This window comes from Arvicola amphibius, chromosome 2, assembly GCF_903992535.2.
Source record: "Arvicola amphibius chromosome 2, mArvAmp1.2, whole genome shotgun sequence".
Classification (NCBI taxonomy): domain Eukaryota; kingdom Metazoa; phylum Chordata; class Mammalia; order Rodentia; family Cricetidae; genus Arvicola; species Arvicola amphibius.
In genome coordinates, this window is record NC_052048.2 from 189,439,926 (window position 1) to 189,500,873 (window position 60,948).

A 60,948-nucleotide genomic window follows, 5' to 3' on the forward strand; every position below is an offset into this window, starting at 1 on the left:
TATTTCTGTTGAACTGTCAGATGAAATCAACTGTGCCCTAAGTTGCTTTGCTGACGCTGTTTTATCATAGAACAAAGACGTAACTAATGTAAGGATTCCATAAGAATTCTAACAGATACATTTCTGCAATTCGTGAGCAGGAAAATCTGTGTAAACAAACACATGCAGAATTGAAATAGTCGCAGTGGAGATTAAAAATAATAACAAAAGCTATTTAAAAGTATTTGTGGATACAGTAAATACATCTGAAAATAAAAAGCTGGTTTGCCCAAAAAAAATGAAATAGAGGAGTTGAATTCAGTAATGACCACAAACGGCATTTGCATCTAAAAGGCCATCTTTTGTCCTCACTACTTCCAATGTAAAGAAGTTTTACAGGTAGATTTTATCAGCATTTCAAGGAACACATAAGCAATAAATAATGCAAATGCTATTCTAGAAAAAAAAGGAAAAATGTTCAACTTGTTAAATGCATTTTACATAAATTAGACTTGAGTCATACGTTCAAGTTTATTATGCAAAAACGTTTACTGCTTTTAATAACAAAAAATTTAAAAGCATTAGTTAAGCAATTCCAGTGTTTTTAAAGTTTAATTACAATGCATATTTGTTTTAGCGTGTGGTTATTTTGCCTGTGTGCATGCCCATGCACAGCATGTGTACCAAGTGTCTGTGTAAGCCAGAAGGGGGCATTGAGTCCCTTGGAACTGGAGTGGGAGGTGGTTGTTATCTGACATGTGGGTGTGTTGAGAGCACAAAGGTCCTCGTATTCACAGTTAATACTAGAGAAACTGGGAATGTTAAACAGGCAGGATTGTCTTTTCAAAGAAAAAGATGTATTCTGCAGCAGAGGGGAAGGAAGAGTTGCTGGAGGCAAGGAGACTAAGGACACCAGGAGAACAGTCCGCAGAATCAGCTAAGCAAGGTTTATAGGGCTCACAGAGACTGAAGTGGCAACCAACAAGTCTGCATGGGTCTGCACTAGGTCGTCTGCATATATACTATGATTATTAGCTTAGTGTTTTCATGGGACTCCTAACAATGGCAATGGGGGTATCTTTTACTCTTTCATCTACTTTTGGGACCCTTTTTCTCCTACTTGTTTCACCCAGCCTTGATATGAGGGTTTGTGCCTAGTCTTATTGTGTCTTGTTATGCCATGTACAGTGGCTATCCATGGGAGGACTGTTCTTTCTGAAGGGAAACAGGAGTGGGGATCTGGGGGGCAAGGGCGATGGGAGGATTGGGAAGAGTAACAGGAAGGGAAATTGTAACTGGTCTGGATGTATTGAAAACAAGCATCTTCTCCTCCACCCCCCCCCCCAAAAAAAACAATATCAAGAACAAAAGAAAAGAAAGAACGGAAAAAATGTATAACCTAATTTTTCCACCTAGAAGGCTGGGATGAAGGTGGTTAATAATCTGTTGATCTGTACTATCTGTAGGACTGGCCCACACCAAGTTCTAACAACCAAGACTAGACGTAGCTAATAGTTTAGGTGACCCTTGGGTTATCTATTTGGCCAGGGGCTTCCCCAAGCTCCCATAACCAGAACCAGAGGTGTCTAATAGCCCAAATGACCTCTATGGTACCTGTGTGACTGAGACCACACCAGATCTTCCCCTAGGCCCTTAAAATAACACATGCAGTCTGTCTCTAGAATCTATCTTCATGGAAGAAGTGACATGTACTCTTAGTAGAGTTTTGATATAATTATGTCTCTTTAAGCACAGGAGAATGGGTACACCAGGAAACTTTTTTCCAAATTGTGCTATAGTAAAATATATCTAAAATAAACTGTTCAGAGTCTCCGCTAGCAGTTTGATCCAACACTGGCTGACTAAGTCATGCTGAACTGAATTTCCTTCTTGCCTTGCAAGGATTGTTACTTTGCCATCCATGGCATTTGCAGAGACCCCAACATGTGTCTTGGGAATTGAACCTGGGTCCTCTGGAAGAGTAGCCAGTGCTTATAACTGCAGATCCGTCTCTCTATCCTCCAGTGTTTGTTAAATAACACCCCACCACACACACACATATACACACACACCACTTATCTCTTTCCCCAGAAATACAGGAATGGCTCAGCTTCAGAAAAATCCATTAATTCATAAATACATTTCTAGACTAAAGGGAATCAGAGTCATTTGACATACATGAAAGAAATAAAGAGAATACTTAGAAAGATAGAAACAGAAACTTTTCATCCTCATAAAACATAGGTCTAAACTCAAACAAATATCACATGGGTAAATCTGTGCCACCCCTGTTAAGATCAGGGATGAACATGTGAGTAGATTGTGTAAATAATATTTATTGATGCAGTATTTAAAGCCCTAGTCATCATAATAATTTAAGAAAATAATAATTGACATAGAAAATGCATTGTAATTACTTGGTGATGACACAATTTATATTTTGAATGCCTTAGGATGAATGACAGATTAGTCTCACCAGGTGTAAAACCACATTTAAAGGCAGGCCGTATGTTCAAGAATAAGGTCAACACAAAATGAACTCAATTTTATTTTTGTAGAGCTTTTGTTTACAAAAGGTTTTTTTTCTTCTATGTTTGGGCATTCTTTTGTCTTACTGGCCTTTTGCTTGTATACTATGTTTTAAATTTTATGTTTTTATGATTTTGTTTTTTCCTGTTCATTTCTTGAGTTTTTCTTGTAATTTTTATTTATTTTTTTGTTTTCTAAAGACAGGAAAAAAAGAAAGCTCATGTAGTTGGAGGGTAGGGAGGGTCTGGAGGGAGTTGTGGGAGGGAAAACTGATCATAATATAGTTTGTAAAGAAACTCTTTAAATATTAATAAAAATGAAACCTTTAAACTGACTTCCACAGTGGCTGTGTTAGTTTAAATTCCTCCCAACAGTATATAAGATCCTCTCTGTTTGTATCATTGCTAGCGTTTGCCAGTTCTTCTTTTCTTATGACCACCTTCCTGACCGAGATTAGATGGAATCACAGTTCAGTTTTGATTTATATTTCTCCAATGGTGTATGAGGCAAACATTATTCTTTTCATGTTTATCCTCACTTACTTAATTTTTTGAGTATTATGTGTTCACTTCATTGGTCAATTTGTTGATTGGATTGCTTGCTTTCTTATCCCTCAGTAGCTTGAGTTCTCCATTCTATATTTTAATCCCATGTCAGATATATATCTTTAGTTGCAAAGCTTTGAAGTAAAGTCATCTTATTTCACCCCACTCCTCATATTATTTCAATCACAAATAATTTGGTGCACCTGCTTGTTTGATATCAAGGAACTATGTTGTCTTCATTAGCGCATCGTTGCTCTAGTGACACTGAGACAACTCTGATAAAGAAAAACATTGAATCGGGTGTTTGCTTACAGTTTCAGAGGTCTAGTCTGTCATCGTGATGGCAGAGAGCATGGCATAACTGGATGTCAACGTGTAGAAGAATGAAAGTAGTTCCATATCTATCACCATGCACAAAACTCAAGTCCAAATGGATTAAAGACCTCAATATTAATCTGAACACACTGAGCTTGATAGAGGAGAAAGTGGGAAGTACTCTACAACATTTGGGCACAGGAGACCGCTTCCTACGTAGACAGGTGCTGGAGGTGCTGGAGAAGTAGTTGAGAATTCTGTATTCTGATCCTCAGGCAACAGGAGAGGTAGGGAATGTCTCAATCCTTTAGGTAGAACATTAATTTCAAACAAATGTTTCCAAACTGTCTTTGGAAAAGGTATTCTATGACCCAATCGTTTAAAATGGTAACTGAAGCATTTTTTTAAAATATTGATCACACATTCTATTTGAGTGTTAGTGTATATAAATGGACATATGTGATTTGTAGGGATTTGTACATAGTGTGTCCCACCAAAAGGCTCATGGTGTGGGGATTTAGCTTCCAGCTAGTGGTTATATTTGGGAGTTTGGACTTAGATGGAGAAAGTAGGTCACTGAGGGTGAGCTCGTGAGCATATCTTGTCTCTGACGCCTTACTGCTCATGTATCTTTCCTGTCTTTCTTGAGATAGGAGATCGAACCTCTTTCACCCCAGACTCCCTTCACTATGATGTTCTCCCCAAGTACATGGACTCCAATGACCCTCTGAAATCATGAATTAAAGTAACTCCTCACTTGAAGCTGTTCTTGAGTATTTTGGTCACAACAACTAGAAAACAATGATTTTAGAACATATATTTATATATTATATGCATATAATATATTATAATGTACATTTTATCTCTTCTACTTGTTTGTTTCTAAATGCAGTAAATATCTATTAATATCCAAGATATCTAGCATTTTCTAACACAGAGGAATCATGATAAGGGATTTAGGGTTTATATTGAGAATATGAAGAACTACAGAAATGTTTTCAGCCAGGAAAGAAGTGACAGGCTATCAAGATTCACTGGGTATAGTTTTAAGATGAATGAAATCAAGGAGAAAATTGATGGTTCAAAGTGATATAGTGTGGGCCTTAATGGAATGCAAATGACACATATGGGTAGGAGAATGAAGAAAGAAAATCTTCTGTTTCGGTAGATAACAGAATGTTATGGCACAGGGTGTGGAAGCAGTCAAACATGAGAAATTTGAGGCCAGTAGCAGTGGAATTATACATAGCAAGGCCAGAGTGAACTAGAAAGGATGCTCATCTCACAATGCTCCCAGTTCTCCTTGGGGTGTTCAGGTGATTCTGTGCAAAAGCTGGTGAGCAAAAAGGTTTGGCTGGGAACTTCGTCTTGGGAAATAAAGCTAAGTTCCAAGCAGACGGAGTCTGGGCAGACCTGATAGACTGTTGTCAAGCGAGTATGGAAACAGAACCCGGTTTCTACTTCTTTGCTGCTATTCTTTTGGAACTTACTTCCAAATTAATATTGGCTGTATATCAGAGATTCAGGGGCAGTAAAATGCTTATCACAAATGATGCTATGGAGGTTGAATTAGCTAATATTTGTTGTAAGGTTGTTGGTAGCAATTGCTGATCTTGCAGAGAGCCTGGGGTTGGTTCCCAGCACCCACATTATGGCTCATAACCATCCATGTCTTCAGTTCTAGAAGATCTGATAACCTCATAGGGCTTCTGCAGGCTTCAGTATGCATGAGGTAGCCATGCATACATACAGGCAAAACACTCACACACAAAATAAAAATAAATAAATCTTTTAAAAAATGTTAAAGGACTGGCCCAGCCTTAGATCCACTGTGAATTGTGATTTGATGGAGATGAAAGAATCAAAAGTAAACTCCAGGTTCAGAGGTCGGCTCCAGAGCAAAATGGCAGGGAGTAAGAGTCACTGTGGTTCACGTCTACATACATGTCAGGATAGCCAGAATTATTGATGGCTACTGTAAGAGAAGCAATAATTTATAACAACGGGTCCTGGGTGAAATAATTCGGGACCAGTTTATTAGAAATTTGAAGCCTGAATGAACAGACCACAGGACATGAGGTAAGATACCCAGTAGTAGGTTCAGGGTAGAAGATAAGGACATTTATTCCTGAAGCTAGTCATATCCAGAGCAGAGGCAAAGGCAGTCTCGGTGATATTAGGCAGGTAACCTAATGAGAAAACTTGGTTTCAGAGTTGGGATATCCTTAAATAATAAAAATACAATAATTGCAGTCAATATTAATATTCTGTGCCAAGAAAAGTTCATTATTCTTTAATTATACTGAGGAAATAATTTAGTGTTCTAATGATTCCATTAGTATTATCATTGTTGTTATTGGTGTTATTATTTATCTCCCTCTTCTGGTTTTTTTGAGACAAAGTCTAATTCTTGTAGTCCAGTCTGGCCTCAATCCCCAGTAATTCTGCTCCAGTTGTCCATTTGCTGGAATTACAGATATTATTGGGTTTTCATTAGCATTTTACATGTGGTGAAAGTAAAGCCCAATTAGAAAGTTCAGCTAGTAAGCAATAGAGACAGGCTCCATAGGCCTTGGGAATGACTTCAGAATCAAGCCTCTTTAAGCCTGTTGCTACTGTTATGGATGTTACAACCCAGATCCCTTTTTTTTTAATATTTTTTTTTATTAAAGATTTCCATCTCTTTCCCTCCTCCTCCCCCTTCCCTCCCCTCCCCTCCACCCATACCCCTACTCCACCCCTCTCCAAGACAAAGAGCCATCAGGGTTCCCTTCACTATGTTAAGTCCAAGGTCCTCCCAGTTCCCCCTAAGTCCAGGAAGGTGAGCAACCAAACTGACAAGGCTCACAGTGAGCCCGTCCATGCTGTAGAGTTCACGTTCATTGCCGTGGTCCTTGGTTTCTCAGTTCTCCTCCACTGTCAGCCACATTCAGAGAGTCCGGTTTGGTCCCCTGTTCCATCAGTCCCATTCCAACTGGACTTGGTGATCTCCCGTTAGATCTGTCCCACCGTCTCAGTGAGTACACGCACTCCTCACGGTCCTGACTTCCTTGCTCATGATCTCCCTCCTTTTGCTCCTCATCGGGACCTTGGGAGCTCAGTCCAGTGCTCCTATGTGGGGCTCTGTCATTTTCTCCATCCAATGCCAGGTGAAGGTTCTATGTATACCACGAATCAGCCACTTGGAATCCCTGGGTGGTAATCCCAAAACAAAACAAAACAAAAAAAAACCATCTTGCTTTTTAATATACTGGTCTCACTGACTTGTATAAGCTAGTGAAATAAGACAAGATTTTGATGGAGAAGAATGGACCTGAGATTTGGCTCGCCTCACAGGTGAGTGTGTAGCATTAAGTTTGCTACTTAAATTCTTTACACCTCAGTTTTGTCTTTTGCTATTAGTGTTGTGTGCAATGTCTCCATGAGTAGGTTTTGGAATCAGACCCTTTGAGTCCTGGGTTGTCTGTTTTATGATCAGTGAGAGTCCTGGGAAATTGTAGGCTATTCTATTTTGAGTTTCCCTTCCTATAAGACAGAAATGATAGCAAGTGTGCCCCCAGCAGAGAGTTTTCAGGAAGATGTAATGGAGTATTGGCATGGTGCCTCAGACCTGGTGAGCTCTCAGACTGGTGTCCTCTGTATTTACAGAGCTCTGAAGTTTAACCTGGTTTATGAAGCTGTGTATAGTGTTATAGTGAGGAGGGCACAAAGTGACAACTCGGTGCAGCACAAATACTGTGCAAGGCACTGAGGAGGCCCTCAAATGTCATTACTGTCTTCTGATTCACTGTAATGAACTTACACAGAGCAGTTACCAACCATGGCCATCGTCTTCCCCTAGAGAAGCCTAGCACGCTGCGTGTTTGTTAGGTATCTCTCTTAAATTTGGAAAGCCACCAGAGGCCATACGCCTAGAATTCAATCTTTTAAAAATTAATTAATTAATTTTTATGTGTGTGGGTTTCTGCCTGCATGTTTACCCATGAACCTCATATATGCCTGGTGACTGTGGAGGCCAGGAGGAGATGACACTGGATCTGAGTTACAGGTGTCTGTGAACCAGCATGTAGGTGCTAGGGATTGAACCCATGTCCTCTGGAAGAGTATCCAGTGCCCTTAATTGCTGGGCCATCTCTTTAGATCTGTAATTCAGTCTTGTTACTGATTCTAGGATAATGTAAGCAAGCAGCAGTTTTCTCCTGGCTCCTACTTAGAGCTGTAGCTGGGAGTTCTCCTGGCTCCTTGGTAGGTGGCTTTGTTGCCGCAAGTTCTCAGGTACACTCTCTGCATATGCTCCCACAGCTGTCCTATGACTTCTTACTAAGGTTCCTAGTAAGAAAGTAAAATTATTTCAGTTGCCTTCTTATCTTTATTAAAATGAAAATGTTATCACGTGAGACTGATAAAACCGCAGCCCCACATCCTCTCCTTAGTTGTGGTCCTTTAGTTTCAACTCTGTTAGGTGTGTTTTCTGACACCTAGAAACAAGTTTTCTCGTTTTATTAATTTTTTTGCAGTATTCCTCACAATGTATCTGGAACATATCCACCCCCTCCCAGTTTCCAGATAGGGCTCAGTAGGGTAGGGGATGTGAATGGTGGGTAGGGGAAGGATTATAAAGAGGGATAACTATTATTAAAAATAGTTTGAGAACTTCATTTGATGTTTTTAAAGCCTTAATGATGGAGGAGTGTCTATGTGTTACTTTCATATTAATAAAAAAACTGCTTGGCCCTTTAAGAGACAGAAAATTAGGTAGGCGGAGTAGACAGAATAGAATTGTGGGAAGAAGGAGTGGGCAGACACTTCAGGCAGTCGCCATAAGGGGTCGCCATGATTCTCCTCTCTGAGATGGACGCAGGTTAAGATCTCTCCTGGTAAGCCACCCCTCGTGGTGCTATATAAATTACTAAATATGGGTTAAAGCAAGATATGAGAATCAACCAATAAGAAGCTACAGATAACGGGCCAGGGGCCAGGCAGTATTTAAAAGAATACAGTTTCCGTGTAATTATTTTGGGTAAAGCTAGCCGGGTGGCGGGACGCGAACCCCGCTGCTCCTTTCTACACCTTAATTTAATTTTATTTACATATATATATGTAAACACACAAATGAAATATATATGTATATATATATATATACATGTGTGTGTGTGTGCTTATTCACTTGTGTACAGGTGGTGAGTGCAAATGTGTGTACCTTCATAAATCAGAGGGCAACTTCAATCATTCCTCAAGTGCCATTCATCTTCATCTTTTATTTGTAATGTTTATATTACCACAATATTATTTGTTTTATATATTATTATTTTATTTATATGTTGTTATTATATTCTTTTATTAATATAGCATTAATATAGTGTTACTCATTGTCTTGGAGCTTTTCAAATAGGTTGCACTGTCTAACTAGTGAACCCAGGATCTGCCTGTTTTTGCTTCCCTAAGACTGGGATTATAAGTAAATGTGTTTTACTAGCACACATACCCTGCCAGCCAGTTTTTTAAAATGTGGGTTGTTGCAGGATATCAAATTTATGTTCTGTGCTGGAAAGATGGCTCAGAGGTTAAGAGCACTGGCTGCTCTTCCAAAGGTCCTGAGTTCTATTCCCAGCAACCACATGGTGGCTCACAACCATCTCTAATGAGGTCTAGTGCCCTCTTCTGGCATGCAGGTGTACATGCAGGCAGAACACATAATAAATAAATCTTTTAAAAAAATTTAGGTTCTTATTCTGCAAGGCAAACATTTACCAATTGAGTCATCAGTTGGCCTTTCTGCCGTTGTATTTTTAAATCTTTATTTGTGTGTGACTATTATTTCCAATTTTATTTACTATTTCTCAATATAGCACTGTGGAAAGGAGATCTTGGCCTATACCCCTCTCCAACATAAACATAGACCAGACAAACATACTTTGTTTTCTGGCATAACAATGACATCATGAGTTGGGTATTGAATAATACTATGTGAACAATTATGTTCACCTTAATTATGACTGTTATAGATAATTTTATCACCACTAATTATTATGACTTCTTTCTTATAAAATTATTACTTCCCCTGGCGTTAATAATTACCTCATTGACTCTTTGGTTAGCACTATATGTGGTTATCAGTACTTTCCCCTGAACACTAAGCTAATAGTATAAGTCTTTGAGTTCATTCAACCATAACAAGTTATATGTTTATTTATCTCCAGTAATGGAGACATTTTTCCCAAACCCTTCCTCTCTTGCCATCCTGTTGACCGCTTATTATTATGCTGCTATTTCTTGGCTCTGTGTTTTTTTTTGAAATGAGTCAATATGAAGCATAGACTATTGTTGGTAGGCTTTGGCAATTAGGTGGTACTGTAGCGATTTAGCTGGAAGATCTTTAAAGGACAGACTCTAGCGCTCTTCCATGGACATACCAGCATACTTAGAAAAGGATCTATTACAATCTAACCTGTCAGGCATAAGCCTACCTTCCCACACCCTGAAAATCTCTAGGGAAAGAGACAAGAAGGTAGAATGTGGAGGGAATCTTCCTCAGTGCCCCTACTCTTAGCACAGGACTCCTGTTTTGGACTGTGTATGGTGTCTCTGAATATAGACGTCACTCACTCGACTTTCTTGCTTTCTGTTGGGAACAACATGGCAGCCATTGTCTGCAGCTTTTGTGAAGACCTTTAAACTAGTCTTTGTTTCATTACTCCCTCTCCTTTCATTCTTGCTGGGTTCTGGAGACTTTTTAGTAATCTTCCCATCCCTGTTCCACTTTCCAGCTTAGAGCTCTGCTTTCCTTTATCCGCTGGGTTGGTTTTTTAAGCCACTTATTTCTACCAAGGTGTAAATTTCATGGCTATTGCCTCTGCTCACACTTGATTTTTGAAGACTTTTTAAAAGAATTCTTGCATATGGTTCTTGTGATACTTGCTAAAAATGGGTGTAAAAGACTCTGGCGCAAATGCACTGCTTTAAGAGGGTCATTACCATGTTGCTGCTTGGCAGTGTGGACCCTGGGTGTTTTCTTCCTTACGTATGTGTTCCCTTCTGCCAGCAGCTTGATTATTCCTCCTTGTACATCTCTCTGTGTGTCTCCTTCCTTCTATTCCCTCCCTTTCTTTTCTCTTCTCTCTTCACTCTTTCGAAACTAAACAGATGTATTGCTCATTTCAGTCATCTGTAAATACAAAATAAAACAAGAGGATAGTATGTCCATGACAAGCAATGGGCACTTAGTTTTTACATCTGTGTTAAAGGCTTGACTGAGGTACCTTCTTTGCAGTGTGGGTTTGTAGGTAAGTAATTACTGTCCTCCATGTTTCTTGCTCTGGAGACCATGCTGTAGACTACCGTGGATATATTCTTGATAATGGTGAAAATGCTAGCACAAAAGCCAACCATTCACACTCATTTCAAGCCTTGCTCATGCCACAATTAACATACCACCTCAACATGCCACTGGTGCATTTAATATATTATTCCAACACACCATGGGTGCACTTAACATACCACCCCAACATGGCACTTGCACATTTAACATGCCATCCCAACATGCCACTGGGCAACGTAAGTCACTTTGGCTAAGATCAGAAGTTCTATTTCCACAAATCCACTGCAAGAGTGTGAATGTTTGGTACTGTTATAGGAAAGTGAGTGCTTGCCTTACTATTTCATTCTATCAGAGTCTATCCCCATGGAATAGCTACCCATCTTCCCCAAATTTCTTCCAGCTTCATCATCAAATCCTAAAATCTTTTGATTTCTAAGTGTGACATACATTGTCTGATGGTTTCTTTGTTATAAGAGACTAGTGAGTGATAAGGAGAATATGACTACTTGCCACCCTCTTGACATATAAAATCATAGAGTAAGAATTCAGTAACAGAAATAAACACTTCCACCCGAAATGAAAAAGTGCTAGATAGGATTTCTGAAGTCCTGCTGGAACAAATATTTCTGGCTCCCTAGCTTAGACTCTGGTTATTTTCTTTAGGAATCACATCCTGTTGTTTAAATCTCTTTTGTACCCTGGGGGACCTTTCCCTGTCAGTCATTACCCAGTTTCTCCAGAGAGCTGAAGACATAGTGTTTATTTTGTGTCTCATACAGTCTCAGCTTCTTTCAGCTCAAGCTGCTAACAATTTTGACCATATCATTCTCTCAAAATCATTGTGATTCTTCTACGGGGTTTTATCCCATATAACTATATGCTAAAACACAAGTTGTTCTTTATGAGACATGCTTTATTTCTAGAGTTTCTTAGAGGTTCAGTAATTGAGAAGCACCAGGCTCCTCTCAGGCATCCCCTAAAACATTTGGCTCAGCTGTAAAGAGCAGATAAGATGAAACCTCAGTCTCCTACATGGTCATATTGAATGTTACCACAACTTTACCTTTGATTTGGTCTTTAATCTGAGGCTGTTTAATAATCACCATGTTTTTTCTTGGAGTCCAACATTCAACTCTCCAACATCTTGCACTAAATCCCGCCCCCCTTTCTGAATTTTCGCAAACTAACCATTTATTTCCTTGGTTCTACCCTTTCCTCTATAACATCATTATAGTGCAGCTACTAGAAATTAACTAATCTTTCAAAATTCTTCTTAAATTTTTTTGCGTAATGCCACAGTTTATTAAATATGTTTTTTTCTGTGAACTATCCCAGGAAATTATCATACTGAGTTTTGGAAATATATGATATCTATTACCATTTTTCAGCTTTTAGTATGTTTTCTTGAAGCTTACAGCCAACGTCCTATCTACACAGTTTTAACAGTGTGTGATCTGTGCTATCAATTTGTGCTCTAGTCAGGTGTTAGTATAACAAACAGCTTCCGCTACAATGGTTCTGGCATGTGCTTATTTTTATCACATATACATCTGTGGTTTGACTGGAGCCATTTTGTTTTTTAGCTGACTCTGCTGGGCTCCAAACTGGGAGGAAGTGATTATCTGGAGTGGGTCCTTTTCGTGCTGCTTACAGCAGAGTACAGAAACAAATCCATCCACGCAAGTAACAGTTTAAGTACTTGCTTAGAGCACGGCTCTATTTCAGACCTTGCTGATCTGATACCAAGTCAGCTGCTGCAGTCTCAGTCCTGGGGAAGACCAGAGTGGATTCCATTCTCATGACAGCATGAGAGCGGATATGCTATAATACTGTTATGTGGGGGGCACGAACTGATACATCATTAAATTCTCCCTGAGACCAGCGAGAAATATGGGAAAATTAGGTGGATCTGAGAAAGGAAAAGATTCTCTCAACTATCCTCCACCCCTGAGGTCTGCTTTACATTCCTTGGGGTGCCGGGTACTGAGCCAAGAATTTCTACAAAAACAGACAAAGCAAAACCACTGCAAAGACTTCCCGTGTAGAGAAGACGCCACATTCTCTGAGAAATATCCTAGTTGAGGTGATTAAAACAGCTGACTGACGTTAGCCAAGGCCAGATCACACATTTAACATTTTTGTGGCCTTTGACTTGAACCTGCCATCTATAAACCTGAACAGTGCAAACATAACCCCCTTTGTGATTGTATCTAGTAAAAAAAATTAAGATGCCATAAATAGTAAGCTAGCGCACATTTTAAATCAGTTTTAAAAAACTTTTCTTAGTCTTTGAAACTGTGAATTACATTCCTTGAACAATGAGGAGGCATAACACATCTAACTATTGACAGGCAAGGCTGTTCCTTTACTAACATAATGTTCACATTCAGGCCCTATCTCTAGTGCGTACTTCATTTTATTTGGCTGTTTAATAAACTCAACTCTGTTTTAAACCAACTGTGCTGAAATTCTCTGCAGGTTAAGTTAAAAACTCACAAAATGAAAGCCTGAATTTGCTTAGCAGGCTAGGTCAGTCTGCCTTTCTCACTACCGTGGACATTATGAACTCTCAGAAGTAGATCCAAGAGCCTTTTTTTTTTTTTGAGGAAATATTTCTGTCTCTTCTCTGAAGAAATAGCTCCGTTTTTAAAAATGACTATATTTCTTCATTTGTTGAATACATCTTTTGTAAAGGGAACAGATAATTTCTTTCATGCCCCATTTCTCTACAGAAGTAAAAACTCAAAGTAAACAATAAATCACACATGCTAAAAGAACTGTAGTGATTCTTCAATTTATGTTGGCAAAAAAAGATCTTGGAAATGTTTCTTAGAATGTGTTGAACACACATGGCAATACTTGATGGAAAAGAGCAGCCATAATTTTAGATTTTACTGGGTTTGTTGAATTTGAATTCACTCTGCCAGTTTTAATGTGCCTGAGGGTCTAACATTTTGCTGGGTTGGTGAATGAAAGCATAGATCATTATCCACCGACTTCTCGGGACAGGAGAATACCCAAGATTACTGGAAAACAGGAGAATAAAGCAGGTAAGTAGTTGGGTGTTAGAACTCATGACACAGACATATTTATTCCATGCCAGGTTTTACATTTTCTAAGATCTAAGGGCTTAGAACAGGGTTTTTAAAACCTTTTCATCTCTTGCATTTACTGCTTCCATGCTGAAAACTGGTGACTGGAAAAAAAAGATTAAACATTTATAATTATGTAAGAGCAGAAATGTTTGCATGTACAGTAAAAGTACTGTGATTCGTATGTAACCATAGTCTTGGATCTGGGCTGAGAAGTTTCTCAGCAGCTCTTATTGGCAATGGATAACATGACAATGTGTACAGTGCACAGTGCACATGTTGTGTGCTCAGATCTGAAGCTGCAGTGAAATCATGTGATGCAGCATGGCCGAGCATCACCCCAAACACCGTGGATTCACAAAGCACTTGAGTTTCTATCAGTTTTGCTCATTTCCCATCAAGAAATATTTTCCTGTTGCCAAAGATTTTAGAATTTGCATAGATTTTTTTTTTTCTGAACATTAGGCTGCAGCTCCAGTTTTAGAAGCTGTGGCTTAGGGTCTCACCAAACACTATGGTGTGGGACATAGCAGTATGTCTTTTCTTAAATATACTCAATGCTTTTCAAAAACTGATAGGTGGGGAAAACCAGTGCATTCTTGATGAACCTCTGATTGATGCAAGTAGAGTCCCTGTTCCCTTTGCAAAGCACTTGAGTATAATCATTGAGACTTAAGTTGCTCAAATTTGTATTGAAGACCACACTAGAAAGCTCGTTAGAGAATGGGATAGCATTCCAGTCTCTCAACCTCTTAGAGACTCCTGAGGTTGAGTAGTTAAAGCAATCCATTTTTAGTGAGTGAGGACTCCACTGGGTGGTTAGATAAAAATGTTGTTGTTGTTGTTGTTGTTATCTTCTGTCATTAAGTATAGGGAGGGGCCACATCAGCCCTCAAAGGACCACAGTTTAACATCAATCAGTTCCTGACTGTGCCACTTCTGAGATCTACGCCTTCCTCTTGGGTCCTTCCCTTCCTCCTGTAGTTGCTGTGGCATGGTGTGTACTGGAGTTCATGCAGCTGCTCTACCTCCTTCCTAGGAACAGCAGCTGCCATTGTTTTTCTGTTAGTCAGGGAAAGATCCACGAGATCCAAGAGTTACATTTAATCGTGTCAAGTTTGCCCCAAAATAGATCAAACAGTTCTCTAAAACCATATGGCGGTGGTTTTCTCGGTTTTCAAATGTATGTATGACAAAGAAACTCTTAACAACTGATAGAATTTCATTTTTTGATATTCCATGAGGGGGAAAACCAGCTCACAGTATTTTAAATGCCAGCCTCAAAAGTTAAAAACATACTCAATTTTTTCTTTTCCTGATGATTTGCCGTCTTGATCCCCTTCTATGTATGCCTGACACACCATTCTCTTTGAGCAGGTGGTCAGAAAAATATGGTTTACTCCAGTGGTAATAAACATGAAATGGGCATGGGTTCTCAGCGCATGAGAAAGATGCATTATCGATACAACAGTGGAAACTGAGTTTAAAAATAGATCACATTGTCCATTATCGATTAAAAGTTCAAGAATATTAAGAATGGAATATTGTTCCATTTATAAACAAGGCATTTTCCCCATTCATTCTTTTGAAACTTATTTTTTTAACCAGTATATTTTTCTATGTAAAAAGTTGATCCATGCTTACCAGACAGACTTGAAATTCAAAGAAACTAAAAGGCAGAAAATTATTATCTATAAAAGCACGATGTGTTGTTTTATTACCAATGATTGTTTAACAGTATAAATATGTTTATAAAACGTACATTCTAAAATAAAAATCACTTTTTTTAATAATTAGAAAGCAATATGTAGTCTTGTTAGTAACGGAGAATATTTAGATCTTGGGAAGTATGAAGAAGATCAAACACGATCCTAATGTCTTTGCTTGTGTTTATTTACTACCCATGCCTCTAATACAGTAAAATACCTAAAGAAATAACTTTCCTACTTAAAAATAAGATTATTAGTCTTCCTACTATTGGATTTTGTATTCTAGAGAATTTCCAGTGTGTGTGTGTGTGTGTGTGTGTGTGTGTGTGTATAGTGATCTAGTTCACCCCAGCTCCCCTCTCCAATTCCTCTTCTTTTCCTTTCATTGTTCTTTCATAATTACATGGGTTCTTTTAATAGCAAAAAACAAACAAAATGGGAATACAAAAAACCCAACGAGTCCACTTAGTGCTGCCAGTATGAGTGCAGGGCCAACTATTGTACCATGGGCAGCCTCTTGTGAACCAAAACTCTGAAGAAAACTGACTTTACCTTTTCCCTGTAGCCACCAACTGCCAATAAGTAAGTCCGCAGTTAGGGGTGGGGATTTCCTACAGATGCAGATTTATTATCATAAATATGTTTTGAGAATATTATTTTACAGTGTGTAGCTTACTTTCCTACACTCTCAACGTAACTTTCAAAGAAGCAGGTTTTAGTTTTTTTTCATTTTTTAAAATTTTATTTTAAGGGCTGGAGACATGGCTCAGTGGTTAAGAGCATTGCCTGCTCTTCCAAAGGTCCTGAGTTCAATTCCCGGCAACCACATGGTGGCTCACAACCATCTGTAAATGAGATCTGCTGCTCTCTTCTGGCCTGCAGACATACACACAGAAAGAATATTCTATGTATAATAAATAAATAAATAAATATTTTTTTAAAAAAAATTTATTTTAAAAGTACGATTTTTTCTCATTTTACATACCAATCCCAGTTCCTACTCCCTCCCCTCCTCCGGTTCCCCCCATCTCCCTACCACACTGCACCCCTAGCCACCCCTCAGAGATGTTAAGGCTTCCCATGGGGAGTCAACAAAGTCGAGCACATTGATTTGAGGCCCTCTCACATTGATCCAAGGCCCTCCCTACTATATCCAAGCTGAACAAGGTATCCCCTCCAAAGAGGATGGGTTCCAAAAAGCTAGTTCATGCAGTAGGAATTAATTCTGGTCTCACTGCCAGTGGCCCCACAGTCTGCCCCAGCCACAAAACTGTTTCCCACATTCAGATGGTCTATTTTTCTCCCATGCTGGTTTCTTCCCTGTCAGGCAGGAGCTGGTGGGCTTCCATTAGTTCAGGTAAGCTACCTCAGCAAAATCCCCATCATAGTCTTGACTTTCTTCCTCTAGTCTCACTCCTCCCACTCTTCCACTGGACGTTGCGGACTCAGCCCAGTGTTCCACTGTGGATCTCTCCCTCTGCTCCTTCAGTTGTTAGAGGAAGGCTGTATGGTGACGTTTAAGATAGTCATCAAACAGGGCAAAGTCAGTTCAGGCACCCTCTCCACTACGGCTTAGGGTCTTAGCAGGGGTCATTCTTGGGGTTTCCTGGGAACCTCTCCAGCGCAAGGTTTCTTGCCAGCACCACGATGGCTCCTTCAATGAAGACACCTCCCTCCTTGCTCTCCATCTTTGTTTTTCCTCCATCTTGATTATCCCATTCCCTCAAGTCCTCATCCGCCCTTCCTTTCTCCCCACCTTCTCACCTTCTGCCCTCCCTTTTCCTCCCACCCCCATGCTCTCAATTTTCTCAGGAGATCTTGTCTATTTCCCCTTCCCAGGGGGATTATGTGTGTGTGTGTGTGTGTGTGTGTGTGTGTGTGTGTGTATGTTTCTGTTAAGTTCTTGTTACTTAGCTTCTCTAGGGACGTGGACTCTAGGCTGGTTATCCTTTGTTTTATTCACTAATGTGTAAGTACATTCCATGCTCGTGTTCATCTTTCTGGGCCTGGGTTACCTCACTCAGGACTTTTTTTTTTTCTAGGTCCATCCATTTGCATGCAAATTTCAAGATGTCATTTTTTTTTAACCACTGAGTAACACTCTGTTGTGTAAATACACCACATTTTCATTATTCATTCTTCAGTTGAGGGGCATCTCGGTTGTTTCAAATATTATTACACATTGTTTTAAATATTATTACAAATAATCCTGCTATGAACATAGATGAACAAAAGGATGATTGAGCATCCTTTGGGTATATGCCAATGGAGGAGTGTTCTCCTTATTCCACATCCTTTCCAGCATAAGCTATCATTGGTGTTTTTGGTCTTAGCCATTCTGACAGATGTAAGATGATATCTCAGAGCTGTTTCGATTTTCATTTCACTAATGGCTAAGGATGTTGAACATTTCCTTAATTGTCTTTCAGCCATTTGAGATTCTTCTGTTGAGGATTCTCTGTTTAGTTTTATACCCCATCTTTTAATTGTATTATTTGGAATTTTGGAAATTTGTCTATTTTCTTGAATATTTTATATATTTTGGAGATCAGTCCTCTTTCTCATGTGGGGTTGGTGAATATCTTTTCCCATTTAGTAGACTGCCTTTTTGTCTTATTGACTGTGTCCTTTGCTTTACAGAAGTTTCCCAGTTTCAGGAGGTCCTTTTTATTTATTGTTTCTCTCAGTATCTGTGCTACTAGGGTTATATTTAGGAAGTAGTCTCCTGTGCCCATGCATTGAAAGCTACTTCCCACTTTCTTTTCTATCAGTTTCAGTGTGGTTAAATTTATATTGAGGTCTTTAATCCATTTGGAGTTGAGTTTTGTGCATAGGGATAGATAAGGATCTATTTGCATTCTTCCACATGTTGACATTCAGTTATTCCAGCACCATTTCTTGAAGATGCTTTCTTTTTTCCATTGTATAATTTTAGCCTCTTTGTTAAAAATCAGGTGTTCATAGGTATGTGGGTTAATATCCAGGTCTTTGATTTGACTCCATTGGTCAAACTGTCTGTTTTTATGCCAATATCAAGCTGTTTTCATTACTGTCGCTCTGTAATAGAGCTTAATGGCAGGGATGGTGATGCCTCCAGAAGTTCCTTTATTGTACAGGATTGTTTTGGTTATCCTGGGGTTTTTGTTTTTCCATATGAAGTTGAGTATTGTTTTTTTTCAAGGACTGTGAAGAATCGTTTTGGGATTTTAATGGGGATTGCATTGAATCTATAGATTGCTTTTGGTAGATTGCCATTTTTATTATGTTGATCCTATCTAATCAAAATCATGGGAGATCTTTCCATTTTCTGGTTTCTTTTTAAATTCCTTTCTTCAGAGACTTAAAGTTCTTGTTGAACAGGTCTGTCACTTCTTTGGTTAGTGTCACCCCAAGATACTTTATGTGATTTGTGGCTGTTAAGTTGGGAGCGTAGGCCCCAGCCCCTCACATCTATCCCAGTCCCTAGGCTTGAGAGTTATATTGGTCTGGACTCCATATCCCAGCAGGCCAGGTCCTGACCTCCAGGGTCAGGACCACTCCCACAGAATATTTAAGTGAACTCCCAAAAGAGGAACACGTGGTCTCTTTTCTTTCCTCTTGGTGGTCTTGTTAGTGGCCTCCCGGTTCCCCCTCAGGGCCACCCGAGAGCACAGAACTCCCATTGAACCTGGATTTTTCTTAATTTGGCTTGTTTTTATTTGGCTTGATTGGCATTTTACTTCAGCAGAGAGATCACATTAGGAAAAATATTCTTAACAAATATTCGTAACAGTGGCTATTGTGCATGTGGTGTTTCTCTGATTTCTTTCTCAGCTTTTTTATTAATTGTATATAGGAGGGCTAGTGATTTTTTTTTTTTTTTTTGAGTTGATCTTGTATCCTGCCACAATACTGAAGGTATTTATCAGCAGTAGGAGTTCCCTGGTAGAGTTTTTGGAGTCATTCATGTATACTCTCCTATCATCTGCAAATAGCGAAAGTTTGACTTCTTCCTTTTCAATATTTATCCCCTTGATCTTCTTTTGTTGTCTTTTTGCTCTGGCCAGTACATCCAGAACTGTGATGAAGAGATATGGAGAGAGTAGACAATCTTGCCTTGTTCCTGATTTTAGTGGAAGCATTTTGAGTTTCTCTCCATTTAATTTGATATTGACTCTTAGCTTGCTGTATATTGCTTTTATTATGCTTAGGTATGTTCCTTGTGTTTCTGATCTCTCCAAGATGTTTATCACGAAGGGGTGTTGTATTTTGTTGATTGCATTTTCAGCATCTAATGAGATGATCATATGGTTTTTTTCTTTCAGTTTATTTATATGGTGGATTACATTGATAGATTTTTATATTTTGGATCCATCCCTGTATCTCTGGGATGAAGCCAATTTGATCATAATGGATGATTCTTTTGATGTGTTCTTGGATTCAGTTTGCCACTATTTTATTGAGTATTTTTGCATAAATGTTTATGAAGGATATTTGTCTGTAATTCTCTTTCTTGGTTGCGTTTTTGTGTGATTTCAGTATCAGGGTAACTGTAGCCTTATAAAGAGTTTGGCAATGTTCCTTCTGTTTCTATTATGTGGAACAATTTGAGGAGTATAGGTATTAGCTCTTCTTTGATGTTCTTGTAGAATTCTGCACTGAAACCATTGGGCCCTGGAATTTTTTGGGTTGGGAGACTTTTGATGACAGCTTTTATTTCCTTGCAGGTCATAAGTTTATTTAAATTGTTCAACTGGTCTTCATTTAATTTTGGTATGTGGTACCTATTCAGAAAATTATCCATTTCTTTTACATTTTCCAATTTTGTAGAATACAGGCTTTTGTAGTATGACCTAATGATTCTTTGGATTTCTTAGTGTCTTTTATTATGTCCCCCTTTTCATTCCTGATTTTGTTAATTTGGATATACTCTCTCTGCCTTTTGATTAGTCTGGATAAGGGTTTTTCTATCTTGTTGATTTTTTCAAAGAACCAGCTCTTTGTTTCATTGACTCTTTGTATTGTTTTCTTTGTTTCTATGTTATTGATTTCAGCCCTCAATTTGATTATTTCCTGTCATCTGTTACTCCTGGGTGAGTCTGGTTCATTTGGTCTTCAAGATTTCAGGTGTGCTGTTTTGTTGCTTGCTTGAGAATTCTCCACTTACTTCAGTTAGGCACTTAGTGCTTTGAACTTTCCTCTTAGCACTGCTTTCATGGTGTCCCATAGGTTTGGGTACATTGTATTCTCAATTTCATTGAATTCTAGGAATTCTTTAATTTCTTTCTTTCTTTATTCCTTGTTCCAGGGGTGATTCAATTGAGCACTGTTCAATTTCCATGAGTTTGTAGACTTTCTGCAATTAGTATTGTTGTTGAATTCTAACTTTGAACCATGGTGATCCAATAAGATACAGGAGGTTATTCTAGTTTTTTGTATTTGTTCAGGTTTGCTTTGTTACTGAGCATGTGATCAGTTTTAGAGAAGGTTCCATGAGGTGCTGAGAAGAAGGTATATTCCTTTGTGTTTGGGTAAAATGTTCTATATGTGTCTATTAAGTTCATTTGAGTCATGACATCTGATAGTTCTCTTATTTCTCTGTTAGGTTTCTGTCTTTTTGACCTGTCTATTGGTGAGAGTAGGGTGTTGAAGTCTCCTACTATTAGTGTGTGGGGTTCGATGTTTGATTTAAGCTCAGTTATGTTTCTTTTACATATACGGGTACTCTTGGATTTGGGGCATAGATGTTCAGGATTGAAACTCTATCTTGATAGATTGTTCCTGTGATGATGAAGTTTCCTTCTCCATCTCTTCTGATTAATTTTAGTTTAAAGTCTCTTTTGTTAGATAATAGGATAGCTATCGCTTGTTTCTTAGGTCCATTTGATTGGAAAATCTTTTCCCAATCTTTTACTCTAAAGTAATATCTGTCTTTGAGGTTATGGTTTGTTAGATCCTGTTTTCATATCCTTTCTCTTAGCCTGTGTCTTTTATAGTTGAACTGAGTCCATTGATATTAAGAAATATTAATGGCAAGTGATGGTTAATTCCTGTTATTTTTTGGTGGTAATGTTTGTGTGTTTCCCTTCTTTGGGGCTTTGCTTGTATGAGGTTTTCTGTTGCCTGTGTTTTTGTGGGTGCAATTAGCTTCCTTGGGTTGGAGTTTTCCTTCTAGTACTTTCTGTAGGGCTGGATTCAAGAATAAGTATTATTTAAATTTGCCTTTGTCATGGACTATCGTGTTTTCTCCATTGATGGTGATTGAAAGCTTTGCTGGTATAGTAGTCTGCGCTTGCATCCATGGTCTCCTAGTGTCTGCAGCCAGGACCTTCTGGCTTTCATGATTTTCATTGAGAAGTCAGGTGTAATTCTGATAGGTGTAACTTTATATGCTACTTGGACTTTTTCGTTTGAAGCTCTTAATATTCTTTCTTTATTCTGTATGTTATGCATTTTGATTATTATATAGTGAGGGGACTTTTTTTTCAGTCTAGTCTATTTGGAGTTCTGTAAGCTTCTTGTACCTTCATAGGGATATCCTTCTTTAAGTTGGGAAAGTTTCCATCTATGATTTTGTTGAATATATTTTCTGTGCCTTTGAGCTGGAGTTCTTCTCCTTCTTCTATCCCTGTTATTGTTAGGTTTGGTTTCTTCATGATGTCCCAGATTTCCTGGATGGTTTGTGTTAATAATTTGTTGGATTTAACATTTTCTTTGGCAAATGAATCTATTTCCTGTATAGTATCTCCAACACCTGAGATTCTCTCTTCCATCTTTTATATTCTGTTATGCTTGTATTTGGCTATGCTTGCATCTGTGTTTCTGTTCATTTACCTAGATTTTCTATTTCCATAATTCCCTTGGTTTGTGTTTTCTTTATTGCCTCTATTTCAGTTTTCAAGTCTTGAACTGATTGAACTGTTTGCTTCACTTCTTTGATTTTTTTCTTGGGTTTCTTTAAGAGATTTATTGATTTCTTTCAATTTTTTGTTTGTCTTTTCCTCCATTTCTTTAAGGGTTTTTTTATTTCCTCTTTAAACGTCTCCATTATCCTCACAAGGTTACATTTAAAATCATTTTTTTCTGTTTCTTCTAGGTTAGGATGTTTAAGTCATCTTGTTGTATGACCACTGGGTTCTGGTATTACCTTGTTGCTTTTTAGATGGTTGAATGAATTCTCACACTGGCACCTATCCATCTCTTCCTCCAGTTGGTGCAAGCAGTATCTTTGCCTCTTGGTCCAAATCTTGCAGTTGCTGTCTGTGTCTTCAGGAGTTGTTCTTAATTTGCTCTGTACTGTCACTGTCTGTGTCTTAGGGAGCCACTGTGGTTTTTCTTGGCCTGTTCTCTTGGTCCACTCTCTTGGTCTGCTTTCCTGGTCTTCTCTGTGTAGCAGCAACCTGTGCTTCAAAGTTCCTCTGAGGTTGCCCAGAATAGGAGGATTTGTGGGGCAGAGTGGGACTTGTAGCTTACAGGGTCTAATCATGGGGTTGGGAACGCTGGAGCAGCATCCCTGCAGGAAGTTTGCCTATTGGCTGGCTAGAGAAGCTGAGGCAGATAGGGGAGGGGCCTAGAGAGTTGGGCATCCATCTGAGTGGGTAATCACTCATCTCTTGGCCTGCTCTGTGCATTTTTAGCCTATGCTTCAGAGTTCCTCTGAGGTCACAGGGATAGGTGGGTTTGGAGGTTGAGTGGGTCTTGTAGCTTACAGGGTCTGATTGATGGGGTGGGAGTGTTGGAGCAGTCTACTTCTTGGTCTGCTCTGTGCAGTGCCTGGTTTTATTTTTTAATAATTTATTTTTATTATTTTAATGGTGTATGTATGTATGTATGTATGCATGGATACGTGTGTGTATCTGAGTGTGAGTACTCACATTTGAGTGTTAGTTCTTATAGAGGCCAAAGGCATTAGGTACTACCAGAACTGAAGTCCCAGATAGTTTTGAGTCACTCCAATGTGTGCTAGTAACCAAACTCACGTCCTTGTAAATGCAGTACATACGTTTAACCACTGAACCATTTTTCCAGCTCTCCAAAGTAAAGATTCTAAATTTTGATGAAATGTGACTTCTCAGTTATTTTCTTCATAGATTGAGATCTGGTGCATGTCTAATACATTTGACTCAGCTTAGGATATCAAATATTTTGTCCTATTTTCCCTGGAATTAAATTTTTGACATTTTGCATATTAAGTCTATCAAGATTTCAACTTAGTTTTTGTACATGGTGTGAAGTATCAAAAATTATTTTTTGATAAGGGTTTTGAAATCCTTAAGAACCATTTGCTTTAAGATTACATTTTGCCGAATTTCATTTGTATTTTTATAAAAAATATATTAATTATATATATTTGAGTCTAACTGTGGACTGGATTTTGTTACAATGATTTACTTGCCTGCCATCCACACTGCTTTGTATATTAATCTTCATTTTTACATTTACATTTTCAATGATCAAAGTCTGAAAATGATGTTTCTTCATTCTCTTATTTTGTCATTTTCTCAATTGTCTCTAATCTTTTAGTTTCTTTAATTTTTTCCATATAAAGTCTAGTATTAGCTTGTCAGTTCTTAAAAAAGAACCTTTTTAGGATTTTTTTTTCCGAGACAGGGTTTCCCTGTAGTTTCTAGAGCCTGTCCTGGATCTAGCTCTTGTAGACCAGGCTGGCCTCGAACTCAGAGATCCGCCTGCCTCTGCCTCCTGAGTGCTGGGATTAAAGGCGTGCGCCACCACCGCCCGGCCTTTTTAGGAATTTTTATTAAGACTGTGTTAAGTCTATGGTGAAATTGATATAACATTTTAAAATACAGTCTTAACATTCAGATATGGAGGATAGGGAATCATGCATTTGAGCCAGCCCACACTAGATAGTGAATTATTGGGCAGTCTGGGATACATGATCTTACCTATAAATAAAAAAATATCATAACTTTCAAGTTATAGGTAATACTGCCTATTTGAATACTCTTTCTTTGTTGCATTGGAATTTTTAGTGTACAAGTCATAAACGTATTTTTTGTCAACTTCATTCCAAAGTTTCTCAGATTTGGACTCCATGCCCCAAATTCACTCTCCTGTTTGATTGGCTCTATTGGTGATGATGCTTTCCATTGTTTGCTACTTGTTTGGTTGGTTTTAGTTTGATGTTTTTGGTTGCTAATTTTCTGTTTTGTGAGACAGAATCCCACACTGTAGCTCTGAGTATTCTGGAACTTACTATACAACCCAGGCTGTTCTAATACTTGCAACAATCCCCTTGCCTGTGCCTTCATGCTTGAGTACAGGAATGAGCTCTCAGTCTAGATCCAGCATGCTTTTTGACACATTGTTCTTTATTTCCAAAGTTCTCTTTTTTTGAAATCTAATTTTTTGATGATTTTCTTCTATCCTTTTCCTGATGTTTTTCACCCATACTTCTGATTTCTCCTGTATGTCACTGGCTTACATCTATAGGTTGTGGGTTGAGTTTCTTATTTATTGTTCTTCCTGTTAAGAAGCAAAATTATGATTGTACTGAAATCAAGTTGAGGACATTTAATTTACATTCATGATTACATATTTACAGCATAATAAAACAGAAAGAAATTCACTTTAAGAAATAGTATGTCCCCATTAGGACTCTCTCTGTACATCACATTGTTGTCCTATGTTGTGGAGATCCTGCAGTTTTCGGTCTGTGGGTCAGGTTCCTTCACATGTTCCAGCAGATCATAGATGGGATGGATGTTAGGGTAGGCCAAGTCATAATCCCAGGTCTGGGCCTGGGCAGCTGTAGGGTTGCTCTGCCATATGGAAAATGGGGACAGTTTTCCCATGGTCACAGTTTCAGGGCTGACTTAACTGCACTTGTGCTAACAGGGTTGACTTTATTGTGTTGTCCTGGCAAGGTGCAGGGCCTGCTCTCCCAAGTGTTGAAGCTGGACAGAGAGGGGATGTGAAGTGATGGGAAATGAATGGGATCAAGATACACAATGTGAGAAACACTTAGAATAAACAAACAAATAAATAAATAAAACATTCCACACAATAGAAAGAGAAAAAATAGTGTATCAACTAACCAGAGACCTCCAGCAAGAATTATATTCATCAGTAAAATATCATAAGTACTTACAGTAAGTTCAAGAAAAATAAAATATTCACTCTTACTGCCACCTTCAACAAATCCTTAGACATGCTTAGCAATGCATTAAGACAGGAAAGGAAAACTGGAAAAGAAAACACAAGGCACTAATGATTTTTAAAGGTGTGATTCTCTCTGTGAGATGGCAATAATAGTCCTAGAGGATGAGTGGAATGGAATGCATTAGGGGGAAGGATGAAGAGATGAAGGATGAACTCTGGCCTTTGGCTTCAAGTGTCACTGGTGTACCCACACCTTCAGATGAGGTAATGGTAAATGTTGATATAAAAATTAAAAAAAATGTCAAAGCTTTAATATATGAGTCTAGACTTTACTTGAGGCAAAAGACAAGAGGAGATGTTCGATGTCTTGGGTAGGCAGTGTAATAGATGAAATTTAAATCTCAGTGCAGAGGTCAGCATTAAAAATACAAAATCAGAAGTATTCAGAATATATATTACACTCAATGTAAAGGATAAAGGACCAAGGGAAGAGCTTGTTTGCTGAGGCCATAAGACATTTATCTAATTGTGAACAACTCAGTATGTAGGAGCTGGACAAATGGCTCAGTACCTGGACCATATTCTACTTTGATAGAGGATTCAGCATTCATGTAAGACCGTTTACAGTTGCCTGTAACTCCAGCTCCAGGGGATCTGACACACACACACACACACACACACACACACACACACACACACACCTACACACAAGTGAACACACACACACACACACCTACACACAAGTGAACACACACACAAACACACACAAACAGATAAAAATATTTTAAAAGAATAACAATAATCTTGTATATTAAAAGAAATTTTGGCCTCTGGGTCAAAAGGAGAAAAATTTCAGTTAAATTTATTTTCTATAAAATTATAAAGAAGTTTATCAAGAAAAGGAACAAGACAGACTTCTAATAAGCCACAGCGATATAATTAGCTCAGAGGTCATTTTCATAATACGGACTATCTTCTTTCTTTCAGTTCACTCTAATTTTAACCAGACATGAGGAGACTATATTCTCCTTCCTCTCCTGTCCTGTCCTTTCCTCTCCTCTCTTCTCCTTTCTTCCTATTTCTCCCCCCTTTCATCATTTATACCTGATTTTGTTTAAGGTGCCCTAAATGAGTGAAAAGAACAGGTCTTTATTCACAGTACAATAGCTAAAAATCCCCAATGCATATCTTTCCCATCTCTTCCCCTGCAACTCTTGTGGTTAAAGCTCAGCCAGGGCCACGAGGATGCTGAATCTGCAACAGATGGCACACAGATAGCTTGAAATCATGATTCTGTTTGTTGCCTCAGTGGCCAGTGCCTCCATCAGTAGCATTATAACCAGACTCTCTCCTCATGGCACTTTCCCCTGAGGTTTTGAATACTGGTTCCTAACAGGTTTGAGTTCGACTCCCCACGTGTTCTATCAACAATGGGTGCCCGTCACATCTGCATCGACGACCGAAAAACCTGACAAGAACAAAGTTTCAACAAATATTTACTTTTGGTTCATTATTTCAGATGGCTTCAATTCATTTGGTGAGGAAGGCATGTGGACAAGGATTTATGGTAGTGGGGATATAGTCACATTCTGATATGCCAGGAAGTGAAGCCTGGCTGAAACTGGGGGAGAGCTTCAACAGTTACCCCAAGTGACCTGCTCCCCTCAGCTAGGCAGGCAATCCCTCCTAAGGGTTTGTGATCTCCAAACATAGTTACCCTCTGGGAACCAGCATTCAAAACAAGAGCCTGGGGGTGGGGATAGTTTAGTACAGTGTCCTCCACATGCTTTCTAACAAATCCCTTCCCCGTGAAGTGACTTGAAGGTTTCTTTTCTTGCTTACTAGCCAAAACCCTGAGCAGAGCGATATACTACATCCATTCCTGTCATAATATCCTGAGCAAAACATCACAACAACACCCTAACATCTTCTTCCTATAAGAATTCACTCCATTTATTAGAATTTGTGTAAACCCAAAAAGTGGCTACATCTTTTTTGCATTAGGTACTGTTTGATTCATGAAAGCTTAGGTCTTGGCTAGCTACTATTTTTAGAACCAGACACAGAAGCAGGAGCAGAAATACATGCAAAAATACTCAAATCCAGAATATACATCTTAAAAAGATAGAGGTCATTCTTATTTTGCCTGGTGTGCAGCTTTTTCCAATGGCCAACCTATGCACTGAATAGAGAGAATTGAGTGAGTATTCGTTAAATAAATGAACTCACTAGTGGTTCATGTAGAGTTGAAATAGGGGGCATTATATAAAAAGCATTTTTTTTGTCACCTACAGGCATTCCCTGTGTGCTACTATTAATACAAATGAAGACATAAAATAGGTTTTATTAACTTTTAGCTCAGGAGTTCCTAGATTAGGGAACACATATACTTATGATGGAATACTGGAATTCTGGATTCTGCTGAACAAGGTAAAAAATAATAATTCTGTCTTAGGAGAGAAGAAGGTGGGATTAAAGCTCTTTTGCTTCCCCTGCACACAGTGGAATAAATGTAGGCTTTGTTAATTGGCCAAGCTGTCAATTCCAATGAGCTCGTGCTGGCACACTCAGGTAGGAGTCCCCACAGGAAGGTGCCGGCACCTGCTGTGATCCGTACTGCAGTGTCCATTGTAAAGGCCACCCCTGCTGGAGGAGCAAGTCCACAGCAGGCAGCCCTTCCTCAGGCTACTCTTTTCCTTTACAGGGTGAAACTCACTGATGCAAATTGCTCAGCTGGGTCTTAATTAAAAGTCTACTCCCTGGGGTTCTGTGCCACATATACTTCTCTCCCTTCTCTCTCCCTTAGTCTCAGCTCTTTCCCCATAACACCCGCCACATAGGTCCGTGGTGGAGTCAACTAACAATAATGAGGCCCAGGAACAGTTCAAAGTCTGCTGTAAAACTTTTAAAATTAAGCCCTTGAGAGTTAAAGAATTGTAATTAGAATTCATGGTTAGAAGTGACCTAAGATAACCCTACCGTCTAGCTGAAAATTTCCCATGCCCACAGGTTGACTAGACTGGGGGTGCCAGTCAGTGGTCTTCTGGACCCAGTGAGCAGAGTCTTCCTTGAACTTTATGAGCTGTGCCCCCAAATTTCCTTCAGTAGAACGAACAATTCAGGTGCATTTTATTCTTCACCATTAAAGTAGGACAGTTTAATGAACACCCACAGTGACAAATGTTTGCACTTGTTCAGTTTTCCTCAAAATAAACTTCCAAAAGTGGAATTATAGCTTGGAAAAGCTGGAGTATTTTAAAGAGTTGTTAAAAATATCAACTCCCTTTCCTTTTACTCAGTTATGCAAACATTTGTTTAGCATTTAATGTACATTAACAAAGTATTCATTACGTTCTGGAATTCAACAGTAAACAACACAAAGTTTCTGGCTGCCTAGTGCTCAAGGAACATAACAAAAAATTAAGCAAAAATTGCAGCCCTGAATTGGACATCTTTATCACAGACCCAAGATTCAGGGAACACTGAGGAAGAGGGAGCAAAAAGAATTCAAGAGCCAGAAGACAGGGAGGAATGCGGAGAAGCACTGCCTTCTGGATAGGGCAGCTGTCACAGGCATGCACTTACAGTGCCTGTCTTTGCCTGCACAAGACCTGGATAAGACCCAGCATCCTCACATTCATGTCTTGAGGTGGGAGCCTCAGGAGGTCCCACCCCTCCCAGTGGAGCTACAGGTAGGTAAATGTTCCTGGGGATTGAGAAATATTTTCTTCAGTTGTAAATTGCTCATGCTCCAGTTAATAACCCCACATCCTTGCTACAGAAACTCTAACAAAACTAACCTGACGGTGAAGGCTACACCTTTAATCCCAGCACTCGGGAGGCAGAGGCAGGTGGATCTCTGTGACTTCAAGGCCTGCCTGGTCTGAGTAAATTCCAGGACCAGCTCCAAAGCTACAGAGAAACCCTATCTCAAAAAACAAACAAACAAAAACAAAAAGACAAGCAAAGAAAAAAAACGGTAATACAGACACGAAAGTAAGAGGAGAACATTTTGAAGGAAGGGTCCAGAAAGAATTGGAGGGATAAGAGAGGTTAATGGAGGAGTGAATAAGATCAAATGCATTATTGACATGTTTGAAATTTTCAAAAAATAAATTAAAAAGCAATTTCATCCTATGAAAAGTATCTCACTGGCCTTTGAAGTTGTAATACAAAGAATGCTTTGTTTATACTTATATCCCTGTAGTCTTCCTAGCATGGAGTGGAAAAAATAGTTAATCTGAAATTGTATAAAAATTTAAAAATGGACTCAACAGTTATTAAATTATGCATAATTCTTATAAAAATAAACAGTAAATATATAATAAAATATAAGTAGTCACAAATGCTGTATGAATACTTAAAATTTGGATAATAGGAAGTAAGGGATAACTTACTTCCTTATCTCATGTTCTGTAGATTTAATTTTTAAAGCGAACTATTTCTTCTGCACACTCTTCTTGCTGTCTCCTTAATGCAGACCATCACCAGGTCTGGTCTGGACTTTGAAGTAACTTCCTTATTGACCTCACTTCCTCCCTCTACCTTCCCTAAAGGAGGAACTGTTTACTCTTCCAGCAGCAAATGAAGTGAGTCTCTTGATGTTGAAGTCAGAGTGTACATACAATTCACCTGTCAATCCACGGATATTTCCTTTTTGTTTCTCAGAATAAAACCCAGTGACTGCCATGGCGTTCAAGGCCAGAATGTTTTACTCTAAAGATCAGACACATGGTGATGATGCTCCTCCTCCCATCTCTGTTGGGTAACTCTGGAATTCTACTGAAAACAGTAAGAAAAGAAAGAGAAGAATGTAACAGGCACACACAAGAAAATGAAAGAAGTTTCTTTTTAACCTTTGAACTTGAAATGATTATATATTTAGGAAACATAAAAGAACCTACAAGAATGGGATAATAGCTAAAAATTAATACTAGTGAGGTGAACAAACAGCAGGTTAATGTAAGTCCGCTATGCAGAACCATTGATATTCTGCCTGTGTTCTGTTTACTAACATCGGAAATGGCCGTTTTAAACACTGCAACATCCTACCAGTCTTTTAAAGAAGAGTTAGCATTAGTATCCTCAAACTGTTCCATAAAACAGCGAGCAAAGAAGCACTCCGAAACTGATTCTACAAAGCTGGAATCACCCTACTGTCAAAAATCACATAAGGGAGGGGAAAAAAAAGCAAGAAGTCGACACACAGAGATGATTCTCAATAAAATACTTGCAAACTGAATTCAAGAACACCATCACCTAGCTGGTTTCATTCCAAGGAAGGCAAGAGGGCTCAACAACAAAAAAATTAGTAAGTATAATCCAGAGCATAAATAGATTTAAGGACAGAAATTATTTGTTCATCTCAATAGATGCAAAAGAGGTCTTTGATGAAGTCCAACTTTCCTTAAGAATAAAAACCTTGAGAATCCAGAAAAGAAAGAACATGCATTAACACAATAAAGTTATACAGGAAAATGTATAGCAAGCAATATCACAAATGGAGAGAACCTGGAAAGAGCTCCTCTAAAGTTAGAAGGGTGCTCATCCTCTCTGCTGTTGCTCATTATGCTGTTCAATGTCTTATCTTCAGCAATAATATTAGAGAAAGAAATAAGAGGTATGGAAGTAGGAAAAGATGACGCTGAAAGCGCCTATTTGAAGGTGAGATGATTCTACAATCAGATGAGCCTTCTTAAGAACTCCACCAGAAACTCTTAGAATTGATAAACACAGTGAAGTGGCCGTGCACCAACGGATGTATAAATCCTGGTAGCTTTTCTATAAGTCAATAATGATCCTACTGAGAAGAAATCAGATAAGCATCTTACTCCCTATAGGGTTTCAAAAAATTAAATATCTAAAAATCATCCTAATCGAGGAAATAAAACAACTTTATAAGAAAAAAAACCTTTAAAACAGTAAAGAAAGAAATTGAAGAAGGCAATAGAAGATGGAAAAAACACCCATGCTCATGAGCTAACAGAATTAATATTGTGAGCAATTACTATGTTCCAGAAATGACCCACCGCTTCAAAGTAGTCCCTATTGAAATTCCAATTAAATTCTTCCCAGAAACTGAATTGATATGGAAGGAAAAAAGGACATAGAATAGGCAGAGCACTGCTGGAGGCACCACAACACCTAACTTTAAATTCGATGACAGAGCCCAGTGACAAAGACGACGTGGCACGGACAGAAAACCTGACACGTAGATCAATGGAATAGAATAAAGTATCCTGAAGTAACCCTCCACAGCTACAGCCTTGACAGTGCTGTCAAAGGACTCACTGGAAGAAAGCCTCTCCAACAAATGGTGCTGAGAACACTGGGCTTATACACACACAGGAAAGAATGAAACCAGGCGCAAAGCTTTCTTCTGCAGGAAAAAAAAAAAAAAAAAAAAAAAAAAAAAAAAAAAAAAAAAAAAAAAAAAAAAAAAAAAAAAGAATCAATTCAAAGTGTAACAAAGACTTTAACATAAAACCCGAAATTCAGAAACTGTTAATGAAAACCCTGGGTAAAAGCCATTAAAAATACAGACATAAGAAAGGCTATTTTTGAAGCACTGTAAATCGTACAGAAAATAGTTCCGAGATAAAAATGGGATTGCACGAAATTGAGATACTTTTGCAAGGCAAAGGAAACGTCAGCATAATGAAGAGACAGCCTTCAGAATGGGAGAACTTTGCAACTATATATATATATATATATATATATATATATACACACACACACACACACACACATATATACATACACACACACACACACACACACACACACACACACACACATATATATATATATATATGACTGGGGATTAATACCTAGAATTTATAAGGAGCATCAAACATTAAATAGTGCCCCAAATTAGCCAATCAATAAATGGGAATTCAGTGGACAGCTCTCAAAGAAAAAAAAAAAGACAAGCGCAAATAACTGAACAAGTGTTCAGCATCCTGAGACATCAGTGAAACACAGATTGAAGCTGCTCTGAGGCCCATCTCACGTCAGTTAGGCTATCACTAAAAAAGAAAAAAAAGAAAGAAAAAAAAGATCAATGACAGCAAATGCAGATGAGGAGATGAGGAGATGGGGGAGAGGAACCCATATATGCCACTGGGGAGAATTTAATTTGCTTCCTTCCTCATAGAAATCATTATGGAAGTTTCTCAAAAAAAAAACTAAAAATAGAATTAAGCTATGACCAGCTGTATTGCTCTTTGGGTCCATTGTGATGGTGACTGTTAGCTGTTAACCTGGCAGGACCTAGCATCCCCTGGGAGCTGTGCCTCGCAACATGCCTGTGGGGATTATCTTAAATACAGTAAGTGAGGTGGGAAGATATGCCCACTGTGGGTGGCACTCACAACCGAAGGCTGGGATTCTGGACCACGTAAAGTGAAGGAAGCGAGCTGAGCCCTAGCTTCCTTTTGACTGCAGATGTGACCAGCTCCTGCTCCGGCAGTCTCCGTGTCGTGATGAACCTGGAAATGTAAGCTAAAGACAGACCGTTCCTATGTTATGTTGTTATGTTACTTTTATCGCTGTGTTTTCATCGCAGCAACAAGAAAAGAAACTAAGACAGCACCCAGAGGGTTCCCAGTCAGTATAGCACTGCCCATTAATATTTAGTGTTGCACTGCTCGTTCACAACAGCCAAGGAAGGGTTGGATCCAGCCTAGATGTCCATCAGCCGCAGATAAATGAATAAAGAGAATGTGATACGTACGCATAATGGAATCTTATTCAGCTCTAAAGAAAAACAAACTGATCGCTATCACAGGAAAATGTATTGCACGGGTGATCAGTCTACGAAGCTAAATAAGCCAGGCTTTAAAAGAAAAACATCACGTGTTTTCTCTCATGAGGAATGTGGTTGTGTGTGTGTGTGTGTGAGTGTTTAGGCTATGAAAGGAGGAAGGGAACTATTAGAGAGTATGAATAGGGAGGGGTGATAAAGATATCATAAAAGTTAATGAAATATACAGAACAGAAAATCAATTAGAATAATCAATTAATGAATTCAAAACTACTGAGACCATGAAGTTTGGAGGGAGATGTGTACCCTGGGAGAAGCAAGAGAGGGGGATAACAGAATGGGGAACCTCTTGGGAGGAGGAAGGGGGTAAGCAAGTGTGGGAGAAAGAAGATGGGTGAGGGAGAGAATAAAAACAAAGTATCAGATAATTTTATAGGAAAATGCTGCAATGAAACCCCAAATTTAACAAAAAAAATAATAGAATGTTTTTCCTTGTTATCTATAAACTCTGCGACTGTATAGATGTATCAAAATGGTGCCATATTTACATTCTTGAGACCTCTCCTGCTTCTCCAACCTAGTTGCTCTGCATTTTTAAATTTTAAATTTTATTTATTTATTTTTTGAGTCTTCCATACATATACACAATGTGTCTTTAGCGCTTCTGCTTCTCACTCTCCAGCTCCAACTTCTCCCAGGGTACACGTCTTCTGCCCAACTTCATGTCCTCCTTTCGTGGTTTGTAATTTGTTAATTGATGTTTTTAATCCACTGAGTCCCAGCAGTCTTTCCCTTACGTGCATAGCCATGAAGTCATCCACTGGGGAATGGAGAAATTGCCAATGGTCACATTCCTAAAGAAAAGTGATCCTCCCTCCCTCAGCAGTTGCTTCAACTTCCTCCATTCCTTGCCTTCCAATAGCTCTGCATCTAGCAATTTTTAGTTGGTTTGATCTCAAGCAAGTCTCCTGTAGGTAACTACAGCTGCTTTGGGTTCATGCATGCTATAGTCCTGCCTTGTCCAGAGGAGAGCCGTTCACAGCTCTCCTTATCTCTGGCTCTTACTTCTTTCCACACTCCATTCCTTGATGTATCCTGAGCCTTGAGGTGGAAGGATTGATTCACGTGTTCTATTTACAGCGGAACACGAAGTCATTAACTCACAGCACTTTGAACAGTAATTCATCTCTGCCTTAGCCACTACCCACGACAACAAGGAGCTCTCGGAGCAGGATTGGGAGAAGCACAAATCTATGGGCAGAAACAGAAGGCAGTTTGACAATATGACTAATTAGAAAAGCATTAATAGGTTCTTCCTCCGGGCCTATGAGTTCTCTAGTCAGAGGTTTTGCCCGATAATGCTTAAAATACTAGGCATGAGTACTCTGTGCGGCTGGCCTCAGATCCAATCAAGAGAGTGTCCATTTATCCTCTCTACCGCAGCAGTAGGCTCATCTTGCCTGCCGGGTCAGTATTGTAGCGTGCAGTATCTAGCTCTTGATGTGACCATGATATCTTTTCCCTCGGCAGCATAAAATAAAATCCTCTCCCCACTACCCCCTGAGTTTTACAGACCTTTCATGGTTATTTCTGTTCTTTGTGGCTTCTTGCTTAGGGAAGAATTTTGGTTTCCTGGCTCTTTTCCTTCTGCTTTTCCAACACCGTGACAGAATTTTACAAAAGATCTCATTTTTTCTTCGGTCTGAGGCTGGAGTGGGCGGGGGCAAGGAGTGGGATGGGGTGGGGAGGAAATGCGGCTGCAGAAGTTTCAGCCTGGGCTTAGTGCGCCATCTGGAGGAGAGATAAGAAAGGGCCCCAGTTATTTAGATCGCCAAAATTTGGGGCTCGTCCTAACCTATAGGAATGTTCATGACCCGGAGTACTTTATGTACACACAGTAAGAGAGGGTTTGACAATAATCTCTAGAGAAAGGGAGAGCTTCTTCAGAGTTGATGCTGGATGAGATTCAAGTGGACAGAGAAAAGAAATAGGGCGGGCAAGAAGGAAAGAAGAGGCCCTTAAATGTGAAGGTTGGGGAATGTATTTAAAAGTTGGTCGTTTCCCTTGACAATTTCCATCTTCATCCCCTACAAAACATTGCTGAAGCCATTCTCATAAGAACTAACTCTTGAGTATTGGAAATGGGAAAGGATAGATGTGTGTGGTGCTCTTTGTCATTCGATCTGACCATCAATACGATCAAAACTCACGTAGACGAGAAAAGGAGGAAGATTAAAGTTGTATTGTGACTTCCTTGTAAAGATCTCTTTGAATTTCAGCAAATAGAATACTTCGCTATAAGGACAAGAGTTTGGGATTCTTGACTGGTTTTCTACAATTTTATGTAGCCCACAAGTACTCATGGAAAGCTGCCTTATGTGTTTGGTACGGTGTCATATCTGGGGAGATTCAACTTTAAGAAATATTGGTGTCACTTTTGCCTTAGTGTAATGGGCTGCCTGGTGGGGTAAGTGAACATTAACTAGACAATTGTAGGAGAGATGAGAAGTACTTCACAGATGCGCAGTGTGACCACAGATAAACCATGTACCTAGTCCTGATTCATAGTTGGGCATCTATTCTCTTTTAAGAGAGAATCTAGGGATGTAGCTCAGTGGTATTCACATGCTCAAGGCCCTAGGTTTGATCCCAAGCATCCCTTGATCCTTTTATGTTAAGCAAGTGAATACCACGGAAGCATATCCAGGCTCCACAGATATATAGATAAATGTGCTCCCCATAGACTCATGTGTTTGAACACTTGATCCACAGCTGATGGTGCTGTTTCTGGGATGATGTGGAACTTTTGGATCTACCGAGAAAACATAGACTACTTGGAGTAGGGTAGGCCTTGAGGGTTATAATATGCTGCTTCCTGTTTTCTCTGCTTCCTGATTTGCTGAAAGATGAACAAGGTAGATTGCAAGTTCCTGCAGTTCCAGGCACCACCATACCTTCACAGAGATGAAGAACTCTAGTCTCATAAATCATGAACAGAATTATACTTCTCCTACCATGAGTGACTCCTGTTGCATATTCATCTGGTCACAGCAATGAGAAGAATAAATGATACTCTTGGTGATTCTTGGCCAAGTTTACCATTAAAAGTAAGCTATCTTGTGTTTAACTGTCCTCTCTCACAACATGCTGGGGCCCCAGCTATTTTGAGTAAGAAAGAGATGTGGACCCAGGAGTGCATATTCCAGAGAAGGTTCACTTTATTGACTTCTCAAGCAGCAGGCTGTGGGGTGCTTGAATAAAGGGACTTTACTTGGGTTTTTCTGATATCAGGAGAAAGAAACTCGAGTTGGTAGAAACAAAGGCAACACTTTATTGACTTAGTAAACAAGACAGTCTGGGTCCTGCTATGGAACTCAAGTCACTACTAAATCAAAATTCTTGAAAACTATCATTGGAGACATAGCTCTTTCTCTTTGATATCTCACCCTTTTTTAAATCCATAGAGTCCAGTTTCTGTGAGTATAGTGCTACTACAAGAAAATTTTAGGTTTATTTGATTCATAGAAACCCTGATTTCAGGAAGAAATTCTTTCCTAACTATGTTTTTGTGACTCATTAGGAAATCTGTGAGCATAGGTAGTAAAGTTACTGAGTCCAGCAAGTTGAGAGGTGTGGTTGACCATCCATGGATTCATGCCTACTTTTGTGATGGGGTTGTTAGGAGCTCTTCTTGATTGACAGCATATTTCTGTCATGTAAAAATGAAAGTCAGTTCTCCATAGAAAATTTCACAAAATGGATGAAAGCATAAATAATTCCTCTATGTGTTTCTCTTTTAGCGTAGCTTTGGTTCCTGTCATTATGAACAGAACAGCTATGATAGATTGTTCTTTCCGATAAGGGCTGTGGAGATAGCACTGATGACCTATTTTATTAATTTATTTCTTTTCACTTTTCATCTGTGTGTGTGCGCATAGGGTACATTCACGTACATATGTATGTCCGACATGTGTGCACAAGTGTGTGGAGAACAGAGGTTGATGTCAGGAATCCTTATTTCTCTTGCACCCTTATTCTTTGATGCAGAGTCTCCCAGTTAAACCCAAAGCTTGCCTGATGAGGTTAGTCTTGATATCCAGCTTGCTCTGAGGACCTCTCAGCCTTCCAAAGCTGAGCTTACAGATGGGCCACTACACCCACCTGACATTTCTGGGGCCTCTGGGGATTCCATTCTGGTCCTCTTGCTTGTTTGGCCCTAATGATCTATTTTAAATTCTTCTTTTTATCACTCCTTGGTCACTTTGAAATTTAGGTTTCCTCACTTGTCCTGAAAGCCATATGTATGTACATAGTTTAGCAATGTTCATGTGCCATGAATTTGCAAAGACATTCATGCTACAACACAAAAATCTAGGGTAAGTTTCTGACCTCAAATGGCAGCATATCTTGCCTAGATTTCATAGTGTGTATGACACAAGCCAATGTTTACTTTGTGTGCCTTGGTCTATCTCTGATATTAATATAAGCTTTTTTAGGATAACAGATGTAATTTTCAGCAAATCACACACTTATTTCCAGAAGAAATAAAGTCTGATATTTGGTAGACTATGCAGCCACTGTGTGGCACAGGTGTGGTGCCATCAAATTGACATGCTAAGGGAGAAATTCTATGCTAAGGGAATAATTATCAGTTAATATTGTAAAGATACCCATATATTCATATATATATGAATCATTATCACCCACTGACTAAATGGAATACATCTCCATGAAAAATATATATCAGCTTGCTATATAAATGGAACATATCTTCATGAACATAAATGTGTATATGTATACATATCAACCTGTTATATAAATAGTTTTACTTCCATTAACACACTCTCTTGAAGCAGGATCTGTCTGTGATAGTTCATTAGTGGTAGTTTTGCTATAACACAAAGGTTAGGCTGTGTTAAGAAAAAAACCAATGAACTCTCAATCACAATAATTATTCATATTGACAGAGTATTTGCTGATCCCCTGCTCCAGTCAAACTGCTCAGATAAATTATATCTGTGCATGAATTATAGAATTAGGACAAAGATTTTCCCAATGGAGCCAACCAAAGATAGTTCTTCAGTTAAATCTCCAGAATTGAGTAGCTTCTGTAAACATGCAGAGAATGTGCAAAGTGCTAAACAGGAAGGTCAAGAGGCAAATCAGGTAGCTTAAAATTAATCTAGAAGCAATAGATTGAGCCATCTATATTGCAGATTTTGAAAAGTCACTGTCTAATTGAATCTGTCTTGCAAACAATGATTCCGACAACGGAAGGGGTGAAAGTTCCTAAACTTGAATTTTGTTGAATCATGAGGATTTTCTGTTGTGTCCAATAAATGGTCTTTCCCCAGCTAGAACTTGTGTTGTGACTTCATTCCTTACCCTCAGCTGTATACATTTTCATAGGGTTTTCCTGCCACTCTGGCAAATAGGCCAGGCTTTCAGCGACATCATTTTGGACAGGCCAGCCCCAGGCTTCAAAGAAAGGGACCAGGTTCTTCCTCACAACCTCGGAGAATTTCTTCACCCACAGATTCATCTTGTCTTTGTTGTTTTGAGGAAAGCTAGAGAGGGTTTGGTAGTCAGCAAAGATCTTGATGAATGCCTCCCACCCGAAGCCCTCCTGGAGCTGGAAAGAGAAAGAAATAGAAAAATGACATATGCACCCTGCACGCCACCCCCTGAACTCATGCTTGAAACCACATTGGGATTTTAGTTATAAGCCATACTGTTATGTTGGTTTAACTTGTCAGTGGGTCTCCCATTTCTTTTCTTCTAGGAGCCTATCCCCGTGACAGGTGTCATATCTCAAACTGCTTCAGTATACTGTCAGAGGGATTTTTGGGTTGTTACTCATTTGATCCATATCAGGGTCTCAGTAAGCGGCAGTGAATTTTTTGAGCATTGTTATTCCTGTTGCTGCTAAGCTTAATAATGGAGATCTCAATCAGACTGAGGTGTGATAGACCCCTTCATCTTGAGCACTTAAACACTGGAGGTAGATGGCTGGGGTCACTCTGTTTTAGATTCAGCAAAGAAAAGATTTCTGGTTCATGTTCTATGACTCTGTGACCCTTAGGAAGAACAGCACTGAGCAATAGTTAAAGCATTTCAGCCAGCACCCACTGGTCCTTTCGTTCTTGCTCAACCTTAACCACAGCCTAGGCTATGAGGAGCTGTTTCACACTGACTGTAACCAACTGTCCTTGAAGGTGTGTGTGGATTTGGGAGCTATGCTAAGCAGCAGAGGCAGAGGCATGTGCTTAAACAAATAGCTGAAGTATGCACACACAAGCCGCATTAGAACACGGAGCAGGGAGTAGAGACCCCCCCCACCCACCCACCAAGGACAATAATAAAGGAAGGAAGGAAGACTTCCTAGAAGCAACAAAGACGCTGATATTAAAAGCTACTTGGGGTTTCTTGATATATAAAGGAGGTAGTTTCAGTTCAGAGAGAAAGAAAAACATCATTAGGAAATGCCAGCAAGATGAACCCTGGCGCATCATTCTAAAGATAAAATGTTTGCAGTTGCTGCAGACTGAGTAACCGGTGGGAACTTGAACTGGATGGAGGCGGTTTGGCATTGTACCTGAAGGAGCAAGAGAGCTACAGCTGGTAGTAGGTTTAAATTGTTTTCCGGCAGCATTCTGCAAAGGAGATCCATCTGGGATCCCATTTAGAGAGCAGGACACTGCCACGGGAGTATTGGAGAACTGGGATGGAAGAACTGAGCTCTGCTTGTGATGCCGGGTGTGGAAAATCAACAGTGGCAGGCGGAACAGCCAGAAATTCAGACTCAGGCCCAGAGCAGCAGCCTGTCCCGTACAGACTTTGAAGTGAACTTGAATGTCAAGGCTTTGACTGACACCGTGACCGCATCCAGGAGATTCTCAGACAGATTTCTTATTAAGAAGGAAGCTGGTGTGGTCCAGAAGTTATCTCAGACTCAATTAAATCGCGAAGGCGGTGAAAACATAGAGCCAGCGTGGGCTCACGCCTAAAGCATCGAAACAAAGCTCTAGGTTGATCTTTACTAATTAATGAGGTCGTCAGCAAGCAGCTCATCTCTGTTACCCTAGAAGTCCTAGCAAGTATGGCTATGTCGATATTTTTCCAATGTATCTCCCACAGGTGGTGAAGACTTCGAAGGGAAGGGATTTTTCAAATGCGATAAAATACTGCCCATTACTTATTTTGTGGTGAAGCCTGCCTTCATTCATGTTTGAGGCTTGCTTGAGAAGATAATATTTCGAATAAATTTGTTACCAGATCGCAGTCCCTCCACTCCGTCTTCACAATACATTGTTGGAGTGGGGTGACCTTAACTTCTCCTAAGCTAGCAATGTACGCCAGGAGAAACTCTTTGCATCTGACAAAGCTGAGTTTTCCTGCTGATTTTCTGAGTACAGCTATTTAATTACACTGTATTTGCCATAGTGATCCCACAAACTTTTATTTATTTCCACAGCTATGCGGTATGGTATTTAGATATCTACGTATTAACCACATCATATGTATCATGCCCGACCCACAGCAAGATGCCACCCTTGGCCTATCTCCCATATCCAGGTAGGATAGGCACTGTGCATGGATGTTGGGCAACTGGGAAGTCTGGTGGCTCCCACCTTCCTGAATATTTGCTCAGTACCTGGAGATAAGTCTCTAGAGCTGTCCAGACAACCCAGTTACTCAGGGGAGCTCCCTTGGCCAGGTGGTTTTTGATCCTCTGCTTCCGAAGATCAGGGTTTAGAGAAGGGTGGGCCTGATCCCTGTGGATGTTCAGAACAGTCTCGTGCACATAAACACCCCAGAGATTACACAAGGCTTCAGTGGTGTGAGGTAGGAAACTCCATCTTCCCTTCTGTTGGTTGTGACCCAGCTCATGGATCACACCCCAAATACCATGTGACTTTATGGTGACCTCGTCAACCATGCCTCCTGCTATACTAGTGTGGCCCATGATGGGGTATCCAGAGTGAAGAAAACCTGGGGAAACAACAGGAAATAAGAGATGAAATGACACGTGTAATGGCTTCTTGTAGACCACATCTCCACTGTCCCAGAAGCCCCAGGATACACCGAGGAAGCTCACTTGGGCTCTATGCACTGCCTAAGTTTATTTGCAGCCCATCGGGCTTTCTCCTCTTTTTTCTTGGACAGAGTTTGACACTCATCTGCCTTTCAGTGTGAAGGGTAGGTGTATATGGACTGCAATGCTGACTGGCACCATCCAGGATTTCCTCTATTTTTAGGTAGGTGACGCATGCATTTCATGACGTCTTATGTGTAGGTGTCCAGCACTGAGGGAAAACAATAAGATTCTCCCCCAGTTTAGTCTTAACCTTAAGGAATCCATTTGAACCTCCGTAGATGGCAATTAGTTTTCTCATTGTTCCCTATACATCTATTATTTAACCTGCTTCATTCAGCATTAACAAGTCCTTTAGTCTCTGCTGAAACCTACTGAGCATGCATCTCTTGTCTTTTCTCTTCCCCAGCTTTAACTCCATTCAATCGTCTACTGTAAGACATGTGAAAAGTCCACAGATTTTGCTTTCTGCTCCTAGTTTCCCATAACTCCTTGCATTTTTGAGACTAAATAATGGACTATGTTTCCACTGATCTCTATAAAGTTATGTGAGTTCAGTTGAAGCTCAACTCTCAGAGCATCCCTACGGAGTACCTACCAAGTGAAATCTGTTTATCAAGCACAACCCTCTCGGGTCTTTGGAAAGGGAAGTGTGTGGCTGCCAGTCTAGCTACAGCCTGGAGCATCTTATCCCAGAGTTGGAGCAGCGGGAATGGGTCCTGAAGGACCTTGAGGCTTCCTGTTGGGACTGTCAGGATAATATTGTCTGTGGCTAGTTCTCCCCAGGGAGCTTTGCTGTGCTTGATAAGCTTCTTCCATTCCTTCTGTGTCGTCTCACCTGGAAATAAAGATTACATACCACTTTTTCCAAATTTCAATTGTAGCTCGTTAACTGTAGACCACACAGAGAGATAACTTGATAATAAATCTCTCTTTGTCTTTCTTTGTCCTCCTTTTTTACCTTCTAGACCTTAGAAGTGGGTATTGATATTTCTTAGCTCCCTCTCTGTCTCGGGATTCACATTTCCTCAATCATTCCATTGCCTTGTCTCAAGCCTGGTCCCTTCTCTCCTTCCAGTTTTCCTCTGCTCTGTGTCCCATTGTGAAACTGGGTCTCTTACTCACCCATCCTGTAGTATGGAGCAGACACAGCCCCACTGATGGTGATCGACACATTGTCCTGATTGTACTTGGGGGGAACAACGATGTAGAGAAGCCCCCCATACAGCCAGGAGATGGACTTCGGGGATTCATTTAAGTGGTGTGTGTACGTCATCACAGGAGGACGGTAGTAAGTCTTTGCTTCGCTTATGTTGTCCGTGTGGCAACCAATGAGGACCTATCATAATGAGCATAAGTCATCATGAGCATGTTCAAACCACCTCCTCTCTGTATGGGTTTGTATTATGTAGGAGGCCTGGCAGAGGTGGCGAGAAGAGAACCTCAGAATGACAAGGGTCATATGCATCCGTAGAATATTGCTGTTACTCATCCACCTTCTCAAGGGCACCCTTACTTGTTCATAACCACTCATTGTTCTCTGTAGAGTTTCGGGATTTAAAAAATTAAATATAACTAGTTCCAAGGTAAATATTGACTCAGAAAGCAACTGCCCATGTCTCTGCCATTTCCTTTGGGTCTCTACAAGCAAGGACTGTGGAAATGGCTTACGGAGTTGAAGCCTGGAAAACATTTAGATAGTATTTTAGATTCTCCAAGAACAAAAGAACGAGAGAAGCTTTGAGAGTAAGCACAAGATGGAGAGGTGTTGAAGCGAGAGCATTTCTAAGCATCAGTCATGCGCCAAAATTCAGCTTCACAATGACTACTGTCATTGTCTATAAAAAGAGGGTCTTTTCTGACCTATACATCTGGTGAAGTTGTTGGGAGAATCTAAAATATTACTGAAGAGAGTCAGGAGGTTCTCTGTAAGTTTGAGGCTGGCCTGGTCTACACAGTGAGTTCCAGTAGAGCCAGGACCACACAAAGAGAACCTGTCTCGAATAAACAAACAAACAAATTGGTAGAAGAGAACGTAAAGCTGGTATGGACATGTCAAAAGTTCACTCAATAGGGAACGAATGCTTTACCTTCAGCTTGGCATTAGTGACTTCACTGGGTAGTGTTATTTGTGCAACCTGACCTTCAGGCAAGTAGAGTCCAGTGCTCACCCAGGAATTGCGGTTTTCTGACAAGAATCATAAGAAAGGTTGTAGTCTTTCCACTTTCAGCCCCGAATTCTGACTCCACCAACAGAGCTAAGGGGCTCATCGACCATCCTATATCCACCCAAGCTGCCTGTGTTCCTCAACTTCCCTTCTTAAAAGTTCATAGAAAAGAAAGAAAATGGACTTTTGAGAAGAAAGCACTGTGTAGCAAGGCTGATGCTTATCAGCCCCCTGTTTCTCTAGTCCTGAATGCCCAGGGTCCCCTCTCCATTCCTTACCTGTGCTGATTTTAATGACCATGGGAGATTCCGTGGGGGGTAGTAAAGAGGGAGGAGGAAGTAGTTGAGATACATCAACTCCAGATTTGAATAATTCATAAGTCAGGAAAAGCAGAAAGGCCTGAGAGCTGCCATTTAAGACTGGGTGTTCCTTAGTCACACTTGGGAAGCCCTTGTTTTGGATGATTTTCAGGGCATGTTTCTTCACAGAGTCATAGACAGAAATCCTCTGATGTGTCATTTGAAACATGTAGGAACAGTCTTTCACGAGCTTCTCCAGCCATCTCTCTTGAATTATGGTCTCATGGCTGTCAATCATGGACTCAAACTGGGCCAGGGTTCTACGGATATGGTAGTTTATCACTTGAGGATTTGGGACTGGGAAGGAGCCCCGTTTGACTACCTGGCTTAAGATGCCAAGGCCAAAGCATTTAAGGATGGTGTTATTTGGGTATTGAGTCATACAGTCAGAGTCTGGGTTCCTTCGGCCCCACAGCCAGGCCTCTGCGCCAATTAGCAAACCTCCACCTTCTGCAACAAATTCTTCTACCTTCTTGGCATCTATGCCAGTGAATGTGCAGCAGCAAAAGACACTCAAATCACTGGTCAGGAGTTCCGTTTCACTCCACTGGAAGCTGCTGCTTGGTAACATAGACTTCAGAGCTTTCATTTCTGAAGCCAACCCAATCTTGCCTGTCTGATGTCCCATCAGCCAGCGCAAAGCATTGAGCACAAATGGCAGCATTGCTTCATTAATCATCAAACTCTCATGTCCCCCCAACACCACACGACCACGGCCATAGCGGGCAGCTGCGAGAAAGCAATTGAATGAATTGTCCACTCCCAAGGGAAAGGCCCGCTGCCCATGTACCAGCAGCTGGGAGGGGACTGGTCCTGTCTCGATGTCTATCTCAGATAGCCCTTCCAGGAGTTGCTGCTGGTCATATTTAAGCTCATCCTTACACCTGGAAAGAGACAGTTCTAACATCAGTAAAGAGAGGTGAGTATAGGCAGGGTAGCAGAGATTGTCCAGGACCTCGGCACTTTTGGTACAAAACCTTCTGCATGCCTTTAATCCTAATATTCTGGAGGCAAAGACAGGCAGGTCTCTGTGAGTTCAAGGCCAGCCTGATCTACAAAGCAAATTCCAGGACAGCCCAGGGCTGTGACATAGATAAACTCTGTGTTGAAAAAGAAACAAATGAAAAAAAAAAAGAGTGAACAGAAGAGAGGCAGGTACATCTCACTGTGATGCATCTACAAATCCATTTTAACCGGGAGTGTTTAATAGATAGACAGTACCTCTATCTATCATACAATGAAGCTTAAGGTACCAATAGAACTCATCCTAGTGAAATTTCCCAGAGGGAACTGCTGCCTATTCTGATATGCAAGTTGCTTCTTTGAATCATTAATAGTATTAAATAAACTGAGTGTGTAAACAGCCTGTCTTTGAAAACAAGTCACAGTGGTAGAGCATTAACCACACATGTGCAAGAACATGGGTTTCAACCTTAACAACAAAATAAATTTAAGTGGATGAAATTGGAATTTGGAAATGGTTGTGCTGAAGGAGAGAAACCAGACTCACAAATGCTACTTCTTTTTCCATATGCAGAATTTTTAAAATGATGTAAAGGTAGAAGGGGGATTCTTTAGGAGGACGACCAGTGGGGACAAGGAAGCCAAGAGAGGGTATTGAGGTGACTATGAGTACATATACGTATGTGCAGTGCTATCCTTACCCAATCCATCATTTTGTACAATAAACATAAGTCAATAACAAAGGAAAATAAAGGGAATGGACAGAATGGAAAGGGAAGTGCAGGAGATGGAAGGGCAGGAGAGGGAAGGAATGGGGGGGAGGGCGAAGAGGGGAGGAAGGGAAGATGAGAGGAAGGAAAGAACAAAACTGATCACAGCAGGTATGTGTCTCTATAGTTCACAAAAACACATAACAAAAAAAATCCACAAAACAAAACAAAACAAAACCTCCAGACTATTTAACAGAATGTGGGAGGAAGTATTAGTAACATGTAAAAAAGATAAAGAAGCAGTTTCTGTAATATGAGAAGGACACTTGATAGTCTGTAAGAGGAGATGAAAGTTAAGTGGAAAAACCGAGGAGCAGACATTTCAAGAAAGAGGCACGGACTGCTTTAAATATATAAAAAATTTCTGCACTGGTAATCAGACAACATAAATGAATAAAGTTTCTCTATTCGTTAAACCAAGCTTAATCATTTTCTGCACCGGTAATAGTACAGGCTATATTTTGCTGGGAGCAGAAATCAACATGGCTTTTGTAAATGGTAATTTTCAATTTCAAAAGACATTTCATAACAAATATTTTGAGTCAGGCCTTTGCCTGATTGGACTAGGTGTAAAAACTTGTTGTATGTGGTGAGCTGTAGATGGTCGTGTGGAAGATTTAACATATTGATAATAGCTTCGCCTTCTGCTCTTCTGCATCATGCCAGAGCAACTCTCTCCTGTTTGTTTGTTGTCTTTTGTTTTTCCAGATAAGGTTTCTCTGTGCAGCCCTGGCTGTCCTGAAACTCACTCTGTAGACCAGACTGGCCTTGAACTCAAAGATCCTCCTGCCTCTGCCTCCCGAATTCTGGGATTAAAGGTGTGCACCACCACTGCCTGGCAATGTAGTTACTCTTAATGGAATCTTTCAGGAATAAAAAACATCAGGCATTTGATGCAATCCTATAGTCAAGGGAAACCTACCATTTATTTCTTTTTTAAATATTTATTTATTTATTATGGATACAATATTCTGTTTGCATATATGCCTGCAGGCTAGAAGAGGACACGGACCTTAATACAGATGGTTGTGAGCCATCATGTGATTGCTGGGGATCGAAATCAGATCCTTTGGAAGAGCACGCAATGCTCTTAACCGCTGAGCCATCTCTCCAGCTCCCTGTTTGTTTCTTTTTTAATCTAATTTTTATTAGATAAAATTTTTATTTTTTTAATTTAATCTTTATGAAGATCCTGCTCTACTATGGAAGACGATGCTGCAGGGCTGCCTCTAGCTATCTCACCACACTTTGCCCCTTTTAGCTCAGGTATTACCCTTTCCTGAAGGTCCTACTTAGCTTCCGAAGAGAGGTTCCTGAATGTGAAGCTACACAGTTTATTCATATCACATTTTCCTAGCTATCCCTGGAATAGATTAACATTGTGCTTCATTGACTGACTGACTGATATTCATTCATTCATGTTTAATCCTTCTTACAGTACCAGATCTTGCATGATGTTCTAACAATACAATGGCAAGCAAAACAGACATAATTCATTTTTAAAATTTCTGTGCATGAGGGATTATGTGTATAAATGCGTGTTTACTTGTATGTGTGCTCACAACTGTATGCAGATGAAACTTTAAGTGTGTGCATGCCCACGGTGACATCAATATGGTGTTTAGAAATCTTTCTTGATCACTCTCAACTTTATCTGTTGATGCTGTATCTCTCAATTGAACCCAGAGCTTACCCGTTCAGGTAGCCTACATAGCCAGCTTCTTCCAGGGATCCCTCTTCTCTACCTCCCACATAATGGGATTGTTCGGGAGCCTCCATACTAGCCTAGCATTTGCTGGGGTGTTAGGGATCTAATTCTGGTCCTCACACTTGCTTGGCAAGTACTTTTCCTTCTATGCCATCTCCACAAATGTGAACAAACACAATTTATTTCTCATATATTTTGTAAACCTTTCCTGCACTTACCTTCAAGTTGTAACCACTCCTTTATAATTACTTATAATGAAGGCACTCAATTGTAAATAAAACAAAATACTCCAGCCTCAAGGTATTTAATAGCAAGTCTATTGCTAGAGAACATAAGATAGTGTTGCTTAACTAATATGGTGGTTCATATAGGAATGACCCCCTATAGTCTTGTATCTGAATGCTTAATCTCTAGGAAGTGGCACTATCAGGAGATGTGGCCTTGTTGGAGGAAGTGTGTCAATGGGAGCAGGCTTTGAGATTTCAGAAGCTTAAACCAGGTCCAGAGTCTCTTTCTTCCTACTGCCTGCCAATCTAGATGTAGAATTCTTGGCTCCTTTTCCAGCAGCATGTCTGCCTGTGTGCCACTAAGCTTCCTACCATGATGATAATGGAGTAAACCTCTGAACGTGTAAGCCAGCCCTGATTAAATGTTTGCCTTTCTGAGTTGCCATGACCATGGTGTCTCATCACAGAAATAGAACAGTAACTAAGACAACCACCATAGGTGAAAACTACATTAGTATTTATAATTATTTAACTCTGTGATAACCAACCAGCTTATCCACTGCTAAACCGAAAGCTCCTTTTAAAATAGGGTAATTGGACTGACTCGTAACAAGAAAGGGAAATATCACTTACTTGACATAAAGCGTGAGATTGGGTATCTCCTTAGAGACATTGAGCCAGTCTCTACTCCCACAGACATCTGTGAAGTACACTCCAGCCACACTTGTCACCTGGTTCCCGGGGAAACTGGACAGCACTTTGTCATGGCCGTGTTGACTGGCCCAATACCAGGCCTGGCCCCCAATGAGCAAGCCCCCACCACGCTTCACAAACTGGACCAGCTTCTCAGTCAAACTGTCATTGTAGGCATCAGTGCAGTAAACACCCAGGGCCTCTCCAGGCTCAGACTGAACCAGTGCCTCTAGACCAGAATAACTTAGGATGTTTACCAGTGATGCCAAGGAGGAATGCACTGTGATGGGAGCCCCTGGGGAGGGGCAGAGCCAGTTCACAGCATTGGCAAGAAATGGGGCCAAGTCAGCATGCAGCAGGTAGCACTCATGGGATACAATAACCAGGCGGCCTTGGCCATAGGAAGAGGCAGCAATGAGCACCTGGCCCTTGGCATTCACCATCACTGGGAAGGCAGCCTCCCCAATAAGAAGGAGTTCACAAGGAATGTAAGTTTTGGGGAGATCCCAGCTGGTAACTCCATTCATGAGGGTCTCAAAAACGGCATCAGGATTTGTTGCCATGGTTCTTCCAACTGCTGCAGAGGACAGAGAGACTCAGGATATGAATGAATAAACAGGCACTAAATGAATAAAAGCAATATGTATTCTCTTACAGTGTTTTGCACAAGAAAGTATGGACTCGAGCTTAAGAAGTTAGAGTGCATCCACCTATGTGTCTAGGAAGAAGTAAAAGACAAGATATCCTGAGTAAATTGGGAGCATGGCAACCACAGGGGAGGGGAGGGGAGAGAGGGAAGAAAGGGAGGGGAGTGGAGAAAACGTATAGCTCAATAAAAATATTTTTAAAAAGAGAGGAGAAGAAGAAGGAGAAGGAAAAGGAGAAGGAGAAGGAGAAGGAGAAGGAGAAGGAGAAGGAGAGAGAGAAGAAGGAGAAGAAGGAGAAGGAGAAGAAGGAAAAGAAGGAGAAGGAGAAGAAGGAAAAGAAGGAGAAGAAGGAAAAGAAGGAGAAGGAGAAGGAGAAGAAGGAGAAGAAGGAGAAGAAGGAGAAGGAGAAGAAGGAGAAGAAGGAGAAGAAGGAGAAGAAGGAGGAGAAGGAGAAGAAGGAGAAGAAGGAGAAGGAGAAAAAGGAGAAGAAGGAGAAGAAGAAGGAGAAGAAGGAGAAGAAGGAGAAGAAGGAGAAGGAGAAGAAGGAGAAGAAGGAGAAGAAGGAGAAGGAGAAGAAGGAGAAGGAGAAGAAGGAGAAGAAGGAGAAGAAGGAGAAGGAGAAGAAGGAGAAGAAGAAGGAGAAGAAGGAGAAGAAGGAGAAGAAGGAGAAGAAGGAGAAGAAGGAGAAGAAGAAGAGGAAGAAGGAGAAGAAGAAGACGGAGAAGAAGGAGAAGAAGGAGAAGAAGGAGAAGAAGGAGAAGGAGAAGAAGGAGGAGAAGAAGAAGGAGAAGAAGGAGAAGAAGAAGGTTAGAGTACTTACCTCTTGCTTCACCCTTAGGATGTATTTTTATCACTCAGTCATTTCTTGCTTTCTCTTTCCTTACTTTCATCCAGATGCTCCCCAAAACTCTCTTTCATTGTCTTAACTCTCTTTTTCTGACTCTATGCTGCCCACCAGCTGCTCTTCATTTATAAGATGCCCCTGGCTACAGCTTCTTTAAGGCATACAAATCCTTTATTTTGCTAGGCATATTACAGTTATCAGCTTCATTTCTTATTTGTGAGGAACTAAGCTCATCTTTTCAAAAGAGCAAACATTTGAACTTACTCTTTCCGTGTAATAAAGATACTATCAGCCTTGAGAGGTTTGATGTAAAGGTTGGTTTGTTTAGAGACTGGCATATACATCTGTCAAAAGCCGACCCCCCGTTTGTTTATCATTCTCCCCAGTTACTCAGAATGATGGGGAGCAGCACATTTTTAGAATCACATTTGCCCTCTTCCTTTCTCCATTTCAAACACCCCATCATCAAACTTCGCAGCGTATGAATCCCATCTCTTTCCACTATTGGCATCCCTAGCCTGTTTCAGGACCTTAAGATTTCAGGCTTGGACTACACCAGTTATCACAAGAGCTCTCCTGGTAAGAAACCCTCACTGCTGATTGGCTTTAATGTCTAGTTGGCACAGCCTAGACCCTCCTGGGAAGAGAATCTCAACCAGGAATTATGCTGACTGAGTTGGCCTGTGAGCATGTCATGGGGATGGTTGCCTTGATTGTGAATTAGTTGTTTTTTTTTTTTAAATTTTATTGGTTTTTGTTGAGCTCTACATTTTTCTCTACTCCCCTCCCTGCCTCTCTCCTTCCCTTCAACCCTCTTCCAAGGTCCCCATGCTCCCAATTTACTCAGGAGATCTTATCTTTTTCTACTTCTCATGTAGATTATTAGACCTATGTATGGCTCTCTTAGGGTCCTCATTGTTGTCTAGGTTCTCTGGGATTGTGATTTGTAGGCTCGAGTGAAAAGAGCCAAGGAGGCCTTTCATGTGTTGGGTCCTGGATTGTGCAAGAGTAGAAGAAGCTAGCTGGGCCCTCAGCAAGCAAGCAGTAGGCATGATGCATTCATTTCTCCATGTTCACTACTGGGGATGTGGTGTGACATTCTTAAGCTCCTACCCATGTGAATCTCCTGAAATTATGGACTGCAGCCTGAAACTGCGAACTAAAATGAATCTTTTCACCCCAAAATACTTTTTGTCAGGGTCTTTGCTGGCGTAGGAGAAATGAAACCAGAGAAGATGCCTCACTCCTGGGGAATCGGAACCCTTCTTTCAGCCTGCAAATGACATCTGGGGTCTGCCTCACGATGGACTTTCAGCTTTATATTCCATTCTCGTCTCAGTAAAGACTATTTAAAAATGAGAATCTGCCTTGCCATTTTGAGTCTGCAGCAGCTCATTTCCTGCAAACTGCCCTTTTTCCTTTCCCTGGTTTTACTGTTTCCCAATACTCATTTACTAAGAGAAGTCAGATGACCAAGTTTCTGCCTTTAAGAGAAGTCAGGTGACCAAGTTTCTGCCTTTATACTGACCACAGAGACTAGTTCATAGAAAGTACAGGATACAGGATTTTAGATGCAAAACATGACTTTGGTGCATGTTGAGGTCAGACTGTGAACAGGTCTTGTTATAGGAATAACATGCCTTCCCAGTGAGAGATCACGCCATGCAATTAGAGATGAAGGAAAAGCTCTTTGCTAGGGTGCCTAGCTGACTGCGGCTAAGGCCCAAAGAAGAGTTGGGCTTGAACAGAAGGTTTTACTAGCTTATGTACAATTTAGGCTTATGCATTCCCCAAATACTGTCATCTTCAAATCTCTTTTGTCTCGGCCCCAGGACTTTGAACATTTTGGACAATTTAAACAGAGACGGGAGACTGTAAGTCTGGCTGCTTAGGCAGATAGGAGATTTACACAGCAAAGCTGTTGCCAGAGTTATTTCTTAAGTACACCTGTGTTGCTCTTTCAAAGAGTTGTTACCCAGGATCATCTTGCTCAACTGGCAGAATTATTTTTTTCCTGATAAGAGCATAGGGAACTTAATGGCAGACTAGACTCAATGATGGTTGTGACCCTGTGCTGCCCCTCTTCACATGCCTTGGAGGTATGACTTTGGGGATGGGCAAAATGACTGGATGTAAGTCAGGGCCATTTCTTCTTGTGGGCATGGAGCCTAATGATAGGTGGATAAGCATGCACATCCTAGCTTCCTAAATGTAGCTTGTCTCTAACAGGCCTGGTTATCGGACTATTCATCTTTGGGGTATTATGGAGGCAGTGTTCCTTTACCTAAATTCCCCTTGTGTGACTTAATGTTTCCTAAATAAATCTACTAGTAAATCTTTTATAACCATGGTTCTTAACCTGTGAATCTTAACCCTTTGTCAAATTTCTGTCTCTAGAAATATTTACATTACGATTCATAACAGTAGCAAAACTATAGTTATGATGTAGCAACGATGTAGTTTTATGCTTTGGGGTCACCACAACACGAAAAACTGTATTAAAAGGACAGGTTTAGAGCCACCGCTGTAGAGCATGCATTTTATTATTTTGCGTTTCTTTGATATCTGTACAGCACTGAGAGTCTTCCCCAGCTGACTGCACAGCCTAAGTGCGCGGCACCTTTCTAGTTATCAAGGTTGTTGAGTGAGTGAGAGGAGAGCCTTGTCCATTTTGAGAATAAGGCTAAACAAGACGCTTCAATTTCAGCACTAGCTCAACCTGTCAGCTATAGCACGGTGACTGGTTTTCAGACAGTTAATAGGCTTGCTTACCCCATGCAAGTTTCAGAAAGAATAGGTGTAAGCACACTGCCCTCTGTGCGCTCTTTTATGTAGCTGCAGATTAGCCAATACTCTGCTTAGCACATGGATTTTTTTTGTCTCTTATTGAGGTAACCAGAGACATAGGCAAAGAAAGCTTTACTTGGACAAAGAAATTGATAGTTTCTTTCCTTTAAAAATATTTATTTTTATTTTATGTGCATTGGTGTTTTGCATACATGTATGTCTGTGTGAGGGTGTCAGATCTTGGAATTACAGACAATTGAGAGCTGCCATGTGGGTGCTAGGAATTGAATCTAGGGCCTCTGGAAGAGCAGTCTTAACTGTTAAGCCATCTTGCCATTCCAGAAATGGATGCTTCAAATCAACAAATCCTAGAAAGAATACTGTTCACAACATCATTTCAGAAGCAAAGCTAATTATCCAGAGATAAAAACCCATCTACTGGCTTTGCTTGAAGGTGGAAGGATAGTGTTTGATTCCTCAGGTTATCAGGATATCTTATCAGAAATTATAGATGTGAGAGAACCAGTATAGTACTTGGAGAGAGAAACATGTTGTCACTACCTAATGATAGGGGGCAGGAGGCCATGCATAGGGTAGGTGGCCTATGGAATCTGTTAGCTTCAGCATGTGTAAGTGAGGGATAAGGAGCAGGCATCTTGGATGAAAGGGCATGTGTGGAGATTTGTTTTAAGGACATAGCAAAATCCCTATTCAAAATCTGGTTATCAGGGTGGGCGAGATGGCTAAGTGAATTAAGGGGCTTGCCATTATTAAACCTGATTACCAGAACCCATATGGTGGAAGGAGAGAACCGATACCCAAGATTTGTCAAGTTGTCTTCTGTCTTCCATATGGATACCCCCCTCTCTTTTCCTTTTTTAATTTTTAAAGCAAGCTCTCTCACCCAGACTGGGCTCAACTCTCTAACTGATGATGGCCTTGAACTTCTGATCCTCCCGTCTTTACTTCCTGAGACCCGATATTACAGACACGTACCACTACACCCACTTTTTGCAGTACTGAAAGTTAAACCCAGGGATTCATGCATGCTAGCCACATGTTTTACCAACTGAGCCCAAGCCCAACACATATGCCTTTCACTGATAGATGGGCTCAACATGACACCATTTTTCTGTATGCTGTGGTTTGTGTACAATTTCCCCCCTCAGAACTTAAACTGAGACTGATTGCTAATGTAATATTAGTGAAAAGTGATGGGCCCTTAATAGGTAATCAGGTCTTCAAGAGGGATATATGCCTTTTCCCAGGAACTTGGAAAATTCTCTCTTGGGTCTACATGACTCCTGAGAGGATGGGTTTGCACAAAGTGAGGCTTCTCCTCATGCTTTTTCTTCCACATGGGCTAGTGCGTCCTTCCCTCTTTCCAGTAGAAGGTGAAATAACACAAGACCCTGACCATTGTCTGCTAGATTTTGGACTCTGTCGCCTCTGGATCTATGAACCCAAATTAGTATATTTTCTTTATAAACCACACGTTTTAGGGTATTTTTTTACACTAATAGAGAACATAATATACCATAGTGTAACCATGACTCTTGCTTACCACAAAGAAAGACTAGCTTAAAATGGAAGAAGCTGATTCCTGGAGATAGAGTTAGCATTGCAACTGAAGAGGCTGGAAAATTCTCAGAGCTCAGGTCGCTTCAGCAAGGGTTATGGACAGAGATCCCTCAAGACATAACTCACAGACTCACAAGAAGCATAGCTTTTGTGACCCTTAGAGGTTTAAAGAAGTCTCCAAGCCAAGCACCACCTTCCAAGAGGAAGCAGGAAGGAGGATACGACTCAAAAGTGATCATACCTCCTTTTTATGTACATAATCTTCAGATTGTCCATGCTGCATCCACACAGATATCGTTTTTCCTTGGGTTGGACTGTGGTCATATCTATGGAGGACTGCCTTAATGAAGTTAATTGATATTGGATTAACCAGGACACTGTGGGTAGTACCATTCCTTAGGCACTACCTAAAGGAACACACCTTTGGGATTGTGGTAAAATTCCATTGAAGAATTTCCTCTGAAGATCCATTCCTTTTCTTTGATCTTCAATTAGGAACTGGAATATCATTACTATTCAGATGGGACCAAGTGGGGAATTGTGAGTTGGGTGGCTGTCACTGGGGTGAAATGCACAAAACAATGTGCTGGTCTAGGTTATGGGCAGCTTAGCTGTGATTAGCTGTGACCCCTCTAAGATTCCCAGGATGAGTGCTGATTCATCCATGACAACTGACTTACCAAAAGTCAATAGGTCAAACGGCCATTCACTAGAATCTACTCACCAACATATTGACATATTGACATATATGCCTATTACCTAATTTATTCAGTTCAATGTTTTTGTTTTTTTGTTACTTGTACAATACTCAGTGTTTTATACCAAATGAAGGACATATTTTAATGAATTATGAAAACATGTCTAATCTTAATTTGGACTAGTTTTTATTTTCATTAGTTAACTTTGTCTTATTTTTTCTTTTTCATGTGTGGAGTACATATTCATCATATTCATGTGGCTATGTGTGCTTGCATATGTTTTCATAGGGTGCACATGGACAAGTGTGTGTGCATGTCACAGTCAGAGGTTGAATTTGGGAATATTCCTCAATATTCAGTCTTTCATATATACATTATTTCAAGGTCTCTCAATGAACTAGTCCAGCTAGTTTAGTTTGGAGATTCCTTGTCTGTGCTTGATGAGGCACTATAGGGGCTGCCATGCCCACACAGCCCTGACATGGATCTACAGGTGCCTTAGAAAGCATTATAAAGGCTGCTGTGCCCACCCAGTGTTGACAAGGGATCTGCAGGTGCTCACACTTGGATGGCAAGCATATGAACTGTTGAGCCATCTCTCCAGCCCATACGTTATAATTCATAACTACAACTAGAAGATTTTTTAATGGTTCTTTCTACCAAAAACCTCTTACTGTGTAGTTCAAGAGAAACGGAACATAGAATAATCTCTATTGTGCAAAAGATAGTTGAAGAGGAAAATATACACTTTTAAAAGTTAATATTTAAGAAGAAAAAAGATCAAAAATAGATTGAGCTAGACACCATCTAAAGCACTTACAAAATGGTGGTATTATCTTAGTGCTTTCACAAAGCAGAAAAAGTGGCATGGAACTGAGGGTAGAGAGTTTAAGGAGAAAGCAAAAACAAACAAGTACCAAATTAGTTGTTTGAAATAACAAAATCTTTGCAAAGAAAAAGAGGAGGAGTGAGAAAAGCATAGATAATTGCTATTACAATTGGAAAAGGAGCAAAGTGGGAGGTGATACAGTGGTGGCAGGATAGTGTGAAGATACTGTGAGAGATTTTAAACCCAAAAGTTTGGAAATTCAGACAAAAATAAATGGGTTGTTTAACACATAGCTTCCAAAACTGAACTGAAAATGTTAGCTGATATGAAAAAAAATTTATTATAAACAAAAATCCCAGACTGTGTCTTGTGAGCTATTTGAAAAGTTCAAAGAACAAATAATTTTAAAAGTTATGAAACATTCCCAATAAGGCAAAGTAAAAACACCACATAACTTATTTTATGAAGAAGAATATGTTTGATGTCAAAACATGGTCAGAACACTCAAACGATGATCACAGGCCTGTCTAACCTGTAAATTCAGATCAAAGAGTCCAAAGGGCAGCATTACAACTGTAAACAGTAATTTATATAGCTCATAATATACATGCCTAATTAGATTAACACTAATTGGGACTGAATATTAATTTAACATCAGAAAACACATAACTACATCCACCTATTTAATAGAAAAAATACATGATGATTTCAGGTGTTGAATAAATACTTTTTGTTAAACTCAAGGGTTTTTCATTAAAAATCTCTTAGAAAACAAATGCAAACTTTCCAAATTTGATAATAGGTATGTGTAGCTTTAATAAAACAAAATAGAGAAGTAATGCCAAGGCCAAAGCTTCCCTTTTGAGATCAGAAATTAAAACTATGCCTTATTTTTCACTGACACACAATAATTGCACCCACTTTGGGAATTCATAATGACATTTATTTCTTTAAAAAAAAGATTTCAGTTTTACGTATGTGTTTGTCTCTGTGAGAGAATGCACATACATTTTGTGAGTGACTGCGTAGTCCAGAAGGAGCTGGGGCTACAAGTAATTGTTGATGGTCCAATACAGATGCTGAGAACAGAACTCTGTTCCTACTCTGAAGTATAATTTATACCTGTGAGACTCCATTGGCCAAGTAGGTTTCAGTAGCAGATAGCTTCTTGGTTAGGGCTGGGAGCCTGTGTACACTTGCCCTCTCAGTGATGGGACCCTGTCTGGCTTGAACCTGTGTGGGTCATGGGTGTATTGTCACAGTCTGTGAGTTTATAAGAAAATCTGCATTATTCCTGTTGCGTCTAGAAGACAAGGTTTCTTTGGAGTTGGTCATCCATCATCGCCTTTGACTCTTGCTATCTTGCTACCTCCTCTTCCAGATAGCTTCTGGACCCACAAGAGAAGGGTTTGATGAAGAAGCACCATGTAGTGGGTGCTCCAATGTCTCTCTTCACACTGTCCAGTTGTGAGTCTTTTTGTTAGTTCCCATTTTTTGCAAGAAGAAGCTTCTCTTATGATGACTGAGTGAGCGCTGGCCTATGAGTACAGAAGTATGTTATTAGCAATCATTTTATGACTCATTACGTTAGCAAAACAATTATACTTGGTTTTCCTCTGTACCCATGTCCAGTTATAAGATTGTATCCAGTTATTTCCCTGCATCAGTTGGGACAACTGTGTGGCTTTTGTTCCTCGTTCTGTTGGTGTGATAAAATATTTATTAATTGGCATATTTTAAACTCAGCTTGTACTCTTGGAATAAATTGACCATAAACAGATAAGCTTTTAAATCCAATTATTCTAGTATGTTTCTTTTTTCAATCTGTGTTTTTCAGAGATATTGGTCTAAACTTAGTTTTTGTTGCTGTGCCCTCATTTGATTTTGGCATCCCAGTAATTTTGGGCAGATAGAAAGGGTTTGGAAGGGTGATATCCCTTTTAATTCTTTGGATCAATTTGATAAGATTTGGAGTTATTTCTTTTTATATATATTCCAAAGAATCAAAGCCAGCTATTATAGAGATATTTACATATCCACACTCATTATGAAATTAGCCCAGCTCCCATCAGTGGATAATGGATAAAAAAAATGTGGTATATCCACACAGAGAACTTTTACTTAGCTAGAAAATAAATGAAATTGTGCTATTCTTTAAAAATGTCTGAAAGTGAAAATCATTTTATGAGAGGAAATGAACCACTATTACAGAGACAAGTATTGTTTTTGTCTCATGTGTGAATCTGGTAGAGGAAGGAAGGAAAGGAAGAAAGGGTGGGGCTATTAGGATGTTGAAGGAGAAGGGGGAATGGGAGAGGTAGGTGAGATTAACATAAAGAGTTAGAGAAAAGGAGGAGGAAGAAAAGTAATAAGAAAATATTATCAAAGTACATTAAGTGCATGTATGTGAATTACATGACAAAGCCCCTTACTTTGCATAATTAATGTATACCCATGAAAATTTTATGAAGTTGAGTATCATAGCTATCATCCCCGAGCTTTTCCTTGTTCAGACACTATTCTTTGCTTATTCAAATTAGTATTCGCTATTGGCCTGTTCAGTTCTACCAACTCTTCATACATGATTCAGTTTTGGTAGATATCTTTTGGATAGGAAATGTTGCACTCTGGCTCACATAGCTAACGACTTGGTCCCCATCTAGTGGTGCTGCTTTGATAGGTCCTGGAACCCTTAGGAGGTGGATGGAGCCCAGCTGCTCAAACTGTGTTACTTGGGCGTGAACCCTGGCAGCTATTTCCTGACAAAGTTCCCTGCTTTCTGGTCTCTGAGGCATGAAGAGCCTCTTACGTGTGCTGCTACTGGCATGAATTCCAACCAGCTTTTTCCTTCAAGAGCAACTGAATCCTTTGAAACTGTGAATTAAGAGAAATCCTTTTTTTATTAAATTGTCCTATCAGGAATGTTGCTCATCAGTAAGGAACCAATAACTCATAGAGTGGATTACATCAGTCCAGGAATTTATTCATGTTTTCTAAGCTTTAAATAGCACACGATTCTCATGATATTCTCTTATGAGTTTTTTATTTCCTGGTATAAACTATATTTTTTCCTTTTAACCACTGCTTTTATTTATTTAAATCACATCTTTTCCCCCAACTAGTCTATTAAAAAGATCTCTTTGTTTTATATTTTCATTGAAAATCTCTTTATAAATTTAATGTTTTGTATTTTTATGTATCAATTTCATTTACATATCAACTGGTCTTTGTTGTTTCATTCCTTCTAAAAATATTTATTAGATTTTGTCCAAATAATCTTCCCTGATAAAGTAGAGTATCAAAGTCATCAAATATTATTGTATTGGAGCCTATCTCTCCATTTAGGTCTGTTGGGAGCAGTGAGACCCCAGATCCTGAATTTCTTGTAATCCCCTGATCTGAGTGCCTACAGCTGCTCTGAGCACGAGACCTTCAGGAGTTCCTGATGACAGGAGAGTGGTTTCTGGTGGGTTTGGCTGGGGCGTGGCTATTTTTATATAATCTGTCCCTGAACACAATAAAGGGGGCATTCTGGGGGAATTCAAGGATGACCCGTGTCGCTGTCTCTCTGTCTGTGTGTGTCTCTGTATTTTAACCTCCAGCCCCCTTGCCCGAAGCTCGGTAACAGGGTAATAGCGCACAGAGCACAGATACGGGGACGTGGTGCATGGCAAGGTCTAAGAATTTTTGAAATATACAATTCTGTGTTCAGTATTAGGCACATTTATATCTACAGTGGTTATATCCTGTCAAATAATTGATCTTGATTAATAAACAATGAATTTTTTTTACTCAAAAGCATTTTTAACAGCTGTAATTACTTACCCCTTCTTGTTTTCTCCACAGTAAATTCCTGTTTTCCATCTATGTATGCCTTCACCACTGAAAAGAATTCCTTTTCAGAATGCAGCATTGAGTCTTATTTTTAACTCATTCACTCTCTAAATCTTTTTACATGCATGCTTTTTGTTGATAAAGAAGCATTTCTCCTGTCATTTAATGAACGTTTCAGTTGCTGTGTATACTCATCTCTTTGATTTGGTTTCTTTACTGATGAAGTTTGTTTCTCTTTCCCTTGTGTGTATCTGCTCTCCTAGGGAGAATTTTCATGCTTTGTCTTAAATACTTCTTGGAGGACTGGCATGAAGCAATGAATTCTCTTGCTTTTTGATTTCCCTGGAAAGACCATTTCTCCGTCATTTCTAAAATAGCTTCTCACTGAATTTAAAGGCATACATAGATCATAAATGAAGTTATGGGCTAGGTAGTGTATATCCATAACACAAAAGTGTATGTGTGTGAAAGAGAGGGGGAAGGGAGAGAGAGAGAGAAAGAGAGAGAGAGAGAGAGAGAGAGAGAGAGAGAGAGAGAGAGAGAGAGAGAGAAACAAGTAGGAAAATGGGAGGCAGGGGAAGTAAAAATCTGGAAAATAGAATCTTCATTAGCATAGTTAAAATATGGATGAATTAAAAAAATAAGAAAAACATCATATATTTATCTGGGAAACCCACAAATCTGTAAAAAAATTATGAAAGTATCAATATGTAAACTTGATGTATAAGAGAAAAAGTAATTTTTATAAACTCAATTCTCTCTATGTATTGATCTATGGCCTGAAGAAATCACTCAGGATAAAAATTCCAAAAGGCTTAATGTTGCTGTTCTTATTTGCTTCCATAGAAAGAAACATGAAGAGTGTTGAATGGGACCTCAGAGATAGGGATTGTTGAGCATTTTTAAAGAAAATCAGGGTATAATAAAACTGGATTAATATAGTAAATACTGGGATAATACAATAACGTCTCACGACACAAATGTAAAATAGAGAATCTTTGTTTATGACTGGAGACGTTAACGTTTTCTTTTTCAGAAATACTGGCAACCAAGGACACACTGTGTCCAGCAGCGCTGCTCCCCCTCTTCCTTAGTAAGCCAAACTCTTCTTCACCGTGATAACGTCAAGGTCTTTTCTTCTGGCCAACAGTTTCTTATCTTAACTTTTTTTCTGTCCTGATACTGCTTGAAAAAATGTTAAATTATAGCAGCCTGTATACTTTGGAAAGCATTAATTTTAAAGTAAAAATAAAGATGCATTATGTTTAGGAAAACTTATGCTTTTGTTTCCACAAAAAATATGGATTTTAGTAATTTAGATCTGATGGGTTACAAAGAATTATCATCTCTTTTAAAAATCGGATACAAATTATTATTGATTAAAATAAAAAA

The 60,948-nt window shown here is 39.7% G+C and overlaps 1 protein-coding gene across 1 annotated transcript; it reads right to left on the reverse strand.

The window, feature by feature from the left end:
* Positions 1-36,211: 36,211 nt before the first annotated feature.
* LOC119807366 (TRPM8 channel-associated factor 3-like) lies at positions 36,212-48,899 on the reverse strand. The gene is made up of 8 exons (XM_042054577.1): positions 48,277-48,899; positions 43,895-44,859; positions 43,539-43,636; positions 42,574-42,787; positions 42,047-42,286; positions 41,008-41,345; positions 38,739-38,985; positions 36,212-36,327 (listed from the first exon to the last, which is right to left on the reverse strand). Exons 1-8 carry the CDS (start codon positions 48,897-48,899, stop codon positions 36,212-36,214), a joined length of 2,841 nt encoding a protein of 946 aa, XP_041910511.1.
* Positions 48,900-60,948: the final 12,049 nt, after the last annotated feature.

Bases quoted from the DNA above. Each gene is read 5' to 3' on its own strand.
- LOC119807366 (XM_042054577.1), bottom strand. From the start codon at position 48,899: ATGGCAACAAATCCTGATGCCGTTTTTGAGACCCTCATGAATGGAGTT. The intron at 42,788-43,538 runs GTAAAGCATTCG...TCATTATGATAG, and splicing joins TCACTAATGCCAAGCTGAAG to GTCCTCATTGGTTGCCACAC. The intron at 36,328-38,738 runs GTAAGGAATGAA...TTATGAGACTAG, and splicing joins GAAAATGTATACAGCTGAGG to AGTTCTTCATCTCTGTGAAG.